The sequence below is a fragment of the Myzus persicae genome, unplaced genomic scaffold (assembly GCF_001856785.1).
Source record: "Myzus persicae strain clone G006 unplaced genomic scaffold, MPER_G0061.0, whole genome shotgun sequence".
NCBI classification, from domain to species: domain Eukaryota; kingdom Metazoa; phylum Arthropoda; class Insecta; order Hemiptera; family Aphididae; genus Myzus; species Myzus persicae.
This window is the reverse complement of record NW_019103937.1, coordinates 93,945-154,892: the sequence shown is the minus strand read 5'-3', so window position 1 is coordinate 154,892 and position 60,948 is coordinate 93,945. Positions and strand designations below refer to the sequence as shown.

At 28.7% G+C, this 60,948-nt stretch overlaps 10 protein-coding genes and 1 long non-coding RNA gene across 12 annotated transcripts in view; 3 read left to right on the top strand and 8 right to left on the bottom strand.

Annotated features, from left to right (window-relative positions):
* The first annotated feature begins 296 nt into the window (after nucleotides 1-296).
* LOC111036651 (E3 ubiquitin-protein ligase TRAIP-like) lies at nucleotides 297-4,233 on the top strand. The gene is made up of 9 exons (XM_022318761.1): nucleotides 297-716; nucleotides 1,367-1,490; nucleotides 2,006-2,221; nucleotides 2,287-2,445; nucleotides 2,509-2,619; nucleotides 2,683-2,817; nucleotides 3,000-3,180; nucleotides 3,374-3,490; nucleotides 3,575-4,233. Exons 2-9 carry the CDS (start codon nucleotides 1,372-1,374, stop codon nucleotides 3,863-3,865), a joined length of 1,329 nt encoding a protein of 442 aa, XP_022174453.1. The 5' UTR covers nucleotides 297-716; nucleotides 1,367-1,371; the 3' UTR covers nucleotides 3,866-4,233.
* On the bottom strand, nucleotides 4,030-11,426 carry LOC111036650 (voltage-dependent calcium channel subunit alpha-2/delta-3). The gene is made up of 27 exons (XM_022318760.1): nucleotides 11,088-11,426; nucleotides 10,928-11,009; nucleotides 10,720-10,833; nucleotides 10,352-10,643; nucleotides 10,163-10,294; nucleotides 9,781-10,037; nucleotides 9,583-9,702; nucleotides 9,103-9,322; nucleotides 8,819-8,955; nucleotides 8,214-8,306; nucleotides 7,958-8,041; nucleotides 7,513-7,587; nucleotides 7,331-7,438; nucleotides 7,190-7,264; nucleotides 6,959-7,109; nucleotides 6,829-6,880; nucleotides 6,587-6,747; nucleotides 6,484-6,525; nucleotides 6,322-6,412; nucleotides 6,141-6,242; nucleotides 5,933-6,045; nucleotides 5,714-5,862; nucleotides 5,398-5,649; nucleotides 4,834-4,933; nucleotides 4,616-4,769; nucleotides 4,253-4,463; nucleotides 4,030-4,149 (listed from the first exon to the last, which is right to left on the bottom strand). The coding sequence occupies exons 1-27, from the start codon at nucleotides 11,189-11,191 to the stop codon at nucleotides 4,057-4,059; spliced, it is 3,564 nt and encodes a 1,187-aa protein (XP_022174452.1). The 5' UTR covers nucleotides 11,192-11,426; the 3' UTR covers nucleotides 4,030-4,056.
* A 127-nt stretch (nucleotides 11,427-11,553) lies between these two features.
* LOC111036653 (ATP-dependent Clp protease proteolytic subunit) lies at nucleotides 11,554-14,342 on the bottom strand. The gene is made up of 6 exons (XM_022318767.1): nucleotides 14,206-14,342; nucleotides 13,778-13,936; nucleotides 13,619-13,710; nucleotides 13,344-13,536; nucleotides 12,549-12,654; nucleotides 11,554-11,835 (listed from the first exon to the last, which is right to left on the bottom strand). Exons 1-6 carry the CDS (start codon nucleotides 14,236-14,238, stop codon nucleotides 11,744-11,746), a joined length of 675 nt encoding a protein of 224 aa, XP_022174459.1. The 5' UTR covers nucleotides 14,239-14,342; the 3' UTR covers nucleotides 11,554-11,743.
* Nucleotides 14,343-18,726: 4,384 nt separating this feature from the next.
* On the bottom strand, nucleotides 18,727-19,770 carry LOC111036654. Its single transcript, XR_002604786.1, has 2 exons — nucleotides 19,326-19,770; nucleotides 18,727-19,029 (listed from the first exon to the last, which is right to left on the bottom strand). It is a non-coding gene; the product is annotated as an uncharacterized LOC111036654 (long non-coding RNA).
* A 3,499-nt stretch (nucleotides 19,771-23,269) lies between these two features.
* On the top strand, nucleotides 23,270-25,374 carry LOC111036649 (TM2 domain-containing protein almondex). Its single transcript, XM_022318759.1, has 6 exons — nucleotides 23,270-23,822; nucleotides 23,917-24,005; nucleotides 24,319-24,471; nucleotides 24,530-24,648; nucleotides 24,954-25,097; nucleotides 25,173-25,374. The coding sequence occupies exons 1-6, from the start codon at nucleotides 23,747-23,749 to the stop codon at nucleotides 25,306-25,308; spliced, it is 717 nt and encodes a 238-aa protein (XP_022174451.1). The 5' UTR covers nucleotides 23,270-23,746; the 3' UTR covers nucleotides 25,309-25,374.
* Nucleotides 25,375-25,610: 236 nt separating this feature from the next.
* On the bottom strand, nucleotides 25,611-33,180 carry LOC111036638 (transcription termination factor 2). Its single transcript, XM_022318741.1, has 16 exons — nucleotides 32,418-33,180; nucleotides 31,616-31,784; nucleotides 31,334-31,552; nucleotides 30,685-31,275; nucleotides 30,485-30,626; nucleotides 30,270-30,386; nucleotides 29,982-30,182; nucleotides 29,778-29,903; nucleotides 29,504-29,715; nucleotides 29,234-29,440; nucleotides 28,590-28,795; nucleotides 28,438-28,532; nucleotides 28,218-28,366; nucleotides 27,987-28,148; nucleotides 27,642-27,851; nucleotides 25,611-26,065 (listed from the first exon to the last, which is right to left on the bottom strand). The coding sequence occupies exons 1-16, from the start codon at nucleotides 32,675-32,677 to the stop codon at nucleotides 25,739-25,741; spliced, it is 3,393 nt and encodes a 1,130-aa protein (XP_022174433.1). The 5' UTR covers nucleotides 32,678-33,180; the 3' UTR covers nucleotides 25,611-25,738.
* A 196-nt stretch (nucleotides 33,181-33,376) lies between these two features.
* Nucleotides 33,377-35,634, top strand: LOC111036640 (BTB/POZ domain-containing adapter for CUL3-mediated RhoA degradation protein 3). The gene is made up of 6 exons (XM_022318743.1): nucleotides 33,377-33,598; nucleotides 33,821-34,006; nucleotides 34,079-34,338; nucleotides 34,397-34,449; nucleotides 34,512-34,710; nucleotides 34,861-35,634. The coding sequence occupies exons 2-6, from the start codon at nucleotides 33,859-33,861 to the stop codon at nucleotides 35,050-35,052; spliced, it is 852 nt and encodes a 283-aa protein (XP_022174435.1). The 5' UTR covers nucleotides 33,377-33,598; nucleotides 33,821-33,858; the 3' UTR covers nucleotides 35,053-35,634.
* A 682-nt stretch (nucleotides 35,635-36,316) lies between these two features.
* Nucleotides 36,317-38,561, bottom strand: LOC111036639 (probable ATP-dependent RNA helicase DDX43). The gene is made up of 2 exons (XM_022318742.1): nucleotides 37,447-38,561; nucleotides 36,317-37,378 (listed from the first exon to the last, which is right to left on the bottom strand). Exons 1-2 carry the CDS (start codon nucleotides 38,302-38,304, stop codon nucleotides 36,386-36,388), a joined length of 1,851 nt encoding a protein of 616 aa, XP_022174434.1. The 5' UTR covers nucleotides 38,305-38,561; the 3' UTR covers nucleotides 36,317-36,385.
* Nucleotides 38,562-39,732: 1,171 nt separating this feature from the next.
* Nucleotides 39,733-43,469, bottom strand: LOC111036647. Its single transcript, XM_022318754.1, has 2 exons — nucleotides 42,587-43,469; nucleotides 39,733-40,162 (listed from the first exon to the last, which is right to left on the bottom strand). The coding sequence occupies exons 1-2, from the start codon at nucleotides 42,762-42,764 to the stop codon at nucleotides 40,011-40,013; spliced, it is 330 nt and encodes a 109-aa protein (XP_022174446.1). The 5' UTR covers nucleotides 42,765-43,469; the 3' UTR covers nucleotides 39,733-40,010.
* A 2,820-nt stretch (nucleotides 43,470-46,289) lies between these two features.
* LOC111036644 (multidrug resistance-associated protein 7) lies at nucleotides 46,290-56,111 on the bottom strand. Its single transcript, XM_022318750.1, has 21 exons — nucleotides 55,769-56,111; nucleotides 55,052-55,685; nucleotides 54,161-54,680; nucleotides 53,831-53,957; nucleotides 53,645-53,738; nucleotides 53,471-53,582; nucleotides 53,281-53,406; nucleotides 53,067-53,215; nucleotides 52,877-52,996; nucleotides 52,536-52,803; nucleotides 52,363-52,456; nucleotides 51,599-51,737; nucleotides 50,442-50,882; nucleotides 50,001-50,067; nucleotides 49,362-49,540; nucleotides 48,932-49,275; nucleotides 48,680-48,849; nucleotides 48,243-48,468; nucleotides 47,991-48,182; nucleotides 47,343-47,723; nucleotides 46,290-47,259 (listed from the first exon to the last, which is right to left on the bottom strand). Exons 1-21 carry the CDS (start codon nucleotides 55,771-55,773, stop codon nucleotides 47,151-47,153), a joined length of 4,497 nt encoding a protein of 1,498 aa, XP_022174442.1. The 5' UTR covers nucleotides 55,774-56,111; the 3' UTR covers nucleotides 46,290-47,150.
* Nucleotides 56,112-59,891: 3,780 nt separating this feature from the next.
* LOC111036646 (polypeptide N-acetylgalactosaminyltransferase 2-like) overlaps nucleotides 59,892-60,948 on the bottom strand; it is a 32,603-nt gene continuing 31,546 nt past the window's right edge. Inside the window, exons 11-12 of one of the 2 annotated variants that reach the window (XM_022318752.1) lie at nucleotides 60,899-60,948; nucleotides 59,892-60,191 (exon numbers count right to left, since the gene is read on the bottom strand). The exon at nucleotides 60,899-60,948 is cut by the window's right edge and continues 67 nt beyond it. In XM_022318752.1, coding sequence (XP_022174444.1) covers nucleotides 60,027-60,191; nucleotides 60,899-60,948 — 215 coding nt within the window. In that variant the 3' untranslated portion in view covers nucleotides 59,892-60,026. The remainder of the gene's footprint in view (nucleotides 60,192-60,898) is intronic. The other variant, XM_022318753.1, reaches the window with a different exon arrangement.

Here is a 60,948-nt window from a genome sequence, read left to right as displayed (position 1 = left end):
CTCGGCGCCGTCGCTCCGCTCCGCAAATCGAAAATATCCCTCGACTTGCTATGCAACACCGTCCACCTCAAGTTGGTCACTGTGTAACCGATGTTATACCAAAGAACAACCACTCTTATCATTTCGGCCAAAAGCTTATCACTACCGCTATCAAAATCGGGAAATCTGTCCCGGCCCCTATCGTTGAAGTGATACCCTTGACAGTGTTTGCCTCGCTTTTTGTATCGTTTTCGCTTTAGAGAGACACACTGTGCGAGTTATCAATCTCTCTGTTATCGTGTGCCTCCAGAAGGCAGAAGCGCAATCCAAAATCCATAATAACAAAATAATAGTTAATATTATTATTAATAGCGAGTTTTTTTTTAATATTATTGTTTTGGTCGTTTTGTTTGGTGTGTCTGTGTGGGCTGGTGATGTTATGATTTCTATAATAAATGTCAACGTCTCATACTCTTATCTTATTCTTTTTTCAAACCACGGACATAATTAATCACCGACTGAATGCCGACGTTTAATCTCGTTCAATAAAATTAGAATATTAAGTAAACATAAGTGTTTTTTTTTTATTCTTCGCCCAAGGACTGTTTCCTTACTTCTTTTACCAATGACTTATTCATCTCTTCAACGTACTCCTAGAATGCAATATGCACTCCCTGCCCATTGTGACGCCTCGGATTAAGTCTTGGCCTTAGACTTGAACCAATAAATCTATAAAGGTATGCAACGTCAAAACTATTAACTTGCTAACCGACAAGTACTATTCTAAAGATGTAAATCTATTGTAAAATGCAAGTATTAATTTTTTTGTTTTGCCATATGCCCATACCTAGGTATTTCAAAATATTAAATTTGGGTATAGGTATTACTTATTTTATGATTTGTTATCTGTCTCTGAGTATAGTTTGTTAGAGTCCTATTACTTGAATTACACTAATTTTTTGGATAAACCTGAGTAAAATAATGTTAATGAGTCTGAACAATATTCAATAAATAGTAAGTTTTTGTTTAATTTCTTCATAATTTTTTTAATACACAATATAACTACTCGTCCAGTTTCTACTACCTAGTACCTAGTTTACGAATCACTTTACTAATTAGTTATCAATTGAACTAATTAATTACTGTTTACCTATAATAACTAAATAATTAAATAACATTTAGTAATTAGTTTGTTATTTATTTAAATTATATTACTCGTAGAGTTAAGGACAAATAATTGTCTCTTGTAATTTAATTGTAAGGCAATAGGGCATAATGCCTTAAACTTAAATGCCAAATCTTTGACCCACGAATACTTAGCCAGTTGGTACTTAAATGTCTTGTGTATTTTAAACATTATTTTAATGATTAATTTTTCTTTTTCAAGCAAAAATGTTAGCATCTTGTTCGATATGTGGAGATTGTTTCACTGGAATTCATCCTGAATCAGTTCATACAACACCGTGTGGCCATGTCTTCCACTACGAATGTCTCATGACATGGATTCAAAGGTATTACTAAATTTATTATTATTATTATTACTAAAGTTCAACGATTCTGTGAGAAGCTTATTATAATTTTATTTTTAGGAGTATTCTAGATACCAATCTACTATTTTTGGTATTTATTTTTCAGCTTAAGGTACCATATGCTTTGGCACGCAGAGGGGGAAATACTTTAGAGGAGCTTTTTTAAAATTTAATTTAAATAGTGTATAGGATGATAAATTACTGTACCTACAACAAATTGAAAGGGCATTATAATTATAAAAAGGTCTTTATTATATAAAATCCTGTTAAACCAAGTTAAGTTAACAAAATATACTTACCTTCCCTCTTAGTCAAATTTCTGTGGGTGTCTATGACCATATTATGATATTGATTTGCAGCATATTATTACTAATAACTATAAGTATATTGTTATTGTGTATAAAATAATGATTTCCAGTAGTATGTTTAATATTTCTTCTTAAAATTGTAGAACTATTAAGTAGTATAAACTATTGTTGTATTTCTATAATTTCAAGATCCCAAACATGTCCACACTGCCGGTCAAAAGTAACCGAAAAGCAAATTATCAAATTATATTTTCACAACAATTCAAATTTAAGTATAAAAGAAGACATATCTTCACTGACACACCAAGTGCAATCACTTACGTATGAAAATACTCTGAAGAATGAAGAAATAAAAAATTTGTTGATTATAACCAAAAAAGAAAAAGAACAACTGATGTCATTAAAGTAAAGAAAAATGGTTAATTTATACTTTTTGTATATACTATATTCATTATATTAACACTTTACAGGAAACATGTTAAAGATGTGGAAGACAAAATACGAGGCCATCAAACATTTGTATCTAGCTTACAAGAAAATATCCGTTTTCTTAAATCTGAATGCAAAAAATCTACTTGCTATAAACTTGAAGCTGAAGAATTAAAAAAAGAATTGGAAAAATACCAATCGTAAGACTTTCTTTTATCAAAAAAAAAAATTCTAATTTGCGTAATATTCAAATTAAATTTCAGAATAAACAATATATTATATGGAACAGCTGCAGATTCTCAAGAAGCTGTATCTTTGTTAAAAAAAAAGACTGATATTCAAACTTTATGTTTACTTATAACCTCTTTTAAAAAGTATGATATATTATAATTATAAAATATTGTGCATTATGTAATAACTCAACAATTGTTTTGTAGAGAAATTCAAACTTTAAAAGAGAGCAATTTAGATTTGGAAACCAAGTTTTCACAACGTGTTACTAAATACATGGAACTTAAAAGACATTTGTGCAATGTAAATTCAAAAGAATCCATGAATACTCGAGTAATGGAGTATGTAATTTGTTGAAGTATTTTTATCTTATGATTAATTGTTAGTTTTAAATTTTAAAACAATATATTTAAGGTAACAAATGTGTTATTATAATTCTTACTTAAGAATTAGATAAGTGTGTACATTATATTTTTTGAATACATTATAATACATCAACAGTGTCTAAAAATGTATCTTTCAGAAAACTGAAATCAGAAATTACTGATCTTGAAGCAGAAATTGTAAGACTGCAAAAGAAATGTGAAAATTTAGAATCGTTGGTTCAATCAAATGATAATACTCCAAGAAGAGCTGAATTACGTAAAAGAATAATACACGAAAGTCCAGCTCCTGAGTTATCCATTACTCCAAGTTTAGAAAAAGTACATAAAGTGATATCTACTATTTATTTAAGTGAACTCAATAATTAAATATATTAAAATATAAAATTTCAATAGAACATTATTTTTAATATTATGAAAAAATTAGTGGTGTTGATTATATTAATAGCATTGATTCCATGTTGATTGAATTGTCAATCCTTTAAAATATAGTAATTGAATAACTCTTTTTTAGGGTATAAAAACAGTTATATACTCTCCAGAAAATTCACTTTCTTCTATGGTTCAACCTAAAGGACAATTAAAGCCACATAGTTTAAACAACAAAACAGAACAATCATCATCACAATGTGTAAATATATATTTATTAATTTTGAAATACTAAACACATTTTCAAATGTATTTCTTGATTATTAATTATTATATTTTTCTTAAGGTCAACACATTTATGCCTAAAAGTCCTCGGCGACCAATTGGATTTATGAGACCACCTTTAACTACTAAATCGGTAAGTGCAAATTATGTATCAAAATCTATTGTTTTTTCAAGTAGTTCAGATGAAGAAATGTATGATGGTCTTGGTGGTCGTTCGAAACCAGATGTGTACCCTAGTCGACAAAAACCAGTAACTAAAAAGCGAAAATTAGTTTCTAATTTCAAAAAAAAACCACCACCATCAAATGGTAATTCAACTTTGGATAGTTTTTTATCTGCTGAAATTCTTTAATTATGTATCTCTTACTAAAAAAAACAATTTATGTAAGTGTAATTTTTTATAGTATTTATTTGACAATATTAAATTATGTTTAAATAACAATATTAGAATTCTTTAAAGTACAATAATAATTTTTTTTTTATTGGTGTATCTCTTTTTTTTAAATTAATGATTTACAGTTTGTTGATAAATCATAATTAAATTTAAATATATATACATAAATTGCTCATTACTAATACAAATATTATTGTTGACTTAATAATATTGCATTTTGAACACACTTTGGTGTTTGGCTCCTATGAAAATAAAATCAATTGTTAAAAAAATTTCAAAAATATTTGTATCATGAATAAATAATTAAATAATGTATTGAGATTTAATTAGTTGCAAATATATTACCTCTGGATGACTATTATAACATCCTCCAAGTTTGCGTCTATAAAAAAAGTTAAGATTCAGTTTGTTGCAACTATGATCTGTGATTATACCTGATGTGTTTTTATACTCCACTTTAACTGGATTAACACTCAGATGACTTTGACTGCTTTCTGCATTTTTTACAACAACGAGCAGTAAGTTTGAATGGGCTATACGTTTGACAAAAAATGGCCTAAAAAAATGTTTAGATATATAATGTTAAAGTATTAAGCCTTCTCCCCCTTATTTGCTCCTATGTTAAACTGAAATGGTCACAGAACATGATCGTAAGTTTGATTCTAATGTTATTATATATTCATACCATCTCAGTTTTGTGAATCTAACCTTATAGTTGATCCAGCTGGCGGTGGAGCATCAAATCCTTCAGCACTAAGGTGTTCGTGTTGCAGCATAAACAAATCGGCTTTCTTATCGCAGGCTTTATTGATAATTTTAAATTTGTCTTGGTTTTTATTGGTCAACACATCATCTCCATACTCTAATAGACAATAAATATAAGACGGGTTAAAATATTCTACATTATCTGCAAGTCCAATGATTACCTTCATTAATTGACCATACATGGACCAAATTGCCTTCGACTAATAACCACAATAAATTCACCAAGAACATTTTAAGACTCGTATACACTATGTAAAATGGCTATAAAAATAGTATTAAATATTAAAATTATTTAAAGATTAGTTTATTTTAAAATCTTAATAATATTTATAAATTAAAGTATTAAATTCAGTTTAGTGCTTAATATTTTATAGATGAAACAATTTGTAACAGGGCAGGGGCTATGAAGCAACTGTATTATCTTCTAGGCTATGAATTATATTTATAATATATGTTGATTACATTTTCCAACTCTTGAAAATTGTATATAGTGCAGCAAAGTGACAAAGTGCATAAAATATTTATTTTAATAAGTCTTAACATTTAAATTATTTAAGTTCTGAACATAATTAGTTCTGTAATCAATATAGGTAGGAAATTTGATATTATTATCTATTTTGTCATGAAATATATAAACTAACTTGGATTGTTTTTGCATGATGATAATATGATACACTTTAACTGAATTTAATATTAGTATTGAAATTGAATTGAATTTAAATTACTGTTAACAAGAAGGATGATGCACTTGAGGCTGGTATTCTTTCTTTGCACAAAGCTTGGTAGTCGAACATAGGTATACGTCTAAAGATTTTTTTTGATATCATTGTCTCCATTATAACTCCAGTACTCTTTAATTCGGTTTGCGCAAAAAACCGGCCAGTATCCGCTGGAATTTCTGATAGTACAACGTATCCATTTTCATCAATTATATAACAATCAACGTGGTCAGATGTGCATGGTAAACAACTTGAACACTAAAAATCATTAAAAGTTAATAAAAATAATTCAATGAAAGGTAATTCAAAATAAATTGCTAACATTTTCATTAGTTTGCGTAATTTCCATAAAGCGATCATAAAATTTCTTGTGCAACATTTCATATCCAACTACTGACCCTGGTGCTTCATTATTTTCATCCTCAACAAATATTGCATGACTGGCAGTGATTTTTAACTTATCATTTTCGCCTATTCATAACACACAAATGCTGAAGTTGAAATATTAATTTTATCAAAATATCCACACAAAACTGAATACCAGAATTAAAAGGCACTGAAAATACAAATGCTTGCGGGTTAAGATTACGATATAGTACTGGACGCTTATACCAAACTTCTTCAACCGATCGGTTATGAACATCTCCAAACTGTCTAAATTTAAATTCATACAACTGTTAATTTTTTTTTTAACAAATATTATTAAAAATAATAATAATAGTAATGTTAATTCTGTATGTTGTACATACAATTCACCTTCAGCCAGATCAAGTATATGTTGCCATCTACTCAACCCTCCTTGGGTTGCCAAAAATCTGACACTAACATTATATTGGTTTACATAACGTTTTCTGCAGATCAAATGATTCATTTTAGATTATTAAATTATTAATTCTGAATACAAAAACAATACATATTTTTAAAACTCACTCAAATTCTGAAGTAGGGTTCCAAGTTGAATTGTATAATGCATGTGTTATTTTTGCATCAAAAAATAAAAGTTGCATTAATTCTTTATCACCTGAAATAGTGAAATTTAAACCAAAATTAGAGAAAAAAACTATATTTCGAGTTAATTTTAGATTAACTTACAGTAGAATTCATCTATGTCAATTGGTTTCCTGTCGCATTCCCCTATATACAATAAAATTAAATCAATCACAGGTATTTTATATTATAATATAGTTGTGCTTACGTCTATCAAAATCATCCATTGAAATATTTTCAAAATTTGAAGCTGGATATTGCTCTCTCCATTCCCAATCTGGAGAAAATATTTTTTCCATAAAATGAAGCAATTTTTCTTCGGGATTTTCAAATTTTCGCTCAGATGAATGAAAATAATCACAATACACCCTGAAATGTTTATACAGTAGAAATTTATAAACTATGTTTACGTATAATTGAAAACAACATAAAATATTGAATAATGGGTACCAGTTTGGATGAATTTTCCATTTATCTTGAAAATATTTATCAAATTGTTCATCTAAAACATAACACGTATCAATTAGATACTTTCTAACTATAAGTATATTTTCAAAAGTTTATAAAACATTGTATTTACTTTTTTCTATTGATTTATTAATTTCATCGCCAGCTTTAATCCAATTGTTACCATAAGAGGCAGGTAATACTAAACCAAGTGTAAAAGGGCCTTCTATTTTTGGGTCTAACGCAGTATAATGGTAATTACGGACTTCAGACCCAACTCTTCTCTAAATAAATATGTCCTTTAATTTATTCTTACCATCTAAAATCTATTTTTATAGTTTATTATTAATTATTATTACTATACCATATTGTCGTAGTGAAACTTAATGCTTAAATTTTCCATTGATCCACGCTTGTGATTTACAATTGCTTCCCGTAACTACTTGAGTAACAACATTCAAAATATATTACATGTTATCAAATTATTATTAATTTTACTTCATACTTGAACTATATCATGATGTGGCTGTCTTGGCTCTTCATCATTATCATCCAACATTTCCAATTCGGTTAGATCAATACTATTGTGATTATCCTTTAGAATACCATCTTCCTTTAAATCATATTTCGTTGAAGAATTAAATTAGAGCTAAAATAAAAATATCTTTATTGAATATTTTTACTTACGACAGGTCTCAGCTTTGGATGAAAAAGCACATATCCGTTATTTGTAACAACAAAAGCATATCCATTTACACCAATCTAAAAGTCGAAAACAAATTAAGTAGGTATATTAATTATTAATTTATAATTACTTTGACTCTAAATATGAATAAATATGTATACAACCAAAAATGTAAAAAAAATTAACAATCAATTTGAAATAAATACTAATTAAATAAGAGGATGCCACACAGTCAAAATGCTTCTATTCTTGTGACAAAAGTTTTGTTTTGTATCCCCATATCTGTATTCTATAGTATTTTTAATTCTATCCTTTACAATCTATAATTTTATTATTCGAGCAACTACTAAGTACTAACTATGATAATGAATAATGATATAGAACCCATTAAAAAATTAGCTTTCTAATGATCATTTTTATGTATATAATTTATAATGTTATGCTTACTTTGTAAGGAAGTGTTAGTTTTTCAAATTCAGCAATTGGTACATCAGTTCCAGCAACACCGAGCAAATCTCCTTTGATTCTAGTCTTAAATAAAATATATAATAATTTTTAAAAATAAAAACGTATTTATTGTAACTACTAAGTTTTTTCTACTTAGGAAGTAGTATGACTGTTGAAAACTAAAAACCTAGTTATTACCATGTACAATGTACTACAGCCTAGAACTTAATAATAAAAACAAATAAATGAAACCTACCTTAATATTTTCATCCGTTTTTTTATTAAATATTGGTATGGAAATTGCAGTCATTGGTCTGTATTCTTGATAATTTCCATCTTCATCTTGACTCTGTACAACAGTGTTCAAATATTATTTGGTGTTTAATGAAATAAAAATATAAGCCGATATTACAGCAAAATGGTAAAAACTTTGGGTTTCACGGTAGGCACAAATTCTATAGGTGTATTTAATATTTATATACATTATGAATATTAAAATACATAATACAATTAATGGTTGTAGTTATTTTTAGTTATTATTATGTTTTTATGTCAGAGGATTGGAACAAACGAGTCTAATATTTAGGATTTTGGGTTGGATAGACACTGGTACACACGAGTTACCTCTGAGTTCAATATCAAATATTTAGAATCCATTTTATGTTGGTTAGGGAATTGTTTTTGTTCATTCAAATTAGCAGCGAGATCACTCATCTGCTTATCAAAACCCATTGAATTTTGTAATGCACTTGTTACATATGGGTCCTAACAAAATGCTCTTAACATTAATTATGGCTATGAACTGGAACCTAAGTAATGCAGCTAATAACTTATGTTAGGTACACAAATGTTTCCACTTACAGAAATGTCCATAAATGTATGAGACCATGTAACAGGATGTTTTTCAGCTTGTAATACTAAGGGTCTTGCTAAAACAGCTATGTATTTCAATACGCTTTCAAGTACTTCATCTTTTGAATGTACGTGTGCAAAGCTACCTGTAAACATAAAATAATCAATATTATTCAAGTATTAGACCCATTTTGTATAAACGCTACTCTATTATAAGTTATAACTAATAAGTGTAATTAAATTAAGATTAAGTTAATAATATATTAATATAATGACATAATGTTAACACAAACCTCTATTTTCACAAGCGAGTCGCTCAAGTTCGGGTGGTGTAGTAATATCACGACCCATCATGTAGGTGAATATTCGGACTGGTATGTTCGTAAATTTATTATCATCAATGCGATTGTACTTTTGTACAACATCGAAAAGTTCTTCATTAGGATCGTCATCCGTGATCAACATAATCATTTGATTACATGTTTCCTCAGAACACCTATTGTTGTTTCTGTTCTAAAATAAAAGAATATTTACTAAAATTGTACATAGTAGGTAGAAAGTTATAAGGTAAAACCCCAATTCATTCTTTTTAAAAAGCAATATCATCTTATATCCGATATTGTTCTTTCTTCAAGTTCCTAGAACTTGGAAAAAGTTACATCATATTGTTATGTGCATGATTTAAAAAAATAAATAAATAATTTTCAGTGTTTCTGCGTGCCACTGTCTTTTAATTATTTAATGGGTTTTACTGTGGTTTGGATAGTACCTACATTAGATAAAAGTTGAAAAGCTTCAATAAATGCCTTGCTGTAGTTTGCTGTAGAGGATGGTAATAATCTTGGATCTTCAATTATAGCTTTATGAAATGTGTAGAGATTTTCAGGAGTAGCCTACAATGTAAAAACTATTAAACATACTAATAACGATTTATGTTGGATAAATAATAATTTTTATTATGTTATTATTACCTGAACTAATATTTCTTTAAAGCAAGTTACCAAGTAAGTAAACCCAGTGTTAAAAAAAATAATGTTAATCGAATCATCATTATTGAATGTTTTCAATAGAGATTTAATTACAAGCTGAGAAATTGATTGATGCATGCCATTCATAGAACCGGAAATATCTAATAAAATGACTACGTCCTTTGAACAAGTTGCAGCTTGTATGTACCACGGTCGTAGACGAGTGTCAAATACACTAGGTTTAGCTGACCATCTTATAGCTAAAAATAAAATAATGTTTCTGTGTTGAATATATGATAAATGATAAACATATGGAAAAAAAATACTCTCATTTCTCATGAGATGATTTATTGCTATAATAATTAGAACTTTAACATAATTTTACCAGGATAATGACGCATAAATCCTGCTGTACTTCCAAAATATTGCCAAGAAAGTGATGGATCACTGCGATAATTTTGTAAAAACACTTCATCCAGTTTTTCAGACCATTGTAAAGGTATTTGAACATGTTTAACTGAAAATATTATGACTTTAAATAAAGGAACTTTAAAACAATAAAAAGTACACATACGTTTTTCAAATAATATTGTTGGTAAATAAACTGCGCTGTAATCAGTATTGACAGATAATCCATAAAAATGATCATTTTTTGTTAGATTCATTGTCTTGAATTCTAATTGAATAATAGTTTTTCCTAGATCCAAAGATATATTTGGGGTGGTTCGGTCTGTATCATTACAATCATCAATACCCTCAACTGGTGAATACTTTGCATTAAAATAAGTATAGTTCGAAATTCCATTTTCTCCAAAGAAATTCCATTCAAATTCTTCGGATAAACGTTCTGCTGCATCCATAAGACACTACAAAATTATTTTATCATTACGAATAGTAATACAATTTTGTAAGAACACAAAATTAAATTTATTAATTATTTACAGATACAGCCGTCATTTTTAATCTTATCATGCGATTCATTGCTGTTGATATGTTTTGCAGAAGTTGACTGGCATTTGTTCTAAACACGTGTGTTTCGTTCAATTTTTTGTAACGCTAAACACAATTATACTATAGATTAAAAATTGAATATGCATGTAATAAAGAATACAATTAAAACTACTATAGTATTATCTAGTATAGTATATACCATTTTAATCTCATCAGATTTAGTTATATTTTGTCCCAGATACCATAATTCTTTTCCAAATGTCTCAGCCCAATTTTCCACCCTAAATTAAATTTATGAAACCATTAATTTTAAATATTAACATAAAACAGGAAATAAAATGATTGTAAGTATTACTTACAAAAGTTCTTCCAGATTACTCTTTTTATCATCTTGAACATCTATAGCATATATAACAAATAAAACTGCAACAAGGAATGTACATACACTTACACAAATATTCATACTTAGAATTTTTACTCTATTCACTAACCAATGCAGCTACACATTTAAACAGTTTTGGTTTCAGCAGATTTTATAACCTTTAGGGATACACTCTTCAGCATATCTGTAATCTAATTATAGACACATGTATTCCCACTCTTGGATGGTAGCCAATTAACTTCAGAATTAACTCCACTTTTATTAATTTAGATATATTAGACAAAATTAGACGTCTAGAAATTTTAATTATTCTGCAACCTTTAGAAAAGGGCCTTCACCTTAAAAAAAAAAAACATAAAAAGTGTATTTTGGATAATTAAAAAATCATTTATTTTTATTTTTATGTTTACTTTATAATTTCTAACATTACATACACAAATATATAAGACAGCCAGTAGTTTTTATTTCCAACAAATGATGATATTTATTGATAATCTACATTATTTTTTTATAAAAATTCAAACTAACTTAAATGACAACCACAATATTTTAATATTAATATTTCAATTAATTAAATTGGTATACAACATTAACAAGAATAAAATATACAGGAAAAAACAATAGTATATTAAATCAATTTATTGATGGTTGTTCAACTTTGTCAATCAGTCCAAAAGTGACAGCTTCGTCCGCACTCATGAAATGATCAGATTCCATACTAGCATCTAAAAAATAAATAAATTAATTTTGCTTATGTTATTTTGAATTCATATTAAATACTTAAATTTTAAAATTTTAAAGTAATTTTATAGGTTTATTTCCTTTTACTCAGTTTGGTGCAAGACACATTATGTTAAGTGTAACCAATTACAAGTTGAAATGAATGACTTTGTATTTATAATTTTTACATTGTTAATAGCGAGTAAGCCACCCTAAAATAACTAGTTCAATCTATAATCTGAAGCCTAAATCTTCCTTGAATCATCAAAATAGGTGGATAATTTTTTATTTCATAAGCCTCAGCCAAACACTTTGCATTTTATACATAATAGCTGTGACCCATGGTCTCTACTCTAATACTTTTACAACCTGTCTAAGATCTAAAATATAAACACAAAATGTGCCAATTGGTCAAAAACTATAGATTTGCATATGCATCATTCATATCTTACTAATATGATCTGTCTTTACTCTTTACCAACTAAGATAGATATCTATTATTTAGTTAGTTATGCTTCAGTTAAAATATTCTAAATTGTTTTTTTTTTAGAATTGGTTGAGTACATTTTTAGTGTACAAGCTACAACTATAGTCTATAATTAACTAAGGTTAGTATTATAAAATAATTAAAGAGTTAACAAGTAACTATAAAAAAGCAATGATTTTTTTGACTAAACTTGTAATCTAAAATATTTTTGCTACAATGAAATAAACTTACCAATTTTATCTGCAGGCATTCCAGTGTGTTTACCATAAATGTCAATTAAAGACGATTTAAGTCTCAGAATTTCATCGGTTACAATTTTCATATCTGATGCTTTTCCCTGCAATAGTTTTAATAAACTGATTTAATTGATTTTTAATTAATTTTTTCAAAATAATTGAAATCTTACAAACATAAAAACATAAAAACATACAAATTACATAAAATATGATTTGACAAACATATAACTTATAATTTAATTAGGGTTTTAACATGGTAAATTTTCATTTTTGAATTTTTGTTCACTAAATTTTAAAATAATACTATGGACTAGTAAGTTAATACTTAAAAGCTTACAGTTTAGAGTTTAATTGTATTATAGTAAAATAAAAATCAAAAAATGTTTAAATGAAATTTGTTATATTAGGTATGAAATTATAATTTATAAATTTGTTTAGTAGTTAGTTTTTGGTTAGTAATTAACTATAACTGGATAAAAGATTAACTAAAAATTTACAACTCCATTGTTTAAATACTCATTCTACTTTATATACTTATGGTAGCACAATCTAATCAGGTCATTAATTAAAGTACTTCATTTGAAACTAAGCAAACATTATTTCAGACAGAAATTAATCAAAACTTGATGGCTAACTAGAAATTATTAAATATAATTATATATCTATTGCAATAAGTAATGCTTTACTATTTCTCTAACAAATAAAAGAATATACTGAATATACATAAAAATTATTTGTTATACATAGATGCATAACACATTATATTTATGTATAATTTAGTAACAAGTACCTGCATTCCACCAGATGGCTGATGAATCATGATCCTTGAATGAGGCAACGCATGCCTTTTACCCTTTGCCCCTGCGGCTAATAAAACACTTCCCATACTACAAGCTTGTCCTATGCACCAAGTTGATACATCTGGCTTAATATACATCATAGTGTCATAAATGCCTAAACCCGCTGTAACACTACCGCCAGGGCTAAGCAAAAATCATAAATTTATAATTCATTTTGTACATTTATTTATTTTACCCATTAAGTATTAAATAAAAAATATTTTACCTGTTAATATACATATTGATTGTGGCTTTTTGATTTTCAAATTGTAAAAACAATAACTGAGCTATGACCAATGAAGCAACATGATCATTAATCTAAGCAATATAAAATATTTGTTCACATAAAAATAAAATAGATTATTTGTAACTTAAATTTACTTACCTCTCCCATAACACAAACTATTCGTTCTTTAAGAAGTCTAGAAAATATATCGTAAGAACGTTCTCCGCGGCCAGTTTGTTCTACTACAATTGGTATAGTCAATCCGCGAATACTGTTAGAAATCTGACTATTACTGAATTGCAAAATTTTGCTTGAGTGCTGTAAATTAATTAATTTAAAATTATCATAATATTCTGAGCATTGCTTAAGTAATTAATTCAAAATATTTAATTTAGTTTTAGTGCATATTTGTATAAACAAATAGCTCTAATAGGGGTACAAACATTATTATAAACATCTATCTTTTATTTGCTTTGACTTTAGATTAAACAATTTATTTTTCCATAATGAAATATTGTATTTTCAACAAAATAGTTGTGTACACAGAATTTGAATACTATTATAAATTATGTTATACAATAGTTTACCTGCAATATACTGCGAGTGTGTGACAAACTCATTTTAAAATTCGATTAAATCTAATTTACTTAATATTAATTAAACTGAAAATTAAAAATATTATAAAAGAAACTGTTTTAAATTTACAATAATAATAATATCAGTTTTCACAAAATCCCAATATTAGATTTATCGTGATAACCGTTTGTCTCTTATCTCAAGGATTTCAGCCATCTCTGATAACGGTTATCAGCACAGAATATAAAAATATTTAATATTGCCCAATGCCCATTGCCAATTGCCGATTGCCGATTGGACGCTACTTGGAGGCTGGATTGCTGGAACATAGTGTACATTGTATGATAACACACAAAGGATAAAACTTCACCAAATACTTTAAATAATTTGATTAAATACTCAGTGGCTAAACCTCCAGCAATCCCCTATCAAGCATAATGTCGTTTCTATATTGTTCTGTGGTCTTATGGAAGTCGAATCTAGGGAAAAAACAACCCGGAAAAAAACGTCAAGTAAAATACGACAAGAGTAAAATCGGCATTGCAAAAACCGTCAAATTTATTTTTATCTAAAAATCTCAATTATCGTATAGGTAGTATTTACTATAGCTGTTATACAAAATGTACAAATTGAAAAACGTCAAATAAAATATCAAAAATATGAATCAATAATAGTTAAAAAAAATCACAAAATATAGAATAGGATATGATATCGTAGCCATTAAAAAATTTGGGGTATCCCTTTCTCCGCTTCAATATTCTTCACCAGCGGTTTTATATATTATATCAGTATAATAACTTATGGCTAATGCCTAATTTTAATAACAATAATACTATATACTATAATAATACTTACAACTTATAACTTATAACCTTGTTATTTTTTTCGTATCGTTTTTTTCATGTAGTTTTTTACCGATTGCCATGGAAGTCACGTTCTTGTGTCGTCTTGAAAAATAAGAAATATATTTTTTTATCGAGGTACATGTGAATATGTAATCACAATTCACAACCCTTATAATACGATGAATTTTAGTTAAATGCATAGGTGGTGATCTGGGGGGGGGGCTTACGGGGGCTTAGTCCCCCCAAAATAAATGATTTGAAGTTAAAGACCCCCTAAGAATATTAAACAAACAATACCGTAATTTTGTACAGTTTGCAGAACTTTTTTCATTATTTTATATTCTTATATCCACAATTATATAAGTGTACCTAGTACATTACATACACACTATTTACCAATTTATTATTTACGGTAAGTCGGTAACATACCGAACAATTAAGTCACAATTCACAATAATATTATATTGTGTTTATATAACTAATATTGTACATGTTTTGTACCAATTGGCCATCTATATTGAATAACATATATACCATTCTATTTTAGATGGGAAAAATATTTCTTTTCCTAATTTTTGTTAATTCTCGAGAAGCGATAGCTATCTATTCTCAGAAGCGTTTGTCGAAGTGTTCTCGTTATTCGTCGCCGATTACCGGCGACCGTACGAGACAGTCATTTTTTGGCGTAGTGGGGGGACTTTGCGGCCGCGGTCACAACGGCAGGCAGGTGGCAGCACATGATGGCAATGAAAAGTCAAATCTAACGACGTAGACATGCTGTCGAAAAACAATCGAAAAGCCATTAAAAAGTGGTTTAAGAGTAAAAATACCTATAATAAATTTTATAGAGAACAATATTTCGGAGGGAACCTCATCGGGGTTTTGTATTAATCTAAATACACAGCTAGATATTAAAGGCACAAAAACCCTTTTTTTTACATTTTTTAAATAACTGTAACTTTTTTAATAATTAATATTTCGAAAAACACCGATGAGGTTCCCTCCAAAATATTGTTCTCTATAAGTTTCATAATAAGTATTTTTACTCTAAAAACACTTTTTAATGCCGTTTCGTTTGTTTTTCGTAGCCGTGTTTTTACCGCTGAAAATGACCAGTGTGACATCCTCTTAAACCTATCGTAAAGTTTATCGCGATTGAATGAATCGTTAACCGTATTGAGTATTGACCATTTTATACTAAATTATATTTTACTTATTGTTTGATGTTCTTGGGAATACATTTCTTTTGAGATTGTGATTTTGATTTTCAATAAATAATTTAGTTCAAATATGTTTGAAATATTTCAATTTAAATCGTTTATTAATTATTCTTTTTTTATGTTTGTAAAATTGTAACTATATAAGTTGTTATGATAACGAGTCAACGAGAACAATTTTTTATGAGTGATCTAATGTAAAAATTAGTTTGTTGGGGGTGTGGGGGCAATGCCCCCACGGATCTGTTTGTCATCAAATATTTGAGCCCCCCTTAATATTTCACAAGATCTCCGCCTATGGTTAAATGAATGCAGTACACAATCTCGCAGCTTATATTTGGTTTCATATGTATTTCGTAATTGCTCGGCCTTTGAAAATTAAATTTGCTTAATAATTTTGTACTTTTCTCTGTTTCATTTAATTTTAGAATATATTTCAGTTATTTTGAATCCTCATCAATCTAGCTCAGTGGTGCTATTAGGCAAACTGCAGGGACCCGGTGTCCCGGTGTCACTTTTAACGAAGAGGTTTTTATTTTAGTTTTTGCCCTTCGACCAAAATTTTTAGTCGATAAAAAATAGAAATAAAATCATGATAAATGCACAATGGTATATATTTGAGTATATGCGTATGATTGACCAATAGTACTCAGAAATACATTCCAGGCAAAATCAAAAATTATTTTTATTTTTATCTTTTCAAATTTGAATCATTGACACAAACGAAAGTCCAGAATCCGCATTTGTACAAAACATTGACAATTTAAACAATAGTTTTACGAATATTTTGTTACTAATTTTTTTCAGAACAAGATTTGATAGTATTATAATATGTATATATAGTTTAAATTTTTTTAATTTGTTTCTGTAGATCATTAATTATTTTTGTTATCTATAAACAATTTCTGCCACGTATCCTGAAATTCGGGTTTTAGCACATCATGGGAGGGCTTTTCGTGTATAAATTAGCTGAATAGGTCTAATCGTCCAATATAATATTTTCCGTCGACCATCACTCAAAACGTCAAAACTAATATACTCTTTAATATTATATAAAAGTATATCAAGGCCGTAGCCAGAAAAATATGTAGGGGGGTTTGGAGTATAAATATGTTATATTATATAATGAAATATGAAAATATAAAAATATAAATTAAATTAAATTAATTTTTATTTAAAAAATAATTAAATCTTATTTCAAAAAAAAATTCGTGGGGGGGGGGGGGAACCCTACACCCCGGTTACGACCTTGATAGGTAGGTAGGTTAATTATTAATATGGTAGGTACCATAAAATATATTATTATAAACACGTGAGTGGATATCAGCACAGATATAAAATATGATCTGCGAAGTTATACGGTAATAAGATGTGTAAATTTAATTCTATTGTAAGATCTGTAAATAAATGTATGTATTAAAATTAGATGGTGTTAGTACATAGTAGTTAGTACTAGTGTATTTATACACTTTTATCATCTACGAAATCCAGCAAAATAATTATTTGTATGTATTTGTTGAGCTAACAGTACATAAATTGATTAATATAAATAATAAATTATAGTAAAATAAATAATAATGTCACACAATATTAACAAATATTAATTATTGAATCGCTGTTTTTCCGAAAATTCTTTCTTGGGAACACAATATGTTGGGGCAACACCAGGTAACCTAACTACCAATATAGTATAGCCGTATAGGTACCAACTCTTGAACTTTGTTCTTTTATTGCTCGTATTTTCCCGATTGCATATAATAATATAATGTAGTAGGTATAGGCCGTAGGCATAGTAGGTACTTGCCTAACCTATGATTTACCAACCAGATTCGACTTAATTTTGTTGTCCCCAAATAAAAGCATAGATTCGTGTTCATCTTTTTTTGCAAATCCAACGGCTATCAGACATTTCTCGACTTATAAAAAATGATCTGACCACTCACCATTGTACGTATAGGTGTTTATAAAATATATGTATTTTGAACGTCATACGTAATAATGATCAAACAATATAGTATATAAATAAATATAATAATATATGAACAAAAAATACAACAAAATACAAATATATTGGAACAAAAAATGTATATTTAATCACATAACAAACATAGCAATATGCAATCATAATGTAATACGTGAAATGTAAAAAATGCAAAACAATTGTTATGATAGGTTATGCAAATATGATAAATGTAATATTATGTATATCAAAAAATTGTGTGATCGAACATCGATAATACCTGAATGAAATAAATTTTGAAAAACAGTCCGAAAAAGGTAAAAAAAAATATGCACTAATAGCAAAAAAACTAAAAGGAACACTGAACTGTGCATAAAAATGCGAAAATCCCAAAAAAATTGATCCGAAAAAGGTTTATAAAAAAAGAAATATGCAAAACGCAATGTTTAAGGTGTGTCGTTGAAAAATACACAAAAATAGGTAATAGGTCTTTTATATGAAATTTGTATATTTTTTTTTAAATTGATTTTTATAGCTTTGGCAATGGGCTTCACTATATTATATACATACATCAGTAATTAATCATAGGCATAACAATGTGTCAGTGTATAATGTATATTTGTGTTATTGAAAAATACAAAAAATTGAATAAATTTAGAATTTTAAAAGACGTTATAGGTCCGAAAAATAGATAATATAGGTTATAGGTCTTTTTCATAAAATTTGTATTGTTGTTATTTTTTTTTTTTAAATAGATTTTTAGCTTCGGCGACGGGCCATTGGCTTCATTATATTTTATTCACAAATAATTGCCTAAGAATGCAAATAAATTTTGATGAGATTATAGATTAATAATAGACTAATTATTTTAAATAAGTCTTAAATTAAAGTTAGATAAAAGTTATAAATTAAATTAAGTTTTTAAAAAACTAAGATGGGTAAGAATAGGTTGGGAAAAGATTAATACCTAGCATACTTATTTGCAATTATAACTTAACTTATATAGTTACATGCATACAAAAAAAAATTAGATGGAATAACACTTAAAAGAGTTGAAAATATAAAATACCAAGATAATATCGTAGGTGGATACAAAGATGTATACTTACTCAAATTAAAATCAATCCTTCGTTATCCATGATCACGAGCAAAGGCCTAGCTGACCGCCTCTGCTCTTACTGGGATTTGGCTGACCGCGATCACAACTCCTTGCGCCAGCCACCCCCAGCCGCTGTCTCCTGGTCTTAATGCACTCCCGGATGAGAATTAACTCACGCATTTTATAGTCCATTTTCGTCTTTTAAGTCGGCTTGGCCTCCACCGACGACGCCAGCTTCGCTTCGTCTGTCTGCTTGTGATGTATCGGGACACCGGGGGTCGATCGGCTCCCCGGCGGTGGTGAGCTTGTCCGCGGCCGCTTATTCGTCCATCCCGAAGGTATGACTTATTTCACGGCTACCCTGAGAGTATATCCTCAGAGGGTTCCCCTATCCGCAACCCGGGGACGCGCCCGATGGCATGCTCGTGCGCACGGGATATCTTATATTTAGTTTTTGTCGTTGCCTTTTTTTTAAACTAAACTTCAATGCTAGAGAAATCGCAAATATCGAATGACTATAATTTTAAAATTATTTTATATAGGTAATATAAGTAGCAGTTGTATTAAGAATTAACTCTAGTAGTCTAGTCAATACCATATAGAACGGTTAGGTAATTATCTTACAACCAATCTAAAATCGAAATGCATTAAATTATGTTATTTAATATTAATAATATTATTGTAATATTTTTTTTTTTTATGATACTGACATACTACCTATGTATTATTGGAATAAAGCCGACTATAAACAAATTATTACCAAAATAGGCGCTGTTAATTGGAACAGTATCCATCATAATATAGACATAAATTCTAATATAAGTTTTTTTTATTCAAACATTTACAGTATCTAATAATTCTAATTTTCCTACATGGCTTAGCGCCTTAGCCACGTATAAAAATAAACTATTATAAAGAAAATAAATTGTAGCAAACACTATAATATTATCATCATTACTGACTTATAATACTATAATTATTATTGTTTTGTTTTTTTCCAAATGTTAAAATGCAATGTCTGATGTCAGGGAAACTTTCATTAATAATAAAAAAAAAAAACAATAAGTTATTTTGTAAATGGAGTTTTTGTGGTCAATAAATAAATAATAATAATAACAATAAAATGGTTTTTTTGTTTAGATGCAATTTTGTAATAATTTGAACTTAAAAACTTGTATTTAGATTTTAGGTTCCTAGAAAAAATTATTTTGCGTATTTTCAATATTTTTTATCTGTTGTTGAAACAATTCTAAGAACCTTGTATTGAATTTTCAAACTCTTTTACTCACAAATAAAAAGTTATTATTTCTAGATAGAAAAAAATAAAATGATTTAAAATTTGACAATTTTGTACTGTCTTGAAAAAACTAATATAGATTTTTGGCGAACAATTCAATAATATATTGCTTTTCGTCAATTTGCCTACAAATACATTATATCATGTGAGAAGTTACCGTAAGTCTTTTGCAAAAGAAAGAACATGAAAGAACATTCATGATAGTCTTCGTTCATAAATGAATAGTCACTATTTACTGTTGTTTCTTGTAGGTTACTAGTTAATAGTTATAACTTATAACTTATAACCTAACTAAAATTAATTCGAACTGTTTTACAAACACGTTTTCTAAAAAAAAAACTATAGGTACTATAGGTACATGAATTATTGAACTATTATTACATACCTATTTATTATGTGTGGCATGAAAATAAATAAATAAATACAATTTTGTACGAAAAACTTATCGCTAAGAAATCAAAACTAAACTGACGAAAAATATTTGCAATCGGACGAACATGATATAATAATAAACATAGTACCTAACTCTATAGGTAAAACAAACGTTGCAGAAGGTATCTCCCGAACAACGTATAAAACGCGCATGTCTCTTGTAGCCGGTCCATTTTATTTCCAATTGTACATAATTATACAGCATATTATGAAACTTGGTCGATTTAAACTTTTTTCACAATTTTTAATTTGAATAATAAGACTAACTGGTAATGTTAATTTTAACTAACTAGCGCTACTCTGTGATAAAAAATATGCATATTATATAGTGGTTAGATGAAATTAAATTTTAAATCCACCTCATTCGCACTCAAATGTAAAATAAATCAACATCTTAAAATACTTAAAATCTCAAAGAATACAAAAAATATTTTTAAAACTGTATTTTGTCTCGAAAAAGAACGCTCCTATGAGAATCAAATAAATTGGTTTTTAACGATGATACCTACTTAGTGAATTATGAGATATTACCCATAATCGTAAGTCTTCTGAAAGCATATTCATGATATCTGTAGTTGTGCTTGTCGTCATTCCACAATAATAGTATGATGTCTCGTGCAAGTCATTTTAAAACTCGAATGAACTTTAAGTCCTTAACTGTCTTAATATTGAGTTTTATAGAAAAAAATTATTATTATTACAGAAGCAATTGAACTATTATTTATGATATTGTTATATAGTGACATAAAAATAACTATTTTGCACTAAAAAATAATTCATACGAAATTAAAACAATACTAATTAGCATTCGAAGGAACGTATAAATAATAAACCGTTTAGGTACATAGAATATCTGTTGGACAACGAAAAACCACGAATTTATATCTTAATTCGTGAGAAAAACTCATAGATAGGTATGTGATTTGTAGCCTATCCATTTTATTTCTGAAAATAACATAAATGTACGTATACTTCTACATAGAACATTTGTTCGATTTTTACATTTTTTTACAGTTTTTAATTTTAAGGCCACCACGTTATAATTATTTGAGATTTTTCATTTTTGAAAGACACGCCATACATTTTTAATTTCATATGTAAAAAGAATGTTATTCGGAGTATTTCTATCTATAAATATGAAGTTTTGGACAAGTAGTTCAATAGTTAATAGTTATAACTAAGAGTCATAGAATATAGAGTATTACAGGGGTGCCCCGCAAAATGTTCTCCGCTACTCCGCTTTTTAAAAGTTCAAAACTTTAATGCTTATAACTTATTATAACTAATCAACTAGGTGATTGTCTGAAATTGATCTCTATAGGTTTAAACACTCCGTACAATACTCTAGTTAATAATGTGAAATTGTGAAATTAATAATGTAAGGTGTTATTCAAAAAGTAAAAAACTTAAAATATTGTGTGACGATAACAAATTTTTATTTCAAAAATAAATAAATAGCTTTAAATATCTGAAAAAGAGTCAAAATATCTATAAAAAGCGTGTTGCTCATAGGGAATACTAACATTCGGTGAAAATTACATGTGGGACGTAAGTAATATTATTTTTTGAGTTAGGTATTACAAAAAACCATAATCGAGTTTGTCAAAAATTTGTTTTGAAAAAAATTCACCATTATAGATACTTGAAGTTAATATATTCATCGCTTAATTGACACAGTTTGCTAATGAAAAGTTAACTTACAGTTCTAAGTTCTAATTATATAATAGCCATTATAAAAACTAGGTAAAGTAGGTATACCAGATAAATAATAATTTGCATCTGTTCACTTATTTAAAAGCGTGAATACTAAATTTTTTTTTTTTCTATTGGTCTTGAAACTATAAATGTCTGTTTCGAAAACTAAAGCCATTGGCATTATATTTGTATACATACATTTACTAAATATTTATTTCTTACTTAACAGTTAACACACTATTTTGAGAGAAGACGGTCTGTCATTAATTATTATCCATAATATAAGTAGTAAAGTAGGTACTATTATTGAATAAGTGTACCTACTTAAAGTAAAATTATTTGATGACTTAATGCTGTTGTAAATGTTTGTTTTTTTATTGTTCTGCGATAACCGACTTTCATAGTGAACTGTTTGCTTTTGGTACAATGGTGTACCTCCAGGGCTCCAGGAAAACTCACTCAATGCTGCAGGTATTACATTAATTATACCTCCACGTCTTGCTGCTTACTCTTTCTTATCAGTTATCGGTGTTATCTCGGATATTGTCAAAGTGTTATTTTTTTAATGTTTTGACGTTTTGTTCTGTAATAAAAACACAATAATACAACCTCGTTCTGTAGTTAACAATCACTTTATATTCTTGTTTGATATGCCGTTTATTGTGCTTCCCGGCTCCTCAAACCGTTGACACGTTTCATCAGCATAGAATAAAGAGAAGTTGCTTGTCATGAGATCATTGATCATCGAGTGGTGACAACTTCTTTGTGGTCACAGTTTACATGAAATATTGAAATATTTGATTATTTCAATTTTCTATAAACTGTAGTTTGTAGGAGAGTTCTGTTGTCCTGTGCCAGTGGTATAAAACTCTTGAATATTATAATAAATAGGTTTATAGGTAAAATAATAAAAGTAAACTCGCTCATCAAAAAATTTGACTAGATATATCAATAGATTTAAAATTTTTTTTCATTGTCGTAACTGTTATGAAATATTGAAATGAATTATGAAGTCTCAATATTATCACTGTGCAATTATACTCTTATTTAAACTCATAGTAAACAGCATAGCATCTCAAAATGGTAATTAAAAATTGTCTTATTTAAGATTTTTAATTTTGAACATTTGTTGATAATGATCATTCATTGTTAATAAATTAAAAATATTTTTTCATAGACGATGACCATGTTGATTTATCACTCTCCAAACAGAAGCAAAAATCAATTCAAACCTCAAATATGAATAATGCAACACATCCCAGGATGGTAAGTTATTTTTGTTAATAAGTTATTAATCGGCCGCAGAGTTTGGACTTTATGAATGTCGTTTAGTTTTTATAATAATTATCTAATCAATATATAAATATAATTAACAAAATATACAATACTATACCTAAGGAAACAAACGAAAAAAATGTGATGATTAAAGACTGATTTATTAATATTATATTTATGTTTTGAGTTGATCTTATAAATATTAGTTTGTAAGACACCACTGTTGAAAATAGAAATTAACACAACATATTATGTAATACATAACTTACAAACATTCTGTAATAGTTTTTTTTTCTATTTAAAGATACGTCACGAAGATGATTTGGAACGTATGGTCTCCTCTGAGCACAAGGCTTGTTCAAGTATGCCATATCCAAGTATCAGTTGTCATATGAATACGACATGTGTGTATGGAAATCAAACAATTGCTGTATGCAAAGCTAATGTAGATTGTTTGGTATGTAGTAATTTAAAATATTTATTTTCATTTAATTTAGATGTGTATTTTTTTTTAGGGAGAAAATACATTTGCTAAAAACTTGACTTGTCGGTTTTGTTATCAGACAGAGTTCTGGGAATATGAATGTGTGAAAAAAATCTGTAATTCTGCTGCTTCTCCACCAACTTATTACCGGTTATAATTGAATAAATATTTTTTGTGGTTAAAGCTTGTTAAAAATTTGTCTTTTTTGGATACAAAACACTTGATTATATAAAAAAAATATTAAACAACTCTTTTGCTTTAATAAAATAGAAATAATTACTAACTTTATGCACACATTTTGTAATTAAAATGTAAATTAATGTTGCGGTTTAAAATAAGATTTTTTAAAAATAACTCAAAGAAATTATAACGGATGAAATTTTGAAATTAAAATCATTTAAACATTCTTAATTTATATTTTACAATGTAATTTTAATGATAAATGTTTATTATAGGACTAATTGTACAGTGAACAGAGATGTTTTGTGTTTGGGACGAAGAACATTTTTAAAAAGATTGCGCTGCAATTGGACAGGTGGCCACCGGTGGTCTACTGCTTTAATTTTAAGTATTACTCTAGGAGGATTTGGTATAGACAGGTATAATATGCATAATCTTTAATGTGATTAAAACTGAAATGTTTGTTTTAAAATATATTATATTTTTTGTATCAGGTTTTACTTGGGACATTGGCAAGAAGGCATAGGCAAACTATTCAGTTTTGGAGGCCTTGGCGTTTGGACACTTATTGATGTATTATTAATATCTATCAGATACCTTGGTCCAGCAGATGGTTCTCTATACTTGTAAGAAAATATTAAAATATTGGTTGTAATAAATTTGCATTAAATATATAATTTATAATCATAAATATTCCATTGACCTATAACTGTTTACTTTATAAAGGTATTTGAATTATTTACTTGTTATCCATTTATCATCACAAGTTAAAAAATTAGGTAATTTTTTAGAACAGAATATATCTGGTTTAAATTCTACAGGAGAATAATGAGGTATAAAACAAAATAAATACAAAACAAAATTTTTTATTTTTTATTTTAGTTTTTTTTAAATTTTATTTAAAAAAACTTATAAATACAAAATACGAATTACAAAATATTAGCACATTTGTTTCCAAAGTAATAATTAAAATAAATCATAAATTATGAATTATGTATACAGTTTAAAATGATTTGAGTCGTTAAAACTAAGTATAAAAGTATGAACAAATTTAACAAATTTAAGGATTGACTTTATTAGGGTTCATATTAAATATTTGTTTGAGGTCATCTAAAGTTATCTTAGTACCTTCAACATTTCTAGAGCCACCAAAAACAGTACTAGCAATTTCAAGCTTCTGTGTTTGAATTTTTTGAATTGATGTTTCAATAGTATTATCACAAAGAAACTTGTATACATTGACTGGTTTTTGTTGTCCTACTCTATAAATGCGATCACATGCTTGTGCTTCAAGTTGTGGATTCCAGTGGATATCCACTAGAAACAAGTGGTTGGCAACTACTAAATTGAGGCCAACACCACCGGCAGTTAGTGACAAAAGTAAAATCTGAAATAAAATAAATTAAAATATATCTATACTTGAATAAAAAGAAGAAAAATTGTTTACTCGAGATAATCTCTGAAACTCCTTAAGAGGACGCTACACCCACACGTGTTGTCTTTGTTTTAAAAACGTACAACATACCAAAAACTGTTTTGCACAAAATAGAACCACTCAAGGTAAGGAACCACATTTTCATACTATTAAGAGGAGAACATTTACAATGCAACATCGTTTTTATTTTTTTCGATATCACAAAAACAAAAAAAGTAATTCAAGTTTGAAATAATGCATTTTTAAACAATAAGAGCATTTCTTGTACTAGCAATATCAAAAAAATGATGTTGCACAGTAAATGTTTTCTTAATAATGGTGTAAGAATTTGGTTCCTTAGCTTGGACTACAGCTACTCAAGCTAAAACCACTCATATTCTATTTCACGCAAAAACAGTTTTTGTTATGTTACACGTTTGTAAGATGGAGACAATACATGGGTGTGGTGTCCTCCAAACTGATTTTAAAATATTTTTATCGCCAGAAAGTTACACTATCCTAAGAATCTATAGGCTATATTTTAATTTGTTAAAAGGCCCTTAATTTTTTTTCATTGCAAATTGATTACACAATTTAGTACAGATGAATAAGAAATTACCAATTAGTTATTACTGTTATTAGGTACTGATTTTAAACATTATTTCACCTATATAAAGTTAAAAATAGATATTGTGATTGAATGCAATTTTAGGCCTCTATTTTATTAAAAATCTTTCATGTAGATTAATATGGAGTTAATTCATTCAACATCAAAACGGGTATTAAATAACTATAATGAGTGGCTTAGGAGTAATAAGTATCAAAGTAAAGATGAGTGCAGCAGTAGACCAACATTTTGCTAAGACAATGGTGTTCCACTCCACTCATCTTAACTTTAACTTCTCTCATAAACTACTCATTCTAAATTAGATTTTTAAGTATCAAAATACTTAGAAAAATATTCTCCTTTGGAATATGAAATTAAACTGTCAATTTATCATTCAAAAAATAAGAAACTAAAAAAACTGTTAAAGATAAATGTATAAAAAATATAATATAAATATTAAAAATGTTGTTGGGGGACGAGGTGACCGAGTTGTCTGACGCGTCCGCTGCGACGCAGCCGGTCGCGGTTTGATCCTCAGCCACTGGGCGGCATTTTTCTCCAGACAAGTCGCGGTGACCAGAGAACAAGTGCTACCATCCCCCACTTCCGGGGCATGGCAGAAACCTACGGGTGCCCCATTCGAAATTCTGCCAAATCAAAACACACACGTGTTCCCCCCTACCGTCCCAAAACCTACAATACAAACCTACAATACCTACTCTACAGCTAATGGCCACAGTTGCCGGGCTCAAGATCAATAAAAAAGAAAAAAAAAAAGACTAAAAACCATGATATTTAAAGAAAAAAACAAATATAATGTTTGAAATGTGGGTTGAATTGAAAAGAATAATAAATATTAATTTAGGATTCCACGTTATATCATGATAATACACATATTTTATAGTTATTTTGACATACAATAAAAATTATATTTTTATTTACTTTAGGTCCGCCTTTGACTTTGTTGAATTCACTAATTATGTTATTCCTATGTAGAACAGGAACAGCTCCACTGAATATCTCAGTTTTAACGTTATACTGAGATAATTGTTTGTTCACAAGGTGTAACACGCTTGGCCACTGAGACACAATTACAGCCTTATCATCAGTATGCAATACTTTTTCATTCACCATATCACAGACAGCTTTAATCTATAACGAATAAATCATAAAAAAATAAAATATTATAGATCTGAAATTGTTGTTAATAAATTGAAAACATTTTATGAACAAGTCAGTAATTTTAGTTCAAGCAATATTTTAAAGCTTAATTAATTGTTTTCATACCTTAGAACTAATCCATTTTTCATTAAAAATTGCATTATTATTTTCAACAGTATCAGCTTCAACATTTGGAATGCAAATAGACATTCGACTCATTTTGTCTATTATATCTAAATCTCCTTTATCTTGTATGCCATCAGTCTTCAGACATTCATCTTCCAACATCTACAACAATAATATTATTATATTTTATTTCACTATTTAATTATCTATTAATAATAAAAATAATCATACATTTTTCAACAAACAAGGATGACAACAAAGTTGTCTTAATCGTAGTATTAAAACTAAGATATGATGGGTTTGAATGTTTTTGTTATTTACTAATTGCTTAAATAATTTGTCCAGCTCAGGATGGTCTTTAAAAACATTGTCACTATTTTCTATCAAAAATAAAAGAATAGGTTTTAATTTATTGTTTTTAAATAATTAATTTCTTTTCAGTGTTGCTTACGAGTTAAATATTTAGCTTTGTGTTTAACTGGAAAGCCACTTGCAATAGCATTTTCTTTGTCGGCTTTTTCGTAGAGATATGTAGCAAACAGTGAACTATAACATTAAAAAAAAAATAAGTTGATATGAAATTTACTCGAGAGACTAACAAACCTCGAGAAATGTAACACTTTTTCATATGCTTCTTTTTCTTCTTTAAATAATTCAACTTTGATGGTGTGAAATGTTTTTTCTGGTAAATTAAATGTTGTTGTTTTTTGTAGCTGAACTTTTGTTCGTCTCAACATAAGTGTCTTAGTTAATAAAGAAAGTCTGTTTTTACCAGCTTCATCATTATTACCTACCCAACGTTTCCATACCTGCAATCAAAATTAATTACACATAAAAAAGTTCAGAGTAACAATACATTTAGTAAATTATAGCTCCAGTTTATTTTTATTAAAACATAAAATAATCAGAGAAAATAATGCTACACGCAGTTCGAGAAACACTGGTGTACAGTCAGACATAAAAAACAACCATCATTCTAAAATATTAAATAATACAATTTATATCTGATAATTATAAGTTACATTGTTACATGTACACTTAACAACTTAATAAATATGTATAGACCAAATTGCTAAAGATCAGCATCTACTACAAATCAGATTAAAACGTTCTATTTCAACCAAATCCTCTATGTTTATAAAGTATGATTGTACAGTAAATAAATTAGGAATACATTAATTGTACCTAAACCATACATATAATTTATCATTTTTTCTAAAGAATTTAAAATAAGAACTTATACTTACTGCCCAATCATCGAAGGGGCGACACTTAATGAATTTTAACAGTGCATAAAAATCAGCTTCTTTATTATGGATCGGAGTGCCAGTTAATGCCCATCGATTAACACCAGAAAGTGAACTTACTGCTACAGACGTTTGACTTTTATGATTTCTAATTGTATGGGCTTCATCGAGAATTATTCTGCACCATTTAATATTATACAGTGGGCTCTATAAAAAAATGAACTAGTTATTACAATAACTTTGACATACTTTGATAGAATAGGTACGAACTGTCTTGTTATGATTTTTTTGGTCCCACATGACCGTATGATATGTAGTCAAGACTATATGTTTTTTAGCCAATCGTCTAGCAGAAGATTCTCTATTTGGTCCATAATATTTAAGTACATCTAAAACTCTTGGCTTTACTTTAGATTTGACTTCATTTTCCCATTGGCTGATTAATGACGATGGGCATATGATAAGAGTTCCACCTTTAAAAGCTGAAAAATCAAGCATTATTAATTTATTGAATTTTTAATCATAGTATATTATAAATTTATACAATTTAGATTTGAGTCTTCGTCAGAATCATCCGTTTCAGAGTCTTCGTCAGAATCTTTTTCAGCTTCATAAGCTTTAAGAATTAGAGAAATCATTGATAAAGTCTTTCCTAAGCCCATATCATCAGCTGAAAAATATAACATAAAATAATGTTGACATTTGAGAAATAGTTTTGTGTACATAATATATTATGTTATTTATGTACCTAAAATACCCCCGTGTGGTTTTTGACTCTCTCTCCACATCAGCCACGCTATAGCATGTTTTTGGTGGGGCATAAGTTCCACTTTAAGTTTTTGTGGGTCATCGGCTAAAATATTGGAAGTTGGGCAAGTTTCTAATGATTTGTGTAAACTATTAAGTACGTCTAAAGTCAAAGTTTGCTGTGTGCGATAAGTACTCAAAGCTATAAAAACAAACAAGATAATTTTAAATTTTATCTTGAATTTAAAAATAGTTGTTTTTGCAATAAGTAATGTATTTTTAAAATTACCTTTGTCACCCATGGCATTAATGTCGATATTACCGGCCGCCTTTTTAGTCAATGCACTATTAATATTTAATGTTTGTAATTGATACGAGTGAGGTTTTGAAGACATTTTTAATTCATCTGTAACCATTCACATAAGAAATATGAATTAAGCATTTTAATTAAGTAATTAAATTTAATTGTTTAAGAGGACATATGACATAAGACATAGTACAAACCTGGGTAATCTTCCATTTTTTTGAGTACATTATTTAGTTGTATTTTTGTATCTGTAAATGCACTTTCTTCTTTTACAATAGCCCTTTTTAATTTATAACCACCGTCAGGCAATAAATTTAAATTTGTTATTTGCATAGTGTGCTAAAAGTTACAGTAAAATTAATTAAATGCAATAAAAATATATTAATGGCATACTAACTTTCATGTTAGCGATATTTTTTGTATATCGACTTAGAATTTCTTCTAATCTTAGTTTTTCCATTTTCAGAGATTGAAAATCCCCATTAGTCATTTTTTTTGTATTGGCAACTGAAATATCTTTTGAAGATATGGAAGATTTTTCATCTACCTTTTCTTCAGTCAAATCAATTGTTACATTAGGTTGTTTCGGAAAATGTAATTTAGAGGTTTTTGGGCTGTCACCAACCAAATCAATCGTTTCAATAATTTTCTCATTTTTATTAATATTTGATGGCTGTTCTATAATAACTTCTTTAGAATTTGGATATTCTAAAATACTACTCTGAGATATTGGATCATGTAACGAATAGATAGTGTTTGAAAATTTCAAGTCATCAATAAATGGTCGGTTTTGTTTAGAAGATGTAACAGTTGATTTATGATGCGCAGAAACATCAGTATCAGAATCACTAGGTTCAATTATAGATAAATCATCTAATTTTGATTCAATTTCAGATTCTTCATGACTAACTTTTTTCGGTATTTTGAATTGTTGATATTGTGGTGAATTTATAATATCTGAATCTGACTCCGACTTCAAATTAGTTTCCTAAAAAATATTTTGATTTAAGCTTTTACAAAAATATTTAAATCAATAAAAGTCTTACATCAAAAATAACACTCTTTGTCACCGTTTCATTACTAGAGTTTAAAATTAAACTTTGTTTGGTTTTAAACTTTCCTTGAAGTTTAAAAGATTCATTAGCCACAATATTTGTTGTCCCGGTAGGTTTATCCATGTATTCTTCAAGTAAAACTTCTTCACCACTTTCATCAGATTCTATTAAAGATGGACTTTTTTTAGACATAGAGTTGTCGCCTGATTCCTAAATAATAAGTAGATAATATCAACATTCAAGTATAAGAATACATCTGCAAAAAAAACTTACATCACAACTACTATATTTTGATTGTTCGTCATCGCTTGATAGTAATATATTTCGATACTTGGCCAAATTTCTTTTTATAGGTTTGAAAATTGATTCATTTACTGAAGTATCAGGAGAAGTAGTTTTATCATGATACTTAGAAGATTGCTTTTTATCAACTCTGCTACTTCTAAAATAAAAATACAAAATTAAATTAAATAAAACAAAGTTGAAAGATTTATACAAATATTTAATTCCATTTTGTAGGATTGCCATACGTCCCAGTGTCCCGGAATCGGACTTCAAACTTTGTTTTTATTTTATTTTTAATTTTATCTAATGCTTTTAGTTTAAATAGTTCAGCCAAGTACCAAATAACTCGGACTAATCTGCCGGTAGAGATCACCACTAGACAAAGATTAATATTTTTTTTTTAATATGTATTTTTTGAATTTCATAGTTTAAAATAATTCATTATGTTACAAATAATAGTATAAATTCAATAATATTGAGACTCAAACAGTAATTAAAAACTACCTACCTACAAAAAATGCATTTCAAAGGGGCTCGACTCCACACAGCCATCAAGGATTCATTATTTAATATTTTAAACGTGGAATTAGGTATAGGTCAGAATTATAAAAATGTTACCCAAAAATCAAAACATTTATCATTGTTTAAGAGTGCATTCCAAACTTTGTACACTTGTATTGGTACATTAATTGTATTAGTACTCATAGTGAAAATACCTATTATTTATAAATAGGTAGTAGGTATGTTTACTGTATCAAGTTTGATGAGTTACTGAATGAAAAAAACTTACCCACGTGTTACTTCCGAATCAGTATCGGACAATCTGAATAATGTTCTGTCAGGTTTAACACAAACAGAATCGTCTGTAACATTTGAACTGTTTGGAGTGGGTGTTTGTCGTCTGTGACGAGCAAACGCTTTCTCTGCCCGAGCACTATCCATCTGTGCATTTGATGATCCTTTTTCGTCGCTATCGTCCGACGATTCGGACATTAACCTTCTTGCGAATCTACTGGGGTTTTTAGAAGATGTGGAACGTGAAGATTTCATATTTTAAACATAAAACGGTAACGAAGTGGTGCGCTAATAATTTGTTTAAGTTATTATAATATAGGTTTTGGCTCAGCTTCAGGACAATCGACCATATAATAAGAAGAAATTTTAAGTCTCGACGAACAATTTCACTGGACAATATTTTATTTCAGGAAAAAACGGTCTTCAGATAATAGTTTTAAATTTAAATTTAGAACATGGAAAAGAGATCAGCCGAATCTGGAATACGTACGTCAAATCCTAAAGCCGAATGAATTTTACTGTACCGCTGTACACATCCATTTGCCATAATGCCATTAGCCTAGTAGGAACGCGAGTCACGACTCTGAACTCACATGGAACTGATGGTACTACTCTATGATCAGACAGTTCTCGACTACACAGTTTATCGTGTCCTTTTGTTTTGGGACGTTGAGTCGTTCGGAGTTTACAGTTGGCCGTTGCCGTTTAATTTTAAATTGGACCAATCAACATCCTGAATATACGATCAAATGATTTTATAAATCAGCGACCGCAAGTTGGTGAACTACAACTACGAGTCTCTACACCGAATTTCGTGACAATATGTCCGTGATAATGGGCCATAATATTATCTATAAATTACCTGATATCATTTTGTTATCACACTATCACGGTATACATTATACCCATAGCAAAATATAATATATAAGCAATGTTGTTTATATATTCTATGATTATACTTTTGTTCTTTGACTATACAATCTATAATCTTAGAGAGTAGAGACTGTGTTTCAGTGTTTGGCCCACGACAAAACAAAGTTGTTTAAAATTGTTTTGTTTAATTGTTTTGTCACGAGAGTTAGTTTAGGACTTTAGGGACATCATAAAGTATAAATTATTGTAGTTGCATAGGTAAATATGCAATCATAAGGGCTTGCTAAATGAACATATCCTAATGTAAGTGATCTCTCCATTTTATTTATCATTATCGTATCGCTCTTATTTTTTTCATAAAATGTATACTAAATGAGAATAAATTAAATTATTTAGTTTCTATAGTAAAAAGTTAATGACATTTCCTAAATATTTGGTTGATTTAAATAAATAGTAATTAAAAATAATTTAGTGTATAATACATTTAATAGTTTAAAAACTAATGCATATGGCGAAATCATTTAGATTCTGCTGATTACAACAAATGTAACCACCAAACTAAAATGCAGCCTCAAGAAATTCAACCCAAATATGCAAAATTAAATATAGGTGGTTCGTTATTTTACACTACAATTGGTACCTTGACGAAGCATGATACTATGCTGAAAGCAATGTTTAGTGGTCGGATGAAAGTACTTACTGATACTGAAGGTGCTTAATGATACAATTTATAACACACCTAAATCATGTATTAATAGTTTTGTTACATTAAAAAATGTTCAGGTTGGGTCCTAATTGATCGTTGTGGCAAGCACTTTAATTCTGTGTTGAACTTTTTGCGCGATGAACATGTAGCTCTTCCAGATAAGACACATGAAATCGCTGAACTATTAGCTGAAGCCAAATTCTATTTAATATCACCACTTGTTGAATCTTGTCAACAAGCATTAAGGTCAAGACAATGTAAAATCAAACCTCAGTGTCGTATACCTCTTACGTCTTCTAGTGCAGACTTAAGTCAACTTATTACAATGAGTACAAAAGTAAGTAAACATCATATTTTTAACAATTTTTTTAAAATTTATTTGTCTTTTTATTTAGCCAACTGTTAAACTTCTTATAAATAGACATAACAACAAGTATTCATATACAAGGTAAAAAAAATATAAAACTACTTATCCTACATGATAAATTGTTAATATATTTTTATTTTCAGTGCTTCTGATGATAATTTACTAAAAAATGTTGAATTATTTGATAAACTATCATTGCGTTTCGGTTCAAGATTTTTGTTTATCAAAGATGTCAGTGGTTCAAGTGAAATATGTTGCTGGAGTTATTTTGGATATACAACTAAAGTCGCTGAAGTTTGTTGCACATCTATTGTATATGCTACAGACAAAAAACATACAAAGGTAATGAGGTTTTCTTTTATTGCTGTGTTTAGTTTTAAAATTAATAATATTATTCCTTGAAAACTTCTATAGTATATTACCTATGCAGGCAAAATGGGAAGATAAAACGTCAACAAACTAAAGTATTTTTTACAACATGTTTTTGTTTAGGTTGATTTTCCAGAAGCAAGAATCTATGAAGAATGTCTTAATTTAATGCTCTATGAAAATCGTACCGAACCAGACCAAGAACTTATGCAAGCTACGTCGTGGCGTGGTGCTGTATCGGGTGTGTCATCAGCTTATGGAAGTGATGATGAAGAAGAACGAACTCGTATAGGGTTTAGAAAAAGATTGGTATAGTGAGTCATTATCAGCTTTTTGAAATAAAATTCGAGTAACAAGTAATGAAAACTTATATACTTAAGCTATATTTGTTATTGCTATTGTGGGAGGTTAGGTCATAGAAGATTTTCTGATCAGACAATTCAATTTATTCAGATATAATAGGGAGAACAAAGATGATAGGAGTTAGGCTATTCATAAAGTTAACATTTTAACGTTTCTTTTGTGTTCATATTACATTATCATAGTTCTCGATTTTTGCATCTATCATATTGATTAATCTGCTGACAAGTAAATTGTTACCTTTGTATATTAACAATTCTTATGAATACAATATCAAACATTCAAATTAATTTGAATTGAGTTATTAAAATAATGATTTGTTGAAAATTTTCTAACATTTTGATTTTTACTTACTCGAAATACTTATATTGTTTCCTCAAATGTTTATATATGTTAATAATGAATAAATAAATAAAAACATGTTTGTTGTAAAAAAATGTATGCTATGGAAAGTAGTATAATTAATTCTGTAATAAAAAAATTAATATGCTACAATACTTCTTATTCGAATTGCAACAATAAACTATTTACAATCTATTAATTTGTACAATATGTAAATAGTTCTAAGAAAAAATAACTTAGACAAGGTTTGAATAAAAACACAAGTTTCAGTAGTCACCAGTGGAACCTTGCACATGGTAACTGGTAAGATCAAGTCATACCTATAGCTCAGTTTGTACAGCTTAATACTTTTTAGTACCTATTTGTCATAAATAATCATTAACATTTGTTGTGGAAAAATAATTGTTGTCTTCCAGTAAAACAAAAAGTACATGTTTGCCTGATTTCAAATTAAAAAATTTGTACTAAAACATTTTGCTTATCAATTAAGTATCATAAAATCTAATAATTCAAGTACAATACTCATTTAAATACTCGTTTTAATGTATGCTTAGAAAACATTACATTTTTTTAGTCGAGTTAGAGCAATAATGTTTGTGTGCACAAGATTATCGGGTAATCCTCAGCCACATACACAGCTCAACGTTTTAATACTAATGATTATTTACATCACTGTGTATTGAATATACTTAACAGTTAATTTCTCTAAGCATTATGTACATACAATACGTATTTTACCATTAAAGTACGACAACATTTTTACATACATACAAATAGTATTTAACAATCTCGTTTAATTACTTATTAAATAATAATAGGATAACATTAATAGTGATGATAATTATTAACATTAAATAAAAATTATATATAACTAGTGCTTGAACAATTTGAAATTTAAATAAATAATAAGGAATATAAGACTGAAAATTTTTACAAATTTTAAAACTTAGTAATTATTTCTTCTATTTCCTGAAAATCCTCCATCGCCTCTCGAAAATCCTCTTCCGCCACCTCTACCACCCCTAAATGGCCTGTCACCTCCTTCAGCTCTGTCTCTTTCTTTCTTAGCTTCATACCTCGATGCCATTTCTTGCAACTCTGGAGGTACTTCTTGTCCAGATTTTTCCATCACTTCTACTAAATCTTTGGCTTTACCCCAATCCCTTCTAGTCATTAAAGTAATTGCTAGACCAGTTTTACCAGCTCGTCCTGTTCGTCCTACCCTATGCACGTACTCTTCAATATCCTTAGTAAAATCATAATTTATGACTACTGTAATATCATTGATATCAATACCACGAGAAGCTACATCTGTAGCAATTAAAATATTAACTTCACCATTACGTAAACTTTCCAAAGCCATTTCACGATCACTTTGTTCACGACCACCGTGAATGGATTCAACAATGTACCCCTTCATACATAAATCTGACGAAAGCTGATCCACTGTTACTTTTCGGTTCACAAATATTATTATCTTGTCATCTGGACTACAGCTTTTCAGAAAATCGTCAAGCCAAAGTTCTTTTTCTTCTTCGTCCATTATAAGAATATCTTGTTTTACAGTATTGACTGTTGTCAAATCCAATGATCCGACCATAACTTGAATAGGGTTAGTTGTATAGCTTTTAGCAAGACGTTTAACTCCAGGTGGCCAGGTTGCACTTGTCATTATGGTTTGTCTATCTGGCCTAACCCTAAGTAATGAAACACGTATTTGAGGTTCGAAACCCAAATCTAACATACGATCAGCTTCGTCAAGTATCAAAAACGTCACATCAGATAAGTCAATGGCACCGCTACCAACAAAATCATTGAGTCGACCAGGAGTAGCAATAACAATTTCCACTCCTTTCCTCAGAACTTCTTTTTGCTTTCCAGAACTCGCGCCACCATAAATACTCATGGCTTTAATGCCTTTGTAACTATATTTTTTTACCTAAACAAGACAGAACAATAATAAATACTATGATCAAACTTATATACACATATAAAATATATACATACTTCGCTTTCGATTTGTAACACCAATTCCCTAGTTGGAGCCAATACTAATATAGATGGTCCTTTTCTTTCGCTACGAGGAGTCGGTTGAAAATCAATATGAATAAAAGCAGGAAGCAAAAAGGCCAACGTCTTGCCAGTACCTGTTTGTGCAATAGCTATTAAGTCGTGGCCGCTCATGATGACAGGCCATGTCTGACACTGTACGGGGGACGGTGTTTCGAATTTTTGCTTTTGTATCTCTTCCAATATTTCCGGATAATCTTGGAATGCGTGTGAAAATTTCAACACTGGTTTAGGAATTGGCCTCACGTTATTTTCTTCAATATACTTGATCATAATGTTGTTCTTAGACATTCTGAAATCTTCAACTTCCTGGTCAGTCATCATGGTCACTTCGGGGTGTTCTTTGTAGAAATCCTTGATAATTGGAGGCATGGCCGCTAATCTTATTTTGAGATTTTCCGCTTCCTCTTTCATCAACTCGTCCCAGTCAAAATTAGATTGGACCGGTGCAGTCTGTTGCGATTCCTCCATCAACTTTTGTTTTATTTTATCCGGGTCGTTCGCGTCGATGATTTCGTTGATGAGCTTTTGAGCGTGTTCTTTGGCCTTTGGATTTCCCGATATCTTCACGGTTTTCAACCCGTACGTGTCGCTGTCCAAGACCGAGATGAACGCACCGCTTTCCTTCTTCAAGCCTTTGATCACCGCGCCACCTTTTCCGATGACCATGCCCGCGAACCGGGAATCGATGTCCATGAGCAAATCGTCGGGATTGCTGGTCATCGGTTTCCTGTACTGTTGTTGTGGTTGATATTGAATGTTGACGGGTGAATCCCAGTCTTCGTCTTGATCCATCTCGAAAACGGTTTACGGAAAAAAAAGCACGTGGTAAAAGTACACAGCAGCTCGCTCCACATAAACTCAAATACCCAGGCACCTACAATTCAAATGTAACGATTGTCTCGATTACGGGCCGACCACTAACGAACGACAACAACTGTGCGGCACACTCCATCGCCTTTTGCGATAGCGCGAATGCCGCCAAACCGCGATTAAAATTATATATATACATGCACCTTTAATCGTGAGCGAAACGCATGCCGGCAATAATATTACGGGACATTCCGTGATTAAAGTCACTCGTGTCGCGAACAGTGCTAGCAACATATTCGGTTATGGCGCACTCTCGTCTTGTATTCGAATAAATAATATTATTAAAATTCGGATTCCAGCGGAGTACACAACTTATACTGTACAATATACTGCGACCAAGTGAAAACTATGACCGCTGACCAGCCGTGATGCGCACAACCGGCCGTAGACTTTGGTCAGACTTGTTAAGGAAATTTCAGAATAATTTTCAAAATGTATTCAGAATGCGTGTTTAAATACTCCATGTATTATTTAAATTTTAAATAAGTATTCGTTCAATAGGTACTGTCTTTCAAAATATGTATTTCAATATGAATACCTACGAATACATTTAAAAAGTTTTTAAAATGCTTTAAAAGTACCTGCTTTTTGTACACGAAAATATTAGTAGGTATACGTTCATCATAAATGTATAATACTTCAAAGTTAAAACTATTAATAATTAATTGGTTCGAGAATTTCGGATGTCACGTAGGTACACCTATTATATTGTCAAGTAAAACTTCGGCAAGATAGATATGCATTTTAGGTATTGTATCATCTGCATGACTGACTGCGCAGGTACTTAACGAAAACTTAAAAATTCTTGGAAGCATTATAAACTATTATTTTAAGACCAATTTTTAAAATTTTAAGTATACATACAAAACAATAATATTGATTATTGAATCATGAAATACTACAGAAAATCGAAAAAAAAAGTATTTATTGACCTTAATTTAAACAAATTTAATTATTTTTATTAATTTAGAGAAGGTACATTATATAATTTAAACCATACAGTTACCTATAATATTTTTTATACAACATATATATTTTTTTTAAATACTATAAGTAGGATAATACTTATAGCTAACTTTATTATATGTAAATTATGTTAAGACATTAATTATGTATATTCTGTATATATTGAGTGTGAGTAAGTACTTAAATTAATAATGTATTAAAATAAAAAATAAATAAATATAGAAATATGTACCTATAGGTATATAAATGTATATATAGGTCCAGCAGTTAATTATAAAATAAACAAAATATTATGCACCATATATTATTTAGATATAATAAAAGAATACAGAATATATTTAACTATTCCATATTATTTTCTAAATCAAAAATTAATTGATCTAGATTGGGGTGGGATTTATCAAATTTAGTTTTAATATTATACAAATATTTTTGTATAAATTGCCATACAGCACATGATTCCATTGGGTACTCTAAGTTAAATAAATGAATAATTTTAAAGCACACATCTATTGCTCTTAGTATAGTGAAAACTTTATATTTAATTGTATCAACGTATACAATTATCTCTTTTGGTTGTAGTGGAGTACCACTAACCAAAATAAAGGGCTGAATTGGCAATTTAAGTCTATATCGGTCAGCTATGAATTCTTCAGCCAGGGTTACAGTATTACAAAATACCAAAAAAGTATTTTGTGAATCTTTGATCTAAAATTTAACAATATTTTTCTTTCCTTTATCATCCATAGCGACTTTTTTGAAGTTGGAACAAATAACGAATGGAGTAAATAAAATGTAACTGCTTGTTTAGCATCTGAAAATACATGACGTGATTAGTTAGGTACCTCTACTAATATTTTAGATTATATATTAGATTATTATCTATGTAGGGACTGTGGCAAATAGTTGAAATGTGCCTTTTAAAACTATTTAAACATTGGAAAGCCTGATGACAAGATTCCTCAGCACATTCATATGTACTGTATGACTTGAGTGAGTGAAATATTTTAAAAGGACCACCAAAATTTTTAAGTTAGAAAATATAGATTTACAAACAAAACAAAACATTTTAAGAATAGGTAGGTAAGTTATGAAAAAAAAAAAATGAAGAATCAGCCAGTACCTACTTGCAGTATTAACATTAAACCTATAAAAAAATTGTTCAGATTTTAAAATACATTAACATTTACATAAGTATTAAAGTATACCTATTATAAACATGTGTGTTTGTGTATATGTATATACTATATTATATTCTAAATTAATATTTAAATGTAGGTAGGTGCCTACATAAATGTTTTAAAAATATTTGAAATAAATAATTTAATTTGAATTTATTAATTTAGTATTAATTATAAAAACATCAAACATGACACTGCATTAAATGGAATTAGAAGTTCCTCATAATAATAATACCTATGTCAAGTAAATATTTAGTGAAAATTGTTTTTAATTTATATTGTAGATATAAATACCTATTGTTTAAAAATATTATTAAATAAAACAATTTTCTGAATCCGATTAAATTATACAATAATATTGGTGTTAAAATAATTATTTTTGTTGTTATATATATCGTTTTAAAGTACCTTAGTACCTACCAACCTATAATTTCATTTTATTATTCAAGAGTAATATTTGTTATCTATGTATATACATCTTAAAATGCTTATATAGTTATATAAGTTATAACTATTTATAACTTATAAGTTATATGTAGTGGAGTAGTTGTGGGGTGGGGGTGATAGATCCCTCTTCCAGTCCTAGGAGTTATATATTTAAACGGAGCTGGAGTAATGAATTTTGTTACAGTGACATTTAATTTGTTTGTTTCTGTATAATATAATATATTAATATCTATACAAATTTTACTAATTTAAACACGATTTTCAACTTCGAAAATGTTCAAATTATTTTGTAATTAAAAATGTATAATATATTCATTTTCGATAGCTTTGAGGACTGAACATTTTGAAAAATGTTTCTCATAAGTAGTTCATACTTTTTCGTATTTTTGAGAAATATAATAATGAGTGAGTGGGTGTTTGGATTTTATAAAAATTATAAATTAAAAATATGAGCATACAATATACTATATTATATATTATTATACTGCAGTAATAATATGTGTTAAGTCGTCCCCCCTCCCCCCCCCCAGAACAAAATCTTAACTTTGTCACTGCTTATAATATTTGAAGTACTTAATATACAGAATATAACAACTATTGACTTATCTAATTTTACTTGCAATAAGATGGTATTTAATATAAATATTATTATTATATAATACGAGTATTATAACAAACACCAGTTGAACACTTGAACTCCAAAAGTGAAATACGAAAATGAATAATTATTGTCGAACGTTCTCGTCGTATTTTTCAATTGCTTGTTGTTCGTTTTGGCGGATATTTAGTATGGGCCCAATGAGAGCCAACGATGATTGTGTTTTTCCTATTGCTCAGATTTTCAGGGAAGATATTAAATATTTACCAATTACTTTTAATCCCCATTCCCCGTAAGCGTCTTGGCGAATTCCATATTGGACCTAATTTTAAGAAAGATATAAAGCGCTCGCTTAGGCTGGGGCTATACACGGTGAATATCGTTCTGTCCTGCTATACACAACGAATTTGCGTGACGAATTCGTTCAATATATTCGCCGCGATTTTGATACAGTAATACAATAATAGTAGTATAATAATACAATAATAGGTTCCAAAACTATTCCGAAGTTATAAATATAATTCCATAGTTAAAATTTTATAAAATAACTTGTGGGGTGAGTTCGAGAACATTCACATGGACATGCACGTGAAGTACCTATTCATTCTTCAGTCACTTTTGTTGTGTCCATCGCTCCAGTAGAGCCACCAGTTATATAACACCGAAAATATGACGTCTGATGAATTCAGTACAGCTGAACTTGTAGCTATTGCGTTAGCATTGGAGGAAGAGGAAACAAAAAAAAAATACCAAAAGAAAATATGCTGTACATCCACTGAACGCGGAAAGAAGAAAAAAGGGCCAGTTTCAACAAGGTTAGGTTAAAATTGATATTTAAAAATAATAATTTAAATATAGGTATCTTAAATTACAGTAATTGTTGTTTTAATTAACCAAAATTAAATTAAATCAAAATATACATTTTATAGAATTTAAAGTTTCGTAAAAATAATGTGAAAACTGTGGTGTAAACATTATTTATAAGGTTTTAAATATTTAGGTACCTACTCACCAAAGTCGTCTTTTTCAGTTTCACTTATTATATCCCAATTATCATTCAAAGTAACAGCTACAGCTAGCCAGTCTTGAATTTTTCTATCCCTTTCTTTGTACTCTTTACTTGAAATGTCCCAAATAGACGGCTTCATATGAATTTCCATAATGAGTCTCTCGTTGTCAAAATTAGCCATGTTGACGGTAAGACACGCGAGACAATAATAATTCAGTTTTAAATAAGTAGGTGTATTATACCTTTTCCGTACCCGATGAAAACTAAATATAGCTTAAAACTAATAATAATATAATAATATGTTTAATAGTACAATATGATATTTACAATTTTACAATAATATCATATTATACAAGTACAATAATATTGTATCAAAACACCGTATGGTAATAAAAATGGATTCGAAATTCACTTTACCAAAATACCTGTATAGCCGCTACCATTAAAAGCAATGGAAATTGACCGTCACGCGGTTTTATGGATTGTGCGATTTTGAAAAAAATCGTCGCCCGGCAACGAATATCGCGGCGATATCGTATAGCCGGCATGATTTAAACATATGGGTTTTCAACAACAGCGATATTCGCCGTGTATAGCTCCAACCTTAGACGCGTGTAACTTCTGCGAAAAAAATACGATCAAAACTGCAAAAACGTAGATGGTGTAGAGATTTATTACTTAAAACATAATAATAAAAAATAAAAAATAAAAAAATAAAAAAAATAAAAAAATCTACCCATATAATTAAATCACACTAGATTTAAACAAGTTGAAAGTGTCATCAGTGGGTGGCTTCTTTCCTCAAATTTATGTATCATGTTATTGTTTGTTTCCTTCTTATAGCACATATACTTATTATGTCTTAGTTAGGTATAGATTGTATATTTTCTTCTAAAAATAATAAAAAAAAACTGCAAAAGTGCATTTATTATTAATTAATAATTTACAAATTTAATGTTTGTTTTTTTCAATTAATTATTTTTATTCAATATTAATATACTTACTTAATAAAATAATTAATATAAACCAACTTACCTTCTTTTATGGTTCATTATAAACCACAAATTGTTTATCTATTCAACTGTTCACATAGCATGATTACATAATATAAACTATAAACGAGCTTATTTAAACGTATCACAATGAATCTTAGGTAGGTAAACCATTTTAACAAACGTCCAACACATATATTTATTAATCACTGTATATTAAATTGTATTTGTCTATATAGATCAAAAAACACTACAATCTATGTAATGAGAAAATGTAAATAACGTATTCAAATATTCATTGTAAAGTATTATATAAATAGGTACAATTCTCATAATAGGTAAGTATATAGCGAACAAAGACAAAGTTGGATCTTTAATAAAGTATGATAACTAATAAAGTTAATAAAATGTTTGTTGATCTGAAAAAACTAATTTGTTGACTTATAAAATATATATTCACTATTCAGCAACACGATTTTATCATTTAAGTAGATTTTATTGTTGGAATGACAAAATAATTATATTGATTTAAAAAAATGTATATTGCAAATTATAAATACATTTTGTTGGATGAATATAGTAAGATTTATCAAAATGACAATTGACTGTCAAATTGATAAAATCAATTGCTGAACTGCGTCAGTATATAACAATAATTTTATTAATCTAACAATATTTTATCATAACTATATAAATATTGTAAGCGTAATAAATGTTAAATTTGTTAATTATCTACAAAACGTGTTTGTCAATGTTACCATCAGAATTTTTTTCAATGCATCATCATTACGTTAAAAGCTTCGCTCAGAACTTTAAACTAATAACCTTACCTATATTCTTTTTTTATTTTCACCGGATGTTTATATCGCCATTTTATAAACACGAATAAACTTTCAGAACATTTTTACTTTTTATCTATGTTTATACATAAGAAAATTATGATTTTTACTAATTTTTTTTTTAAAATTATTGTTGAAAAATAATTTGTGACAAAATACGTCAAAATTACGAAAATGTTGGTAATTAGTAATTATTTTAAGTTTGCAATTCATAAAAATATTCTATTTATATCTTAGGTTTAAAAATTAAATGCAAGATGTTACACCTGTACTAAAAAATTAAAGTTTCCCGGAAGGCGAAAAGTCAACTTCAGTTTTTGTAAGCATTTCCAACTTTGGATTTTCAGTTTATAAAATAACGATGGTCATCGATCGATTTTCTTATTTTAATGTTATTAAAATACTATTAACGTATAGGTAGAACTTGAAATTTTTACCAAATGTTTATTTCATCACTTTCCATACATTTTCAAAATATTTTGTCTAGTGTTCAACTAGATGTACTTTCAAATTTAAAATGTTATATTTTTCCGGGAATGTTATACCTGTTACACCTAAGACTTATTATGACTTAATGCTTGGCAATAAATTCGATCACTTATAAGTTATAAGTTATTATAACTCCTTTGCCCTAATTTCGTTATATTACTATATTAGGTAAGTATTTCATTATCTTTATTAGTCGACAATGTTAAACATTTTGTTAATTGTATATTAAATGACAACAGATAACTACCACCGTTGTTTATCTTGTAGGTAGGTAATGTTCTCATCAAAATCGATGTGTTACACCATTTTTTTTCAGTCGGCGCTTCGAGCCTAAAAAACGGGCGATAAGCACAACAACGATGTGAGAATGTGACGCTTCGATTTGTATGCGAATTTTTCAAAAACTATAGCTACCTAGTACCTATAGTGTTTGTTTTTACATTTAAGATAATATTCCAAAAATAATTTGATTATAACCCAGATTTTAAAGATAAAAAAAAATGTTTAAAAAAATCGATATTGGGTTACCATAGACCTATAAACTATTTTATATAATTTATATTGGTCCGTGGTGACTGGTGAGTACTGTGAGTACTAGAGAGCCTAGATAATATATATATATATTATTATCTAGGCTCTCTAGTGAGTACCATATATGATATATCTATACGCATATACTAGTGACCTCATCCATTTCAGAAACACTCTGTATAACACATTTTTATTACGAGTTAAAAGGATGGTGTATTGGTGTAATCAGAATGTGTCACTCGGACTTGGATAGTATAACTTTTTTTTTACCATAGAACGGCATATAGGTAGGTACCAGTTTAGCTCTAGATTGCCAGAATATCTGATATCTGAATATCCTCAATTTTCATTTTCGAATTATCTACCTACTCAAAAACCAAAATCTTTTTTATTTAAACTTTGTTATTACAATTAGTTTCAATAGTTAAGTACTAACAAGTAACAACCAAGATCAAAACATGAGTAATGAGATATTAGTTATTTCCAAAAAAAAAACAAGAAGAAATTAAATTAAAGTCTGTATGGTTAAAAAAGATAATATATTATCAATGATAATTTTTTTGCTGATAAGAGAGGATATTTTTGGTGTTGAAAAGGATATTGGAGGTGCTGAAAAAGGATAATAGGTGGTTACGTTGGAGTGATAGACTGGGGCAGTTGAAGATGAGCTGAGTTATGTCACAAGCCATTGGATCGTTGTGGAGTGTACAAAGATATACAATATTGTTATAATTATTATTTATATTAAAAATTGTATTACCTAACCTTGAGATCTAAGTTAATTTTCCATCACATGCATTTTTTAAATATTTTATTTTAAGCAAAATTTACAGTAGTTTGTCAAATAATGAGTGTGGCTACATTGAAAACGACTATACAGGTTTGTCGAACTAAGGTGACCAAGATTAAAAAACCTATTATTATTTTGTTAATTACAGGTAACTGTACTAAAGTTTATTTGTGAAACCACTGAAACCTTTTACATATTATTATAATTACTGACAACTTTGTTGTAGCTTATTTAAACTATTCTTATTGTTTAAATTATTGACAAGTTTATTTGTGAAAAATCTTTAAGTATAGGTATACTTAATTGTATTTAATTAATTGCACATAAATTATATACAGAGTGTATCTACTATATTATGACAATATCAATTGTTCTGCGATCCATTGTCCGCTATCTATTGACATGGATCCACATTATACAGCAACGTACTTGAGGTTTTGAGATTCAAATTTTAATTTATGCAAACATATTAGTTGATTCACAATTTATTTATTATTTTTTGGTATACAATTTAGACATTTGGATAAGGTAAAAAAAAAAAAAATAGTTTTCATATTTAAAATTAATGCACTTTTGTAACAATAATAATTTTTAAACCTATAGGTAACATATAGTAAAATTTATCTACAATAACAATTTGATACATTTAGTTTTGTCAAAATGAATGACAAGTTGATTAGTCAATAAACAAATATATAATATATACATAATGATAATATTATTTTTTATATATCAATACAGACGTCCACACTAAAAATATTAAATACATTTAAAAATTCACTTATATTGTTGTCTTAGTATCTTATTAAACAAATAGTTATATGTTATAAAATATAATTCATAACAAATATACAGAGTTAATGATAATTTGATAAAATATTGACAAATATGTAATAAAAAATACTTAAACTATTTATCACAAGTTGTTATTTGAACTCTTGTTGAACCAAATTATAAAAATAAGAATTTTTATCCTCCAAAAGTACATTGGGGGACTCAAATTCTACTACCATCCCATTGTCCATCACTAATATTCTAAAAAAAAATTTAATATGTATTAAAAAAATCACGGAATAGATCTCAATTAGTTTATAGTTTAACAAATTATATAGACATACCGATCACTATCCATAACAGTGCGAATTCTATGAGCAATAGTAATGACAGTACTGTGTTTGAAAGCAATTCTTATTGTTTCTTGTATTTTGCGATCAGTCATTTCATCTACGTTTGCAGTAGCTTCATCCACACATACTACTTTGGCATTCTTCAGTATCGCTCTCACTAAGCACAACAACTGTTTTTCACCCACAGATAAGTTAATATTGTCCCCTAAATAACACCCCAACCCGCCTAAACGTTTAACAGTTGTTACTAAATGACAGCGTTGCAATGCAGACCAAATATTTGAATCCATATACTCTTTAAACGGATCAATGTTTTCACGTATAGTACCATCAAACAAAAACGGATCTTGAGGTATTACGCACAAACGGTTTCTGAAAAATGAGCATAGCACATTGTATTACTTTAAATGTTAAGATATTAAAATATAATTAAATCAGACCAAATATTAGTACAGTAAAACTTCGAACAGACGAAAACCCCGGTAACATAGATGATTTCTATGGTCCTAAATCAAATACATAGGTAATGAATGTGATCTTCGTTAAGTCCAAAACTCCCTCAAGACAAACAAATTGGACAGTCTCAAATGATTTCGTCTTAACGAGGTTTTACAGTATTTAATATTTGGATAGGTATACCTTATTGTACGTGAAGAAATTTTAGAAAGGTTGACAGCATCTATAAAAATAGCACCACCGCTAATATCACACATTTTACATAAAGCAGCTAATAATGAACTTTTTCCAGCTCCTGTTCGACCAATGACGCCAATCTTTTCCGAGGAAGTAGTTTCAAATGAAACCCCATTCAAAGACATAGGACCATCATGTCTAAGAATTAAAATATATAAAATACGTATTCCAAAGCATATATACATTTTAATAGTTTACCTATATTTAAGAAAAACATTAGAAAATTGTATAATTCCATTTGTTGGCCATGCAAATGGCGGCGAAACAGAGTCTTCAACATCAGTCTCGTTCTCTGTGTTTTCAGCATAACCCAGAACACGTTCTAAGCTGATCATATCGCATTCTGTTGCTGCAATGGCATTCACTAATCCTCCAAGAATATTTGTCAATGTTAATGCATAGGTCAACGACAACCCAAGATATCCTATTAATAAAAATTTCAAGTTATATCATTAATAATAACACTAACGAGCAAAAATAATAATTATGCTCAAGCCATATATAAGTTAATATTTAAAAATGTATTTTATTTTTTACAACACTCTTATTTTAAAGATTGTTAAATGGTTGAAATACTAAAATTTAAATAAAATCCCATTTTAATCAATTCATATAATTTATAAATTAACACAAACCTGCATTGGTGAGATTCCATTGATGTATAAATACAGAAATTAAACTAATAAAAAATAATATAGTTAGTCCGATGATTCTTAACCTGAAATTAAACCATAAAGACGCCAAGTGTGAAGAAAATTCAGCTTTTAAATAGTTTTCAAGTTTGTCTTCAATTTCGCGTTCAAATCTAAACATTAAAAAAAAAACCCATCATATCAAAATTAAGTAACTGATTGTTATAAACAAATTTTACTATGATCAAAACTAACCTGGAAACAGCTCTAAAAGCACGTATTGTTGCTAATCCCTGTAATGTTTCATTTATATGGTTATACAGGGGCGATAGTGCAACAGTTGATATACGTCGAAGTTCACGAGATGAATTTCTGTATCGTATTTGCAGTTTATAATATACAGGAGAAAGTATCACAGCAATAATTATAGCCCAAGGTACACCAAATATAATGGAGCATAGAGTACCAATTGCGTGAAAAAATTGGGCTAGAAAAATATTTAAAATAAACGGTAATGAATCATCAATAACATTTGTGTCTGATGAAAATCGATTCAAAATTCTACCAAGAGGATTTACATCGAAAAATGTAGTTTTTACCTGTACAAAAAGTAAAAAAAAATATTATTAATACATGTAAAATAAAATGTAGGTGTACAAAAACTAAACATTAATAATATACACACATTCATAATAGATGTCAACAAGCTGTCATGAATTATTTTACAAGCCTTAATTCCACCATATGCAAATATAAAAGCTCTAAAAAATGTAGCTACAGAGTTGACCATACCAATTAGTGTATAAGTATATAAATATTTATTGTTTTCATTTTGTAAGCTTTTGAAATCATTAACAGCATTATCTGAAACAAAAAAAAAATTGTAAATTTAATGATACAGTTTTTATTAGTTTGATTCAATTCATAAAACTTAAATACATTTTTATAGAATGATTATTTTTTATTTTATTAGGAGGAACTCACAGCAACATCGGCCATTGGGTGTGTGGGTGTACTTGGGGGGTTTTTTTTGGTACATTTTTAGTAGGTTTTTGTGTTGGTATGGTAGTAACACATTTTTGTGTATGTGTGGCAAGGATATGTTTCTAAAAATCTTGAGTGATTACCTATCCGGGAGCTAGCAATCCCGACTAGCGCTTAATTACCTGAGAGTAGACACTAATAGAATCATTAAAATAATAACTTAAATTAGAAATTCAATTTTTAATATAATAATTTTGATGTTATAAATAAAATGCATTATAAGCAGTTAATAAGAATTAAGATGATATTTTTAACATTAAATTGTGTTTTTTTTACTAACCATCATGATTGTTTGTTATTTCATTCACCCAGTGAGATAACCATAAATCTGATATATTTCGTGTACCCTAGAATGTATAAAAAATAAAAATTATTATTACGCCTAACTTATGACAAAAAATTGCTCTATTGTAATACCAATACGGCTATATTTTGTTCAATAAGACAGCACACGGCACTTCGATCAAAACTGGTCAGCACTCAGTTGTCAAAGCGGCGTGTTCCTCACTCCGCCTTACACCGTGAGTATACTGCGGAGAGGGGATATAACATTACCGGGTCGGCCAACATTGTACGACCCGGGAGGGGATACTATGATACTGGTGTGAGCGCAGTAACCATGTGCTCTCTGTTGAACAAAGTATATTCAATGTAAAATAAAAAATGCAATAACATATTATTTAAAATTTTAAAATATGACAAGAATTCAATTTGTATGTACCTGCATAATAACTATAGCAAAGAATAGCAGAACTACAATTAAAGTTCCAACAGATTTCCAATATTGTTTATAAACAGATGAATCAACCACTCCTTCTTCTTGGTTTTCTATGTCATTTAAATCATTTGTAATTTCTGATTCTTTAACTGGTGTCCAATCATCCATTGTCAAGTTTAAATTACTATTTGCTTCATCAAATTTGACATCCACGGCTTTTACATCATAATCATTAAGCACTTCAAAAGGCCGACCTTGATTTACGATTGTACCGTTATTCATTATTAATACCCAATCAGCTGAGAGTAAAAATTGACTATTATGGGTACAAATAATACGTGTTTTATCCTTAAGTAATCCATTAATACAATGAGTATATAGATGTTGAGCAACATTAATATCTACTGCAGCAAAAATGTCATCCATTAAATACATAAATTTGTTCTGAAAAAAAATCAGTTCAATACATTATATTGATTTTAGAAGTAATTATTAATTTAAAAAATGTTATGTTAAATATATTTAGGAGTTTCAACAGTGGGAGAAAATCGATTTAAGCAGAAGTCCGTGTTTTACAGTATTCATCCCAATTTGAGTACTGGTATACACAAAACCTTAGACCGGTACATGTATTATTCTCTTATAAAAATATTATACCATACTCTATTCCAAGAGAGAAAGTACACGTTTTTTGTTGGTCAATGTGCATCTCTCGCCACTTTAACCCGCTTGGTAACGATTGTTAAGTGTTTTGGCAGTTAGTCGGCAACAACTCACTCGTTGTCGAGGTGTAAGGAATGGTAGAAATTTGACCTCCATGCTATTGCTATCGTCAGTCAATCAGTTAATGCACGCAACATGTACCTTCTCTGACGAAATGGAGTATATTAAATAAATGATAGATACATTTAGCAAGTAGAAAATTGGAAGTGTTCTATAGAACATATACTATTTAGTAGAGTTTATATAAAATTTATCAAGTAAATTATTACAGTTCAGTTAAAATGTTAATTGAACAGTATTCTCCACTTTAAATGTTATGATTTCCAAACAATAATAATGCATTTAATTAATTTACGGGGATAAATATGGTAAGTTATATGAAAAGTTTATTTTATTGTAAACTTTTTAGTTGTAAATCATTATTTATTAGTTATTACCTGATACACAGCACGGGCAAGAGCTAAACGAGCTTTTTGACCCCCACTCAGAGTTACTCCAGCTTCGCCAATAAGAGTTAAATCACCTCTAGGAAATTCTTGTAAGTCCTTAACTAAACCACAACTTTTTATGACTGTTCTACAAACAAAATAAAACTTTTTTATAACTTATTATGCACAAATAATGTCTAGGCAGGCATTTGCCCAATACCTAACCAATTATTAGAAACAAAAGCTGATGATAACTGATTTATTGAGGTTTGTGGTTAGAGTGTCTGACCAAAACGGACAAAAATCAGTTGCTGCTTAAGGTTATTGATTTTAAGATAGATTATAGTCAATAGTCATTATATAGTTTTGATTTTTTATTTAAATGTTAAGAGATACGTTGTCTCTATCTTACACATGTGTAACTATGTGTAACTAACAAATTTAATTACTAGATTCTTACTACTGTATTAAATAAGTTTATAATTATGATATTATTTAAATTCGATATGTAAATTTTCACTTATATTATTTACATTAATAAAATGTAATTTAAACTATAAAAGCTGTAGTAAGAGTTTGCTAAGTAGATTTGCAATGTTCACACAGTGTCTTTTTAATATGTTTAAAAATAATAATTTTAATTACGTACATCAGATGTTAAACTGTGATTTTTTTCAGAGTAACCTATATTGTATGCTAATTTGCAAAAAACTAGTAAATCCTATAGTAAATCAATGAAGGCATGTTTCTTATCAAAAGTAAAAAAATATTACTTGTATTTTTCTAAACTGAAATTCTGACCAAATAGAATATTATCTTTAATTGTTCCTTTTTGAATCCATGGTGTCTGTGCAACAAATGCAAATCCTAAAAATGAAATAAATACATATATTTTAGTATACAAAGAAAATTAAAAACATAGTATAAAATAACATATAGACTTTACCATCTCTCATATTTGATGATGCAATCATTCCTTCATCTTTGTTAATTTCAGCTAAAATACCAGCCAATAGAGTAGATTTTCCACTACCTACAGGTCCAACAATACCAACAAAAGATCCTTTGGCAACAGAAAAATTTATGTTTTTAAGTTGGAATGATCTAAGACCCCAGTTAAAAGAACACTTTGTCAATGACACAGCATTATCAAATGTTTTTCCATACTGGACTGGCATAAGACTATAATAAGACTGTGTTTGTAGGTCATCTACCTGAATAATAGATTTATCATAAGTATAAATAAAATTCATAATCTTTGATATAAAAATATTATTAATTAATTACTTCAATTAAACGTTGAATTCTTTTAACAGACACCCAAGCTTCAGTGACACCATTCAGGATCCAAGGAAAAGCATTTAATGGTGTTATTAACATATGAAGTAGAGCCATACTGGTAAAAACCTTAACACATTTAAAAATTTAGTTTTTGCTACACATTAATCATAATGGATGGAATCTGGTATACACTTACTTTTGATGCTGTTAATTGACCTCCAAGAAAAATATAAGTTGAGAAAGTCAACATTGATATTGTTACTGGAGTTGTAGCCCAAAAATACACACACAAAGCGTCCAAATATTTCCTTTTTTTCAGGTTTAATACTTCACATTTTCGGTAATCTAAACATAATACAGTTTTAACTAGAACATAATAAAATGGTAAAATACAGTATAGTATAACATACCGCTAACTTTATCAATAAAATATTTTTCCCAAACATGAAATTTAATTACTCGAATACCCCTTATAATTTCAGACATTAATTTAACACGTTTATCTTTTTCTGTCATCAATTTTCCAGTTAATTTACCTATAAAAAAATAATTAGCTTTTATTTATAATAGTATGCATCATATTTAAATACACACACATACCAATATTTGAAGTAATAATCTTGTTTACAGGTATCAGTAAAATAGAAACAAACACTCCTGACAGAAAAGCGATTCCCAATTGTCGATAAAGTAAGTACAAAACAACAACCAACTAAAACATGAAAATTAAATAAGCAAGTTCAGTTAAAATATATAGATATTTTATAATTTTACTTGAAAAGGTACACTCCACATTGAATGAAAACTATTGCAAGCATTTACTAAATTAATTGTATCAGTACTTATAAAATTAACTATTTCCCCAATACTAGAAAAAAAAAATTCAAAATACATAAATTATGTAAACAAAAAAAATAGTTTAAATGAATAATATAGGTAGTAAAAAACTATTTCAATCACCTAAAGTTGTTCAGCATTACAGTATTCAATTCTAATGTCTTTTTATAAATCATTGTCACTAAAGCACCTCTGATTTTTATTCCAATCATGTGTATTTGATAGTCATAATGTGCACTAAATAATGTACCTGAAATAAAATATAAAGATTATTCTCAGGAGGGACTTCAGTTCCCTAATACTTATATATAAGTTTCATATCAGCCTGTAGATACTATTCTATTATAGCACAAAAAAAACTTTTTAAAAAATTAACAACAAATGGTAAGCTACTAAAATTACTGAAAATTGAATTCAAAGATATAAATAAAACAATATAATGTTTATTCTTACTCATAAATGACATTGAAACAAGTCCTGCCATGTATATATATCCATGACTTATAGGTTCTTTATGATGCGATACAAATGTTATCAGTTTACTTAAAAAAATAGGTGCTGCAAATCCAAAAATGTCTGCGAATAATTTTAGCAATCCAACCCCATAAAATTGTTTTCCATAACATTTGTGTAGAGCTTGTAGTAATGATATTTTTGGTACTCTAGATTGATGGTCCGATGGCAAATGAATTGGCGATGATGCTGTTACAGAGGGCTGATGTCTGAATACTTCTTCTACCTTAGCTGATACATTTACTGGGGTCAGCCATTCGGGTAAATCAAACAAATCGTTTGTATGATGCAATCTCTTGTTGTCTCCTTTGGTAATTAAATTCCCAACCCAACCAAATGTGAGCCAGGACATAAAACCATAGTGTTCATTATCACATGCCATACCCAAATAATATGGATCAAATTCATCATTGAAACGACTGTATGATGATGTCATTAAAGAACGTCTCTCGAGTGATTGCTGAAAGTATAAGCATAAATATACAGATTAGATACATTCAATTATTTACTCTCATAGATATACATATACCTAGATGCTTTCATAAAAATAGATCATCCATGTATAGTTTAGATTACTTGGACTGTATGTTAGAAATCAATATTATTCTATGTTTTTAAAATAATTAAATATTAAGAAACTAAGATCTCAAAATAAATGATTTTTAATTGGTTTTCTTTAAAATAACAACATTTATTAGAAATTAATAATAATAAAAAAATGTAACTATATTTTAAAGATAAAAATAATTTTAAGCAAATAAAATATTAACATATAGGTACACCTAATACAATAATTTATTAATAAAATTTAAGTAACCACAAAAGATTTACCTGGGCTAGAAAACGAAGTCTGTCTACATGCCTTATTCTTACAGTGTCTTCTTTGAAGAGCATGGTAATGAAATAAAAAGCCTGAAGCATCCAATTGAATAATGTAAACCATAATCTTGCTTGTAAAATTGGTACATAAGTACTTTCAATAAATACTACAAAAGTGCTACGTAAGGCCATTATTGATGACAAAAAACATAAAAACCAAGCAAATATTACAACTTTTGATCCTCTTAAGCTTGTCCCCAAATGATGACGTATACATACAATGTATAATGTATGTACCAACCATGTAAAACATTGGATTACTAGAACTAAATTTTCGATTGGGTATAGTTGGCTTTCAGAGAATTCGTAAACTTCCCAAATCAATTGAACTGCTGGTAACATTGACAGCATACTGGCAATAATTATACGGCATCGAAGAATATTGGTTTCGCGTCTCGTACGTATTATCCAATCAGACAGATGAGCACAGTAATATGTTGATGTCAACAAGAATATAAAGAGAATAGGCAGGCGGATGACTGCCATTTCTCCACAAATACTCAACACATACCCTGGGCGAAATATTGGCACAAAATCGTCGGGACCGCAGAGTTCGGTCCAGTTCCAAGTAACTTTCATGTTCAAACTAAAAAGAAAATTTTAAATGTTTTAATATCACATGGAACAGGTAGGGTAGTTCGAACGATTTCAACAAAACTTTGAACATACACCATAACGATTGAGTGCTATCGATATTATCAAACGATCATTATTCAGATGTCAATAGTGCAAAACAGTTGACATATTAACAGGAAGCCATTAACGTATAATGCTACATAGTATTACGTTCATGTTGTTGACAAATAGGACAACAGGCTTCGCATGACTCGTAACAACTATTTACTATTTACACAGCGTAGCGAACTGCGAAAGTGCGAAGTATGACTAGGAACCATCGTGGGCACTGGGCAGGTACAACAGTTCAAACTTCAAAAATAAATTGGAAACAATTATGAGTGAGATTCAGCAACACAGACATACAGTTGTTATGCGCTATCAGAGTAAAATGATAAGGATTGGATTTTCGAAAATCACATAATAATAATAAGTAATAAGTATTTTATCACTACGTTTTTTGTTTATCGTGGGTGTTATCAGATATTTTAACGATCACGCAACACCGACACGTTCGTGCATCATGGACCTATTTATAATATTTTGCAAAGCCAGGTGGTTTCCGGTTGTCGGTGGTGGGTGACACAACGGTGGAGTAAAGTTATTAACGTATTGAACTAAACAACTACCGTGATTATAACCGCGGTTAATAAGCTAAACAGTCTGTCGTGTGTACTTTTATTGTATTCTGTTCGGCCGTTGCCATGACGAAACAAAATGCACTTACTTCGTCACGGCCGTTGTAATCATATTGTTGTGTTGAATCATTCACAACCATGATCCACTGGGAAATCCAACTTTTTAGTTTTTTTCCATGAATGTCAATAAAATTGTATTCGTTTGGTCATAAAGCGTGAAAATGTAATACAAGGCTCCCGATATATTGTTACAGTAGCACTAAAAAAATATTAAAAATACATAGGCATTATTTTTTTTATAAGCATTCAAAGTTCGAATTTTGACAACGTACGTAGAAATCACGAACATTTGGGTTAGAAATGCATAAACATTTTTTTTTTTTAAATCAAAGATTTTAAAATTGAATACAAGATTCCTAATAAATTTGTCTATCTTAGTCAAAAAAAAAAAAAAATGTCTACTGGAAAATCAAATTAAATTTTTATGAGCGTTTGAAGTTGACATTTTTAAAACATTGGATATTCACTCAATTTATCATGACGTAGAGATTTTCTTATTTTGTTGCAACTCAAAACAAACAACTGTTGATACTTGAAATATGTTTGTTTTATTCATTCATACACTCAATAAAATGTTCAAAATATTTTAACCAGTTTTCATCTGTTTACAGACATTTTCAATTTTTTTCTATGAATGTCAGTAAAATCTATTTGTTGGGTCAAAAAGCGTTAAAATTTAATAAAAGGCATCTGATATATTGTTACATTAGAAGTTGAAAAATATTAAAAATACATAAGCATGTAAAGTTCAAATTTTAAAAAAATTTATCAAATTGAAAAATTACAAATTATTTATTGTAATTAAATATTTTTAAAATGAAGCTCAGACTCGTTTTTCGTATACAATGATGATTTTGTATAATTGCATTCAAATTTAACACTATCCGTCGCAGTGACCCATTCGTAACCTGCTATACAGCAGAGCGATATTCACTTAACCACTTTTGTATTATTGTTTTTTGTATTATAGGCATAATTTATTACCAAAAGGCACTCCAAGGGCCGAGCTCAACTTTTCGACACGACAGACGGCAATACGGCTTATATTTTACAGCATAATATTTGATTGCATAAGCTATGCTCCTAATCGTGTATGTTGTACCTACTGCGTAAAAAAAATTATAATAATACTATACCGATGAACAGATTGACTGCTACCGTGGTTAGTTGCATAATACTAGAATTTCGCTCACTCATACAGCCAACAGGTGGGGAAAAAAGCACCGGGATATTTGCATTTTGCTCCATATTGACGCGGTTCATTATCCAGCGGTGTGGAAACAATAGCAGGATAGTGTGGAATAATTTTATACTGGTTTGGACCAACAGACTTCTAGATATCGTTCTATTTATTTTGTTATCAATTTCTTGATCAAGTGGGTTTGGTAATTGGAATGAAAAAAAATCTAAATTTTGAATAAGTACTTCAAGAGTGTTCGTGGTAAATAGGATAATTATAAAAATGTAACTCAGTAATAATGAGGCACCTAATAAGTTGCCTTCCATATTTAAAATAATGTATGATGAGATATATCCGAGATTACGCACACTGCACAGTACGAGATGAATTCCATGAGAATAGTTTCATAGTACCTACAAGTTACAACTGAAGTGTTAAAAAATGGTTATAATTTTCTGTACTCGAAAAAAAATGAGTTCCGGTTCTGAAAATTTCTCATTTTGTGACTGCCTGAAGTAGAATTCAGTTTAATCATATTGTAATAAAATATATGCATAATATATTATGAATAGTAAATCTTAATAATCATCCAAAAATTAAAAATCAACAAAGCCGACCCTGAATTGGCAAGGGCTTTTTGTTTGTTTTTCTATTTATTATCAAGTTCTAAAAATATTTAGAAATTGTACCTATATTTTTATTATTATTATTCATGGCTCATTGGTATTGTGCGTATATTGTATATTTTACTACAGCTCATACGAAAATAGTGCTGTAGGTATGCAAAATCAAATGTATGCATAAAATAATAATATTATCGCTGTTTTGAAAATGGATACCTACTTATAATAGCAGTGGCGTATCCAGAATTTTTATTTTTATTTTTTGCGGGGGGATAAGGTGATGGTTACCACCCAATGGTACGTCACTGTCTATAAGAATTTAGATAAATACCCAATCACGAATAATTAAGATATTTTAATGATATAATTGTTCTCGATGGTTTGTTTGATTTATTTAGTGAAATCTTGGTTAGGCAACTAAAGGTACATTTCGGCTGTCGTTGATCAATTTTTCCAGTTGTCAGACGGATCGACAAGAGCCTAAACGGTGATACTGTGATAGTATAGGATACTTGACATTTGAAGATACGTTCGTAGGTACATTTTGTACACGAAATCATTTCAAAATAGTTTTGACTAATTACTTTATAATAATGTGCAGGTACGTTATTAGTTTGCAGTCTTGCATCACACGAATCATAGACTATTCATCGACAAAATTTGTTTGCTATAGTAATAGTTGATGCATATACTAACCACTACAAAATAAATTGTTTATGTTATGGACATTGGTGAGGAACTTTAAGGTTAGGTTAGATACCTTCATCGTAAATTAAAATTACAAAGCTACATTTTATATGTATAATGTATATGTAGGTAGGTACTCATCTATAATATATTATCAACTTAAAACGTTTAATTAAAAATAAAAATAACATTCGTGTAAAATTGTATAAGTTCTGAATTAACCGCAGTCTTTGATTATCTATAGGCTATAGATAATAAACCCATGATTGGCTAATTGTACAGTAATAGATAGGTACTAAAATATTATATTATAAACTTGACACTTGAAATAGAATATAGAATGAAAAAATAAAAATAATTTAGGTATTTACAATAGTGTATATGTAAGTACATATCATTTAATAATCATGGTAAGATTTAAATCACAGCCTTATCAATTATAAAGTATTTTACAAGGATACATATTATATTACATATAAAATAAAATAATAATGATAATGCTTAAAAATAAAATAACACAAAAAAAAATTGTATAAAAATGTCAAAAAAAAATTAACCATAGTATTATATTTACATTTCAAATAAAACTATATTTTTACCTTAGACATATATTCTAAGTTAAAATTAAAAATAATCATACATAATACAAAATATTCATATAATATATAGGATTGTATAAGAGATAAGTTTACGCCTACTTAAAGATTTATTATAATATTAAAGTAATAATACTAAAGTTTTCGATAAATGTAAAATGACTTTAAAACTAAACATTTCGGCTATATAATATAATATGTGCTAACTGTACCTTTATATTATATACGGCTAATGGCTATACGTATATAATCTTAGATAAAGGTAATAAGATAACTCAAATCAATTTGTTTTAACATTGATCACAGTACAATATAAGTAATAACTTAATTGTGCTGTGTAGGTACATAATAATCATAAACATCATTGTAGGTATTTATTTGATGTGTTTCCTGTGTAATGTATAAAACTATAAAAAAAGTTGACCTTTGGATTCTCGTTTAAGTAGTTTTTACTTTTGATTTCGGAAATCAATAAACATATATTATATTATTCTGTATTTCTGTCTATTGGTTACCATTTTGTAGGACTTAAACTTTATTATCGATTCCTGCTGCAACCAAGTATTCCCATTTCTGATTTGAATTGAGACTATCGCATACGTTTATACTTATCATGTCGTGTACTCCAAGCGTGTCCAAACATAGGTTAACGACTTTAAGCCTTAGCTGTTTAGTGTTTTCGTCGTATTTCCACTAAAACAATGATAAACATAATCGTGTAAGTAGGGCAATAAATAGGTATTAGGTGTTGAATATGTTACATGAATACGCGGTTATTAAGTATAAATCCTGAAATAATTTTGAAAAAAATTCGGTATTTATTTGGTGTTTTGAAAGCACGTGGGGTGTTATTTTATACTAAAATACTTTTGTACCAATTCGATAATTTTACTGTTTGGATGTAAATTTAGCTTATAATTTATAACCTGGGAAAATTCGTGTGTAAAGTTCTGGTATATATGTATAATAATAATTAAAAATCCATACTATGTGTTTTCCCTGTAATTTCTTCGTAATTTTCAAAAAAAACGTTAAAAGTTTACTATAGATTTATGTTTTAAAAACTGATCATTATCTGGTTATTAATTCATCATCGGATTTTATTCTCTGTGATGTAAGAGTGTGCGTCAACATTATTTTTTCAATTTCAATCCTCAAATTAAGCGTAACCGTGTAGGCTGGTACATATTTTAAAGTAGGAACGCAATATACTCGTTTAAAATATGTCGGACTTGGTATAAATATGGGAACAATAAGTATGCATTCTATTGATTCGAACTAACGTGAACTACAACTCGACACTCCGAGCATCGCGGATAATAATATTTTCATATTTCAATTTGAACAACCCCGCAGAATTCACGATGCTACAACAACAAATAAATAATTTTTATACTAACTTCGTCGGTTGTTGAATCGCAGGGTTTCATAATTATTAAGCTCATGGATG

Bases quoted from the DNA above. Each gene is read 5' to 3' on its own strand.
- LOC111036639 (XM_022318742.1), bottom strand. From the start codon at position 38,304: ATGGATCAAGACGAAGACTGGGATTCACCCGTCAACATTCAATATCAA. The intron at 37,379-37,446 runs GTATGTATATAT...TGTCTTGTTTAG, and splicing joins TGTTACAAATCGAAAGCGAA to GTAAAAAAATATAGTTACAA.
- LOC111036651 (XM_022318761.1), top strand. From the start codon at position 1,372: ATGTTAGCATCTTGTTCGATATGTGGAGATTGTTTCACTGGAATTCAT. The intron at 2,620-2,682 runs GTATGATATATT...ATTGTTTTGTAG, and splicing joins CTTATAACCTCTTTTAAAAA to AGAAATTCAAACTTTAAAAG. The intron at 3,491-3,574 runs GTAAATATATAT...ATTTTTCTTAAG, and splicing joins AACAATCATCATCACAATGT to GTCAACACATTTATGCCTAA.
- LOC111036638 (XM_022318741.1), bottom strand. From the start codon at position 32,677: ATGAAATCTTCACGTTCCACATCTTCTAAAAACCCCAGTAGATTCGCA. The intron at 29,904-29,981 runs GTACATAAATAA...TATATTTTTCAG, and splicing joins ACCACACGGGGGTATTTTAG to CTGATGATATGGGCTTAGGA. The intron at 26,066-27,641 runs GTAAATAAAAAT...ATTTTATTTCAG, and splicing joins AAGTCAAAGGCGGACCTAAA to ATTTTACTTTTGTCACTAAC.
- LOC111036649 (XM_022318759.1), top strand. From the start codon at position 23,747: ATGAAGTCTCAATATTATCACTGTGCAATTATACTCTTATTTAAACTC. The intron at 23,823-23,916 runs GTAATTAAAAAT...ATTTTTTCATAG, and splicing joins CAGCATAGCATCTCAAAATG to ACGATGACCATGTTGATTTA. The intron at 24,649-24,953 runs GTTATAATTGAA...TGTTTATTATAG, and splicing joins TCTCCACCAACTTATTACCG to GACTAATTGTACAGTGAACA.
- LOC111036644 (XM_022318750.1), bottom strand. The intron at 51,738-52,362 runs GTAATATTTTTT...TTTTGTTTGTAG, and splicing joins TTCAGTTTAGAAAAATACAA to AACAGTCATAAAAAGTTGTG. The intron at 47,724-47,990 runs GTATACCTATCC...CTCATTTTTCAG, and splicing joins ATTTCTTCACGTACAATAAG to AAACCGTTTGTGCGTAATAC.
- LOC111036647 (XM_022318754.1), bottom strand. From the start codon at position 42,764: ATGGCTAATTTTGACAACGAGAGACTCATTATGGAAATTCATATGAAG. The intron at 40,163-42,586 runs GTGAGTAGGTAC...ATGTATTTTCAG, and splicing joins AACTGAAAAAGACGACTTTG to ATGCTAAACAAGCAGTTACA.
- LOC111036650 (XM_022318760.1), bottom strand. From the start codon at position 11,191: ATGAATATTTGTGTAAGTGTATGTACATTCCTTGTTGCAGTTTTATTT. The intron at 10,834-10,927 runs GTATATACTATA...AATTGTGTTTAG, and splicing joins AATCTGATGAGATTAAAATG to CGTTACAAAAAATTGAACGA. The intron at 5,863-5,932 runs GTATTCAGTTTT...TGTTATGAATAG, and splicing joins TTCAGTGCCTTTTAATTCTG to GCGAAAATGATAAGTTAAAA.
- LOC111036653 (XM_022318767.1), bottom strand. From the start codon at position 14,238: ATGAGTTTGTCACACACTCGCAGTATATTGCAG. The intron at 13,937-14,205 runs GTAAACTATTGT...ATTAATTTACAG, and splicing joins ACACTCGCAGTATATTGCAG to CACTCAAGCAAAATTTTGCA. The intron at 13,711-13,777 runs GTAAGTAAATTT...TATATTGCTTAG, and splicing joins TAGTTTGTGTTATGGGAGAG to ATTAATGATCATGTTGCTTC.
- LOC111036640 (XM_022318743.1), top strand. From the start codon at position 33,859: ATGCAGCCTCAAGAAATTCAACCCAAATATGCAAAATTAAATATAGGT. The intron at 34,007-34,078 runs GTGCTTAATGAT...AAAAATGTTCAG, and splicing joins AGTACTTACTGATACTGAAG to GTTGGGTCCTAATTGATCGT. The intron at 34,339-34,396 runs GTAAGTAAACAT...CTTTTTATTTAG, and splicing joins TTATTACAATGAGTACAAAA to CCAACTGTTAAACTTCTTAT.